Here is a 57,534-nt window from a genome sequence, read left to right on the forward strand (position 1 = left end):
GACCTCTGATTCTCTGGGTGTTCCCTCTGCATCTGGCCAGAAGTCAGTGCTGGGAGGCAGAGGAGTGCCACCAGTGGAGTCCATAGCCCAGACCTGGAGGTGGTGGATATCACTTCTATTCTCATCCTATTGACCTGAGTTCTGTTGTGTGGCTCCACCCAACTGAAAGGCTGGGAAATATGGCCCTGCTCTACGATCATGATGTTTTTTCATAGATTTTGGTGGACATGTAATTACTTCCACCATATCTGAGCTGGTGGGCCCTGGAGGCACACGAGGTGGCACGGTGAGGTTCATGGTTTCTAAACTAAAAAGACCAGAGAATGAGTTCCCAGCTTACCTAACTGCCCACTCCCACTGCACTCTTCCACTTTAGAATGATCTTGGTGGGGTCTCAGGCCAAGGAAGCATTGACTGATCAAAAGGGAGACTGGGAGGTGCTAGAACAAGATGAGTATGGGACAGGGTGACTACTAAACTAGAAGCTAAAGCTTCTGTCACCATCCATTTCATTAACTCATTCACCTACTTATTCCATACTTTTTTATTAAGAACCTAACACCAGACCATTCTAAAGGAGATCAGTCCTGGGTGTTCATTGGAAGGACTGATGCTAAAGCTGAAACTCCAATACTTTGGCCACCTCATGCAAAGAGTTGACTCACTGGAAAAGACTCTGGTGCTGGGAGGGATTGGGGGCAGGAGGAGAAGGGGACGACAGAGAATGAGATGGCTGGATGGCATCACGACTCGATGGAGGTGTGTTTGAGTGAACTCCGGGAGTTGGTGATGTACAGGGAGGCCTGGTGTGCTGTGATTCATGGGGTCGCAAAGAGTCAGACACGACTGAGCGACTGAACTGAACTGAACATGTGTCAAGCCCCATCTTTTAAAAATATTCATTTATTTTTATTTATTTGGCTGCATTGGGTCTTAGTTGTGGCATGTGGAATCTAGTTCCCTGACCAGGGATTGAACCCAGGCTCCCTGCATTAGGAGCACAGAGTCTTAGCCACTGGACCATCTGGGAAATCCCTCAAGCCCTATCTTAATGTTGGGGAATTTTGAAGAATTTTGTGCCTCAGTGTGACACATAGTAGGTCTTAATTTTTAAAAAGTGTTAAGTATATGGAGAAGCTAAAGGTAAAGGGGAAAAAAGGAAAGATATATCCATTTGAATGCAGAGTTCCAAAGAATAGCAAGGAGAAACAAGAAAGCCTTCCTAAGTGAAAAAAGCAAAGAAACAGAGGGAAAAAACAGAATGGGAAAGACTAGAAATCTCTTCAAGAAAATTAGAGGCACCAAGGGAAGATTTTGTGCAAAGATGGGCACAATAAAGGACAGAAACTATATGGATCTACCAGAAGCAGAAGATAGTAAGAAATGGCAAGAACACACAGAATAACTATATAAAAAAGATCTTCATGACCCAGATAACCACTATGGAGTGATCACTCACCTAGAGCCAGACATCCTGGAACGCGAAGTCAAGTGGGCTTTAGGAAGCATCACTATGAACAAAGCTAATGGAAGTGATGGAATTGCAGTTGAGCTATTTCAAATCCTAAAAGATGATGCTGTGAAAGTGCTGCATTCAATATGCCAGCAAATTTGGAAAACTCAGCAGTGGCCTGGAAACAGTACTGGAAAAGGTCAGTTTTCATTCCAATCCCAAAGAAAAGCAATGGCAAAGAATGTTCAAGCTACTGCACAATTGCCCTCATCTCACATGCTAATGAAGTAATGCTGAAAATTCTCCAAGCCAGGTTTCAACAATACATGAACGTGAACTTCCAGATGTTCAAGCTAGATTTAGAAAAGGCAGAGGAAACAGAGATCCAATTGCAAACATCTGTTAGATCATTGAAAAAGCAAGAGAGTTACAGAAAAACATCTACTTCAACTGTGTGGATCACAGCAAACTGTGGAAAATTCTTAGAGATGGGAGTAACAGACTATCTTACAAATCTGTATGCAGGTCAAAAGAAGCAACAGTTAGAACCGAGCATGGAACAACAGACTGGTTCCAAATTGGGAGAAGAGTATGTCAAGGCTGTATATAGTCACCCTGCTTATTTAACTTATATGCAGAGTCCAGTTCAGTTCAGTTGCTCAGTCATGTCGCATGACTCTTTGCGACCCCATGAATCACAGCACGCCAGGCCTCCCTGTCCATCACCAACTCCCAGAGTTCACTCAAACTCATGTCCATTGAGTTGGTGATGCCATCCAGCCATCTCATTCTCTGTTGTCCCCTTCTCTTCCTGCCCCCAATCCCTCCCAGCATCAGGGTCTTATTCAATGAGTCAACTCTCTCTTTGCATGAGGTAGCCGAAGTATTGGCGTTTCAGCTTCAGCATCAGTCCTTCCAATGAACACCCAGGACTGATCTCCTTTAGGATGGACTGGTTGGATCTCCTTGCAGTCCAAGGGACTCTCAAGAGTCTTCTCCAGCACCACACTTCAAAAGCATCAATTCTTCAGCACTCAGCTTTCTTCACAGTCCAACTCTCACATCCATACATGACCACGGGAAAAACCGTAGCCTTGACTAGACGGACTTTGGTTGGCAAAGTAATGTCTCTGCTTTTTAATGTGCTTTCTAGCTTGGTCATAACTTTCCTTCCAAGGAGTAAGTGTCTTTTAATCTCATGGCTGTAATCAGCATCTGCAGTGATTTTGGAGCCCCCAAAATAAAGTCTGACACTGTTTCCACTGTTTCCCCATCTATTTCCCGTGAAGTGATGGGACCAGATGCCATGATCTTAGTCAGCAGGTCTACCACTCTCCTATTCTGTAAAACCACCTCAGCCAGGGAGTCTAGTTGGTCCTGTAATGAAAAGCACAGCAATAATACTGATTAGGGATAGAGATCAGAGTTGACAATGAAAATCCATCGATATTTTGATAGCCAGATCCTCAAGCTTCCACCGTGCCTTAGCCAGCCAGCTGCCAGAGTGTGGCTGGAGCAAGACTGAAGAATCCTCAAGCTTCTGCCGTGCTTTGACTAGTCAGCTTCCAGAGTGACTAGAGTAGGGCTCAGTATCTTTCCTGTATGAGGACCATTGTCTTTGGAACCAGAACTTGAGGTTTTTGGGGTCCCAAACTGCTTTCCAGGTATCCTCATCACAGGAAGTAGTTGCCTTCTTGACTCTGGTAGGGGGGATCCAAGGGATGACACCTATAACTTTAACAGCAGTAGGGGTTGCCAGGATGACCATGTGAGGGCCTGTTCAAACTGGCTGAAGTGTTTTTTTTTCCCCTAATCTTTAACCCTCATCAGACCTTTAACCCTCTAATCAGACCTCATCTCCTGGATGATAGGGATGAACCCAATTGCCCAAAGGACTGGGTGTCCTTTCTAAGTTTTCTTGGGTGATATGGCAGAAGACTTTTCCAGGGCCTGGAGATGTTGGGGCATCTCCATTTCAGCTAGTTGTTGGTGATCTCCCTTGAGCATTTTTGTTGCAGGAAAGGGGACCCCTTCCAGGGCCCCAAACTGGGCTCTTGTCTAACACTCGGAAAAGAATTGTCCAAGGAGACACATGCTGACAAAGCAAGAGACTTTATTGGGAAAGGGCACCCGAGTGGAGAGCAGTAGGGTAAGGGAACCCAGGAGAACTGCTCTGCCACGTGGCTCGCAGTCTTTGGTTTTATGGTAATGGGATTAGTTTCCGGGTGGTCTTTGGCCAATCATTCTAATTCAGAGTCTTTCCTGGTGGCACACGTATCCCTCAGCCAAGATGGATGCTAGCGAGAGGATTATGGGAAGTGGACGTACACCCAGTGTCTCCTTTCCACCTTTCCCAAACTCTTCCGGTTGATGGTGGCTTATTAGTTCCCTATTCCTTATCAGAATCTCCTGTCATAAAACAACTCATGCAAATGGTTACTATGGTGCCTGGCCAGGCTGGGCGGTTTCAATCAGTGTGCTTCCCCTAACATTTTTATTATTAGGGGTGGTCTCCCATATAAGATCTCAAATGGACAAATAGCCTGAGGACCTTGCGGTGCATTTACAGAGGGAGATGAGAGTCCACAGAATGATAAGGCAGCTTGTTCTAGCACTGTCTGGGTGTTGGCCAGGGGGTATTCTTGTCGTACTCCTACTTGGAGAAACTAACTAATAAAGTTAAGATTAATAGAAGTAGGAGAGCTGCTGGGGGGCTAGCCAGGAAAACCAGGTCCAGACATTGGTTTGTGACATTAGTGTTTCTCTAACTTATATGCAGAGTACATCATGAGGAACGCTGGGCTGGAAGAAGCACAAGCTGGAATCAAGATTGCTGGGAGAAATATCAATAACCTCAGATATGCAGATGACACCACCCTTATGGCAGAAAGTGAAGAGGAACTCAAAACCTCTTGATGAAAGTGAAAGAGGAGAGTGAAAAGGTTGGCTTGAAGCTCAACATTCAGAAAACAAAGATCATGGCATCTGGTCCCATCACTTCATGGGAAATAGATGGAAAAACAGTGGAAACAGTGTCAGACTTTATTTTTCTGGGCTCCAAAGTCACTGCAGATGCTGATTGCAGCCATGAAATTAAAAGACGCTTGCTCCTTGGAAGGAAAGTTATGACCAACCTAGATAGTATATTAAAAAGCAGAGACATTACTTTGCCAACCAAGGTCCGTCTAGTCAAGGCAATGGTTTTTCCCGTGGTCATGTATGGATGTGAGAGTTGGACTGTGAAGAAAGCTGATCGCCGAAGAATCGATGCTTTTGAACTGTGGTGTTGGAGAAGACTCTTGAGAGTCCCTTATACTGCAAGGAGATCCAACCAGTCCATTCTAAAGGAGATCAATCCTGGATGTTCATTGGAGGGACTGATGCTAAAGCTGAAACTGCAATACTTTGGCCACCTCATGCGACAAGTTGACTCACTGGAAAAGACTCTGATGCTTGGAAAGGTTGGGGGCGGGAGGAGAAGGGGACGACGGAGAATGAGATGGCTGGATGGCATCACCGACTCTGTGGACATGAGTTTGAGTGAACTCCGGGAGTTGGTGATGGTCAGGGAGGCCTGGCGTGCTGTGGTTCATGGGGTCGCGGAGAGTCGGACACGACTGAGCGACTGAACTGAACTGAACTGATGTGTGGGAAGATGCAAGAATCTGGACTCATAAAAATCTTTACCTGAAAACATTTGACTATCTGAAGGCCTGCTTTTCCAGGGTTTTCCCAGAGCACAGAGTGCCTTATTTTTTGTCTCCACCCTGAACGCCTTTCAAGGGGGTGTTGAAGGTCAGCATCTTATAGTGGTCATATTTAATCTTTGTAGAGGCAGCTGGCAAGGGCCAACTTCCAGTCAGCAGGGCCCCTTCATAGCCACATATTTGACAATGTTTTGGGGGCATTTCATAGTCACTGTGTCCCATGGTGCTGGGAAGGCTTATTCCCAGATCTAACAAAGATTCCGTTGACAGGCCACTCAATGTATTATCACTAGACCAGGCCTTGTAAGCAACAAAAGTCTCTGGACCATACCTGTCTTAAACTAGCCTCTTGGTCCAGGAAAATATTTCCTCTTGTTGTTTCTTCCCACATCTAGAGATACATTATTACAATTATTGATCTCATATGGATCTGCATATCAGCATTCTACACAGCCTCAGTCACACATTTGGTAACATAAGAAATTATCTTCTGAAGCAAGCTACATAGAAAATAAAATAGCTAGCAGTTATTAGTAAAGTCACAAGCAAGAATTTAAGTCAAGAACTTTCATTGGATATAGCCCAGTATACCCCAGGTCATCTGACTTAGTTAAATGATTATAGAAAAGTGTTAAACTCCTGGTTGTACATCATGGAGCATCTGACCTTTATCCAAAGATTGGTTACTGAGATAAGCTTTAGAAAAAATCTTAGAGTGTCCTTTTTAATAACTTAATTAAGCCTTTTAGCAATATAACATAACAAGGAACTATCTCAGAAGTGAGTCTTAGTAAGCACAGACCTTAATTAACAAAACTAGAATTTAATATTCAGTGAAACATAACTTTTTCTTTTTTTGGAGAATTCATTGTGAGGTCATTAACACTGTAGCCAGGTAAGGCTTTAACCCATCAAATAAAAATGGAGTCTGTCAGGGAGCCAGGAAAAGCCAAGCGGTTGTCTTGGATTTCCCATAGACCTGGCTCTTTGATTTTCAGCTGTTGTTCATCCATTTTTAATTTCCTGATATAGGACCAGACTATTGCCATGTTTTAAGGACATCAGGATAGCAAAAGTCTAAGTGTGAGGGGTTATTTTTGTTGTTGAAGCAGAATAAGCTTTGTCTACGTGTACCATAATCTTAAATAATGTTTATTTACTTTGCCAAAGTAATAAAAAGATTTTAAAATAAATATAAATCACTTAAAGGAAAAAAAATTCATAATCTGTTATTGAAAGCTGTATTTTAAGAAAACTGTTCTCTAAAAAGAGAGAAGACCAAATTTCAATCTGGTACCAGCTTACTGTTAATAACAAAATTTGTTTATCTGCTTAATCTTAGAAAGTCTTTTTCATAAATCTTGAAGAACTAGCAGTATTTTTCTAAAGGTATGAGAGTAAAACCATAGAAGGCATGTTTAAAATCTGATTCTATTGCAATTGACAAAGAAACCTGGTCATAACACTTTAACATGATAACTAGAATTATAATTGACCATATTTTATCAGGGCATATCAGATCTATATGAATTTCACATAATTTTAGGATATCTATATTAGTAACATCAACCTTACAGTATAATGTGACAAGATTTATCACCCATTTAACAGTACTTACCATTTGATTTAACATGTCCAATGAACCAAGCTAGCTTAATAGCACTTTGGGATGTCTCAGGGGCCCTCTGAAGCATCCCAAAGTCAGCTAGAAGTCAAGTTATTTAGGAAATTTTGTCAATAAATGTCAAAAGGGTTTATAACACTCAGTCAGGTAGGATCATATAAGTTACTGTGAAATAATAGTTATTTACTTAGCCAAAGTTAACAAAAGATTTTAAAGGTAAATATAGAACAGATCAATTAAGAGATAAAGAAACTTAAATCTATTATTAAAAGCTGTTCAACATCTGAAGAAAGTATATCCTTTTAACAGAGAGACAGGCCAAATTCAAGTTTTGCACCTGCTTACTTTAAACTCATTTAGGTAAACTTAATTAAATTTATTTTAAACTTAGTCCTACACCGACTCTGTGGACATGAGTTTGAGTGAACTCCGGGAGTTGGTGATGGACAGGGAGGCCTGGCATGCTGTGATTCATGGGGTCGCAAAGAGTCGGACACGACTGAGTGACTGAACTGAACTGAGCTGAACCACGCACAAAACTTTTTTAGGGTCCATTTTCCACAAACCTTTTAATTACTTTCTGTAACAGCCACCTGTAAGTCAGACTTACTTTCTCTTCCCTTTATAAAATGTAATTTTGTTTTTTATATCTTCTTTATTAAAAACATGCATCTTACTTCCTTATTAGATTAGCAAACAAACATTAATACTAGATATTTAATATTGAATATTTCCCAGTTTACGTTAACCTGAAATTTATTTAGGTTAATTTTTCTTGTATTTAGAATTGTTTGATTTGTAAGCGTTTACTTTTCTTTAGGTCAATTAAATGAGAACTCATTTACAACTTCAACAATATTATCAGAAAAAAAAGACATACACTGAAACATACATAAATCCAAACAGACAGAGATCTTATAGTTTTCTGTTTGAAATTTAAAATATCTCTTTGACTCTTTTTTTCTTTGCTTGAAGTTGTAATTTGCCCAAGGCTGAGGTCTCAGGCAAAGTGGGCTGTGTATTTCAAGGACATGGAAAGGGTTAACTTCAAGCTTTTTCCTAGGCAGGCCTTTTAACAAGCTAGTTGTTTTTAATTGCATATGCAAAAACAATTGCTTTTCCAGTTTCCAAAAGGAAAAATTTCTCTTACTCTGTTCAATCAGCAATCACACACTCACAATCATTCAGTGGCTATCACAGTGCCTCCCTTCTCCTGAGTCCCCAGGTTTCCTTAACTGTTGCTCCCTTCCTGGGAGCTCCAAGGAGCTTATCAGTCACAATGCCTTCCTTTTCCTGAGCACCCAGGTTTCCTTAACTGTTGCTCCCTTCTTGGGAGCTCCAAAGGGGTTATTAGTCACAATGCCTCCCTTCTCCTGAGTCCTCAGTTCTCTCTCTCTGATGCACCTTTCCTGGGAGCTCAGTCTTTCTGGGAGGTACCTGCTGGGAGGTATCTTCTACCCATTGGGGTAGAACCTACCTGGGGACTGGCCCCAGGGCCTTACCTGATCCTGTGGCCATTCCTGGTGAGTTGGTCTGTCCCTCCAATCAGTCCAGTCAGGGCTCAGCCTTCTAGAAAGTCAAAACACTGGTCTGAAAGAGAACCCAGAATACTGTCAGGTGGTAGGCCTCCTTGTTTGTCTCGGGTTCCTTCTCTCCAGCCTGGCTGAGCCACCAATTTGGCGGCTCAAGGGGCTGGCGTGGTTGGAATCTCACTGGGGCCTCCAGAAATGTTGCAGAAACCAGTAATTGAGAAACCAAGCATCATACTCAGAGAGTTGGAGAACTCAGGTTTATTATGCCGGTGGGCCCAGAGGAGTTAGCACTCCAAGCTCTGAGCCCTGAACCAAGCGTTTTTATAGACAGACACTAGTGGGCCACACTAGCTGCTAGTAGGCTGGTTTAAACTAAGGGGTTTCGCATGCAGGAGCAGCAGTCAAGATGGGGAGGGGGATGCCTGACAGGGATGATTAACCACGTTCTCAGGGGCCGGGCAATTGCAAAGAGCAGGGCAAGGGTGAATAAGATAAGCTTCAGTTCCTAGCATTGTAAGTCCCCACTTTCTGAGACTATATGACCTACGTGATCCAGACTTTGCAAGGAGCAAGCTGAGTTACAGAGGCAGAACGAGCAGGAGGTTATGTAAAATTTTAACTTTTCCTCTTCAGAAAAGCACTAAATCATTTCATGGTGACTCCAGCTCCTCTTGACTAACAGAAAAGTTTTTGTAAAAGAAACACTTGATTGCATGGAACTCCCTCATCTCTTTGTGTTATAGAGTCCAAGCTGACTCTGTTCACCACATAGTAGGCCAATAAATCTGAGAGATGATGGGTTGAGTCAAGGAAGAGACTTTACTCAGGGAGTCACTGACCAAGAAAATAGCAGGCTAGTGCCTCAAAAGAGCCATCTTGGTGGGATCTGGATGCCAAGTCCTTTGGTAGAGTCAGAGAGAAGGAAGCAGTATGGAACTAAAGTCCAAAGGCAGATGAGAGAGGGAGAGGCAGTGGGGAAGTAAAGTGAAATGGTCTTGCAAAACAATCTCCAAGGAATGGCCAGTCTTCAGAAGGGGTGTGTTAATCTCCTCTATTCAAAGTTTGGCAGCGTCAGTTTATCTCCCTATAAGATTAACATAGGCACTTTAGTTTACAAATAGGCAGAGTGGCAGGGTCCTTTTAAGCAAGCCTCTATTTAAAATAACAAAAGCAACAAAAAGCAAGCCAAAGAAACAGGTTCCAACATGAAGTCAGAATTGGCTTCTTCTCTGCAACATTTGGAACAGTTTCTTAGAACCTCACACAGCTCTGAGAAACTGCTCCAAAGAGGTATGTGATTTTGGTGAAGGAGAAGTTTATGTAATCAAACACATATTTTTGCAGAAGATTCAGTTAGTCACGAGGAGCAGATGTCACCATCAAAGTGTTACCAAGTCCCAGCTCCCTCTGCTCGCCACATGAATCTGAAACACAAGGTATTGGGGCAAGGAATATGACTTTGGAAAGCCAGCTGAATGAGTAGATTGAAGAGTAGTATCTCAAAATAGCCATCTTACTAGAGGCTGGATACCAGATTCTTTTATAGAACCGAGATGGGGGGAGGTGAGAAAATAAAGCAAAAAGGCAAAATAGACAATGAGAAAGTAAAAGGTCCATAAGTCTTGCAAAACGTCTCTGGGAACAGCCAGCCTCAGGGAAGGGATGTATTAATCTCTTCTTTCTTGCAGCTATTCACAGGTGGCAGGGTCAGATTATTTCTCTGTGAGCTGAAAAAAGGCACTTTAGTTCCAGTCGGGCAGAGGGGCAGGATTCTCTGAGGCAGGATATTTTGTATGATTATAATAACAAAAGCAAAAGAAAGCAAGTCAATGAAACAGTTCCAACAGGGAGCCAGAATGGGGTTTTTCCTGCAACAAAGGAATTTAGTGCTTTTCCAGATAAGAGCAGATGCAAGAATTGGGCTCATTAAAATCTTCTCCTAAACATATCAAACTATCTGAAGACCCATTCTGTCAGTTTTCCAAAGCACAGAATGTCTCAGTCTTAATCTCCACTCTAAACTCCCTCTGGGACTTGTTGAAGATCATCAGCCTCAGCAGCACATGATTTAACCCTTGTAGAAGTAGACAGCAAATGCCATTTATAGTTGACAATCTGCATTAGAAAAAAAGCTAACAGAGCTACAGATTCCTCTTTTAAAGCATAATATATTGCTTAGGGTTTAGATGTGTGCGTTGAAAGGTGAGTTCATTTCCAGCACAGATGGTGTGTGGCTAAAGCTACAATCCTGATGGTAGAATCAGTTCAGTTCAGTCGCTCAGTCGTGTCCGACTCTCCGCGACCCCATGAATCACAGCACGCCAGGCCTCCCTGTCCATCACCAACTCCCGGAGTTCACTCAAACTCATGTCCACAGAGTCAGTGATGCCATCCAGCCATCTCATTCTCCGTCGTCCCCTTCTCCTCCCGCCCCCAACCTTTCCAAGCATCAGAGTCTTTTCCAGTGAGTCAACTCGTCGCATGAGGTGGCCAAAGTATTGCAGTTTCAGCTTTAGCATCAGTCCCTCCAATGAACACCCAGGATTGATCTCCTTTAGAATGGACTGGTTGGATCTCCTTGCAGTATAAGGGACTCTCAAGAGTCTTCTCCAACACCACAGTTCAAAAGCATCGATTCTTTGGCGATCAGCTTTCTTCACAGTCCAACTCTCACATCCATACATGACCACGGGAAAAACCATTGCCTTGACTAGATGGACCTTTGTTGGCAAAGTAATGTCTCTGCTTTTTAATATACTATCTAGGTTGGTCATAACTTTCCTTCCAAGGAGCAAGCGTCTTTTAATTTCATGGCTGCAATCAGCATCTGCCGTGACTTTGGAGCCCCCAAAAATAAAGTCTGACACTGTTTCCACTGTTTTTCCATCTATTTCCCATGAAGTGATGGGACCAGATGCCATGATCTTTGTTTTCTGAATGTTGAGCTTCAAGCCAACATTTTCACTCTCCTCTTTTACTTTCATCAAGAGGCTTTTGAGTTCCTCTTCACTTTCTGCCATAAGGGTAGTGTCATCTGCATATCTGAAGTTATTGATATTTCTCCCAGCAATCTTGATTCCAGCTTGTGCTTCTTCCAGCCCAGCGTTCCTCATGATGTACTCTGCATATAAGTTAAATAAGCAAGGTGACAATATACAACCTTGACGTACACCTTTTCCTATTTGGAACCAGTCTGTTGTTCCATGTACAGTTCTGACTGTTGCTTCCTGACCTTCATACAGGTTTCTCAAGAGGCAGGTCAGGTGGTCTGGGATTCCCATCTCTTTCAGAATGTTCCACAGTTTATTGTGATCCACACAGTCAAAGGCTTTGGCATAGTCAATGAAGCAGAAATAGATGTTTTTCTGAAACTCTCTTGCTTTCTCCATGATCCAGCGGATGTTGGCAATTTGATCTCTGGTGCCTCTGCCTTTTCTAAAACCTACTTGAACATCTGGGAGTTCACGGTTTACATACTGCTGAAGCCTGGCTTGGAGAATTTTGAGCATGACTTTACTAGCGTGTGAGATGAGTGCAATTGTGCGGTAGTTTGAGCATTCTTTGGCATTGCCTTTCTTTGGGATTGGAATGAAGACTGACCTCTTCCAGTCCTGTGGCCACTGCTGAGTTTTCCAAATCTGCTGGCATATTGAGTGCAGCACTTTCACAGCATCATCTTTCAAGACTTGAAATAGCTCAACTGGAATTCCATCACCTCCACTAGCTTTGTTCTTCGTGATGCTTTCTAAGGCCCACTTGACTTCACATTCCAGGATGTCTGGCTCTAGGTTAGTGATCACGTTATCGTGACTATCTTGGTTGTGAAGATCTTTTTTGTACAGTTCTTCTGTGTATTCTTGCCACCTCTTCTTAATATCTTCTGCTTCTGTTAGGTCCATACCATTTCTGTCCTTTATCGAGCCCATCTTTGCATGAAATGTTCCCTTGGAATCTTTAATTTTCTTGAAGAGGTCTCTTGTTTTTCCTATTCTGTTGTTTTCCTCTATTTCTTTGCACTGATCACTGAGGAAGTCTTTCTTATCTCTCCTTGCTATTCTTTGGAACTCTGCATTCAGATGCTTATATCTTTCCTTTTCTCCTTCGCTTTTCGCTTCTCTTCTTTTCACAGCTATTTGTAAGGCCTCCTCAGACAGCCATTTTGCTCTTTTGCATTTCTTTTCCATGGGGATGGTCTTGGTCCCTGTCTCCTGTACAGTGCCACGAACCTCTGTCCAGAGTTCATCAGGCACTCTATCAATCAGATCTAGTCTCTTAAATCTATTTCTCACTTCCACTGTATAATCATAAGGGATTTGATGGTAGAATAGGAATGAGTAAAGATTGAGGTGAGGATTTTGGCAGAGCCTCTAGCACAATGCTCTGCATGGACTAAATTGCTGATAAAGTGATCACATTTGCTATTGTGTCACTACCAATGATTTCTGAGTCAGTGTGCTGGTAAGGCAGTTGAGAGCTGTGCTTCTTATTTTTTGAAGCCGAACTGGGCTGCGGTTACTGTGAGAGAATTGACTGAGGGGCTCGTTGTGTTGGAGGAGGGGAGGACGAGTGGTCCTAAGGGAAAGGGAAGGGAACTGGGTTTCCTCCACCCTTTATTATCTTTGCCTAGTTCAGACTGAAGTCTGGAAAGGGGTCCTGGGTGGAGAGCTTTGAATACAAGTGGAGAACAGACAGCTTCAGCCCAGGGTGTAGGGAAGTGGAGCTCAGAGAATATCAACCCGGCATGCAAGGCAGCTGAGGCTTAGAGAAGAAAGCAGTATAACCACAATGCCAGAAATGATAGGTGCTGCCTCCCCAGGTGTGATTTCCAGGCTTTCATGGAACTGACATTTTGGAGCTTATTAGGAATTCCAGGAGCACCCATCCAAGACAACAAGCCTCAGTACTAGAGCACTGGTGATGTGAGTTGGACATGCATGTTTTCTTTGCCTCCGGTGACCCCTCCTGTTAGCTGTTGTGCAAATTGCCAAAGTCCTCTGAACTTCCACCTTCATGCAATAATAAAGCAAATTTGCCCAGTCCAGGAAAGTCAAGTTTTTTCTTTTTTAAGGACTACTGAAATTTTAGGAGGTATGTTTCTCTGCCGTAAACCTTCAGTGTCTCCCTAGCACTCACAGAAGAACAAAATTCCTGAACTAGGTTATCCTGAATCAACCGTGAATCAGTAGCAGATATGTTTTCCTCATGACTAGCAGCAATCTTAAGCTGAGATGTGCACTTGTGTGCACATACCCTTTCACCAAAATCTTATATATGTACTGACCTCCCCACTACTTCTGAGCAGTTCCTCAAAACAATCTGAGAGACTTCCCCTGGGCTATAGTCCTCAGTAAGTCTCCAAATAAAACTGAAATTTACAGTTTTTACATACATTTTTATTTCAATTGACATATCTATAAAATGAGAGTATTATCAATACCTGCTTGACAGGATGGTTGAGAATTTAAAAATTTAGAATTGAGCTGAGTGTGAGCTGTTACTATGTTGTAGACATGCGCTTTGGGAAACAAACTCACTCAGAAGGACAATGCAGATAGTGGAGTGCAGTTTATTACACCGGTGGGCCCAAGGCAGAGTCTCCTCTTAGCCAAGGACCCTGACCAATTTTTGTGAAAACCTTATATACCCTAAGTGTACTTGCTCAAACCCACCTTCCCAAATTCCTTGAAAATAGTCTGGACAAGGTAAAAGAGAGATACGATAAAAGTTAACCTATGATTCATATGTCACAAGACCGGATAAACAGTGGACACTTATCAATAGGCCTGTGGTCATATCCCGATAAACATAATGGAATTTACCACTTTGTTCTGTTACAGAGATAATTAGCATATTCTTTTAGGCACCAGAGAGTCCAAGTACAAGTCCTGAGGCTCTTTTATCCGGGGGTCTGGTTTCCCATTGGTATGCCGCTTCTATAGACACCGGACACAAAGTTCAGAGTCCATTGGGAGGTTGACCATGCATGTAGCCTAATGTTCGCAGCTTGGCCTAAGATGGAGCCAGCTCTGTTTCCTCCTTCAATTAGAAACATGAAACCTGTCTTTCCAAACCAAGCTCTTGGCACATGCTGAATCCTGTGTTCAGAAAGCTCATTCCTAATTTTCTTAGTTTCCTTCCACTTTTCCTTTGATACCAGCTCACTGGGAACTTCCTTACAGAAATTGATCTCAAAACCCTGAGTCCTCTTTATTCTTGGTCAGTCTCCCAATCTGTGTTTTAACAGTACTCTCTGCTTCATGACATTTTTCACATCCACGCCTTATTTGCATTATTCTTTGATGGATAATATCAACCTCACCATTAGACTGTAAACTCCGCAAAGGTAGTGTTGAAGGGGGAAACAGAACAGGCTCCATCTTGAAAGCAGGACTCCATCTTGGGCCAGACAGTGGACTTTGAGCTATATGTCCAGTATCTACAGAAAAGATATACCAACTGGAAAACCAGACCCCCTGGATGGAAGAGTCCCAGGGCTCATACCTAGACTCTCCATCACCTAAAAGAATACCCTAATTGTCTGTGTAACCGAACAGAATCATAAATTCTATTATGCTTGTTGGTGTATGACCACAGGCCTATTGATAATTGTCCACTATTAACTACCTAGGCCTAAGGCATATGAATCAGGGGTTAACTTTGATTGTATCTTTCTTTTCTTTGTTCAGACTAGCTTCAGGAAATTTGGGGAGATGGGTTTGGGCACATACACTTAGGGTATATAAGGTTTTCACAAAAACTGGTCAGGGTCCTTGGCTAAGAGGAGACTCTGCCTTGGGCCCACCGGTGTAATAAACTGCACTCCATTATCTGCATTGTCCTTCTGAGTGAGTGTTTCCCGGAACATGTGGCTACAACATTTGGTGCATTGGTTGGGAAACTCCTCACTTTGAGGATACAGCTCCCATTTGGGAATACTCCGAGGCCTTGCGGCTTGAATCTTCTACAAGGCGGATGGCGCCTCGCCCTTCTGGAAGGATTCTGCTTCTCATCACCCAGACCTTTATGTTAGCAGGTAGTGGATGGCAGCAGGGGAGGTGAGCGCTCAGGTGAGGAGGAACCCCTCAGGCAGGGTGGAAGAGGGGCCTGATCACCCCCCTGGAGGGACTAGAAGGGGCACGGACCCACAGGAGACTGGAAGAGGCAGGTGGCGGAAATTGCTTGGTACACAGGTTGATGAGCGTGTTAGGGCTTAGGAAGGAAATTTGTGAATGTCATTTAGGAGGTGGTGTCCATGCTGTCTTAGGGAAAATTATTACCAAGTGATGGCCAGGGGATTGTTAAGAGAAGAAACTTGGTCTTTGTATGCTTGTATTCTGCACCCCCCAAGGAGGTGTCCCATCTGCTGTGAAACTCTTGACCCCCTAGGAATTGTCAGGCTAGAAGGTGGGGGATACATAAGTGAATACGAATTGGCTTTTCTGGAGATGGCCTGGGATGTAGGATATTTAACCCATCTGTGTTTTCATCTGCACCTGATCAAACCCACCAAGGCAGAACAGACTTTAAAAGTTAAGGGAGAAACAGTCTTAGACCACGCGGTGTTCTGGTTTGTCCATGCCAACTGGCAGGTGAAGACACGCCGATCCCCCTTCTCCCTCTGGGATCTGGCAGGTAAGGCTCTTCTCACCCCAATTAGGAAGGAGGCGAAATGGCAATATAAGTGTTTCTTTGAGTGGAAATATCAGAAGTACATAGGGTACCGAGAACTTTGTAGACAGAACGAAAAGGAAAAGTAGAAGAAGGTCTGAGAAGGTAAGCAAGATGGGGGGAAGTGAATCTAACGCAACTGTATTGGAGTGCATGATTAAAAATTTAAAGGGATTTGGAGGAGGCTATGGGGTGAAGATGACACCTAACCACCTCCACAGACTCTGTGAGGTCGAATGGCCCCCTATGGGAGTAGGAGACCATGGCCACCAGAGAACACCATGAACTTAAAAATAGTGGAAGCAGTCTATACAATAGTCACAGGAGAGCCAGGACACCCGGATCAATATCCATATACCGACTCATGGCTAGGGTTAGCTCAAGACCCTCCTACTTGGACAAGATTCTGTATCCAGAAGGGAAAGGAAAAATATTAATGGCACAAAAATTGACTGATGATAAAAAAGAAAATTCTACAGGATTTGGATGGGGATGACCTGCCCCCTCCCCCATACTGGATAATGACGCCCCTGCCATCCAGTGTTTCACCAGAACCAGAGGCCGCCTTCATGCCCAATCCAGGGCCAGGTGAAGTTCCTGCAGCAGCTGCTGCTCCTCCACCAGCTCTCCCAGAGATGGTAGAGCCGCCATTTCAGCAGGCTCTGATCCCAGTGATGGAGACCTCTGGTCAACACCCCCAGGATTCCACCTCAGCCGGACCTCCTAGATTGTATCCACCTCTCCTGGTGAGCACTGATGGGAAGGGGGAAGAAAATAGCGATTAGACAGAGGCTGCACTCTGCCAAGGAACAGGGGGAAAGAATCCCACTACAGATGCCCCTCAGAGAGCTGCAACAGCTCCAGTTCAGGACGCATGGGGCACTACCATCAGCCCCCTGTAGCCTGTTAGTACCAGCCATTTTCCTCCACGGATGTATTAAACTGGAAGAGACACGTTCCACCATACTTGGGGGAGCCACAAACCATGATTAGGCTAAAGGAGACTGTTTTTCGAACCCACAGCCCTACGTGGGATGACATAATCCAACTACTAGTCTCCCTTTTCAGCACTGAGGAAAGATACAAGATCCTAACTGAGGCCAGAAAATGGGTAAGAGAAATGTCATCCGGGGTACTGCAAACCCGCAGCGGTGGGCAGAACTAGCCACCCCCGATGAGAGGCCCAATTGGGACTGTAACACAGAGGAAGGGCGGGGCCATCTGGAGAGATAACGGGCAGTTATTTTACAAGGCCTCAAGAGGGGGGCCCGAAAACCTATGAGAATGGCAAAACCCTCTGAAATGATTCAAAGGGAAACTGAATCACCCTCTGAGTTCTATGAAAGACTGTGCAAGGCCTATAGACTTTACATGCCAATAGATCTGAGACCAGATGTCTCAGATGGTGATAAATGCAGCCTTTGTGTCTCAAGCCTACCCCAAAAATGTCAGATGGGGGGACATCAAATGACTCATGAATTTTTATACATTCCTGAATGTCCAGTACCTTTGTTAGGAAGAGACTTGCTGTCTAAACTGGGGGGCACAAGTGACCTCACCCCCATAATGAAACATCCACTCTTCGAGTGGGCTCAACCAACTATTTACTCTCCCTCTCAGTAACTAACCCCTCGAGATGAATGGAGGTTGCACAATCTCCCAGAAGGGAAACCGGACTGGCTAAACAGAGAGAGAAAGAGTTAACTCAACAATTCCCTGAGGTCTGGGTGGAAGACAACCCCCCAGGCTTGCAGAACAACAAGTCCCAGTGGTACTAGAACTCAAACCCAGTACAATTACATCAGCATTCGCCTTGGGCCTGCCAGACCTTGCTAAGTCATTTACTGTTTATGTGACTGCAAAGGACAAAATGGCTAAGGGAGTGTTGTCCCAGACTATGGGGAATGGGACAGACCCATGGCTTGTCTTTTGAATCGGCTGGACAATGTTGCCACTGGGTGGCCAGGATGGTGGGCAGTTGTTGTGGTTGCCTTACTGGTCCGGGAGGCAACCAAGCTGACTTTGGGCCAAGATTTGATAGTAAAAGTCCTGCATGAAGTCAACACTCTCTTGTGAGGGGACCCCACCCTTAAATGGTTGTCGACATCCCGGATTAATCAATATCAGGGACTGTTATGTGAGAACTCCCATGTTACTATTGAGCCTTGTCAGGCCCTGAAGCTGGCCACTCTCCTTCCTGTGGGAGAAGGTGGGCCCTCAAATGATTGCAAGGAAATCCTAGAAGATGTTTATGCCAGCAGATCTGACTTGAGAGACCAGTCAATCCAAGACCCAGATTTGGTCCTGTACACCAATGGCACCAGCCTGGTGAAACAAGGACAGTGACTGTCAGGACATGCAGTAGTCACGGAAGAAACCATCACTGAGGCTAGCTCTCTGCCATCACATTGGTCTGCTCAATGGGCCAAACTATATGCTCTAATCTGGGCCCTCCAGCTGTCAAAAGGTAAGAAGACAAACATTTACACAGACTCCAGATATGCTTTTGCCACACTACATGTACGTGGGGCTCTGTATAAGGAGAGAAGCCTTTTGACATCTAGTGAAAATGATATTAAAAGCAAAGAAGAAACCTTGACTCTATTAGATGCTGTATGGGAACCTGAAAAGGTAGCAGTGATGCATTGTTGGGGTCACCAAAAGGAAGACACTCCACAAACACGGGGAAACTGACTAGCAGATAAAGCTGCAAAACATACAGCTGAGAAATTTGGGGCTGCTGGTGGGAGATCATTAGAACCTCTGTACTCTCAAAAATGCCAGAGTTAACTTTGACTCTCCCACAGTATACCCCGGCCCAAGACCAGCTGGCGGAAGCAGAAAGGGCCACCAAAAATGAAAAAGGTTGGTGGGAACTGCCGGATGGCAGGTTACTGGTACCCGAGGCATTAGCCCCCCACACTGGTATCTCAGGTACACCAGGCAACTCACTTGGGACATGACAGGAATAATTAATTAAAAAATATCTCTTAATTTTATGACTTTCCTCCTTATGTAGAATGGAATCCTGGAACTGTTCTGCTTGCTCACAGGTCAATGCTGCCCCTGGACATAAACAAAAACCTCCAGGAATACAGGTAAAAGGCACTCTACCCTTTGAACATTTAGAAGTGGACTTTACTGAGATGAAACCCTGCAGACACTATCGTTATTTACTGGTCATGGTATGTACCTTCTCAGGATGGGTAGAGACCTTCCCCACATGAATGGAAAAAGCAAATGAAGTGGATCCCTGTCTGCTTCAGGAAATAATCCCCAGATTCGGGTTCCCAACCAGTATAGGATCAGACAGTATAAGGCCCTGTATTAGTAGCCGACTTAATTTAATAGGTATGTAAACTCTAAATATCAAGTGGAAACTACACACTGAATATAGGCCCCAGAGTTCTGGGATGATGGAATGAACCAACCGGACACTTAAAGAGATGCTCTCCAAATGGATGATAGAGACTGACTGCTCTTGGGTGGACTTGCTTCCAATGGCTCTGCTCAGACTCAGGATGACCCCATGGTCCCATGGCTATTCTCCATGTGAAACTGTGTATGGGAGATCCCCTCCCATAATAAAAGAAGTGTCAACAAATTTGCCTCAGGTAAGGGGGGATGAGATTTCCCAACAGATGGAACAACTGGGTAAGATAATAAATCAGCAAAGAGTCGGACACGACTGAGCAACTGAACTGAACTGTGTACAAGAAAGTGTGACGTTCCCCCTTGGGGAACAGATTCACAAATTTGTGCCTGGTGATCGGGTGTGGGTCAAGGACTGGAAACACAACTCCTTGGCACCACGTTGGAAGGGCCCACATACTGTTGTTCTAACCACCCCTACAGCAGTTAAAGTTGCAGGTGTCACTCCCTGGTTCCACCACGTGAGGGTGTAGAGAGCATACCACGCAGACCCGGAGGATGCCAAGTGGACTACACAAAAGGACCCTGGGAAACCCCACTGATCCCCGTGAAACCAAGATCATTTTAAAGAAGAAAAGGAGATGAAGCTCTACAGTCAGCTGCTGCTACAAGGACTTGCTGGTATCATCTTGAGACTAACTATAGTTTCAGCACAAGGAGGGACCTGTGCTGTAATTAAAGTTGAATGTTGTGTGTATATTTCTGATTTATCTGTCAATATATCAGCCACCCTAGGTGACATGAAAGGTCAGGTAAAAGCTATGTCTGATGATAATATTCTTTTTTGAACTTCGGTCCTACCTTGGGTGAAGGGTTATTGGTGGAAAACTATATTTACCATTGTTATAGTTGCCTATTGCAAATGACACCACACTTATGGCAGAAAGTGAAGAGGAACTCAAAGGCCTCTTGATGAAAGTGAAAGAGGAGAGTGAAAAGGTTGGCTTGAAGCTCAACATTCTGAAAACGAAGATCATGACACCTGGTCCCATCACTTCATGGGAAATAGATGGGGAAACAGTGGAAACAGTGTCAGACTTTATTTTTTTGGGCTCCAAAATCACTGCGGATGCTGATTGCAGCCATGAAATTAAAAGATGCTTACTCCTTGGAAGGAAAGTTATGACCAACCTAGACAGCATATTAAAAAGCAGAGACATTACTTTGCCAACCAAGGTCCTTGTAGTCAAGGCTATGGTTTTTCCCGTGGTCATGTATGGATGTGAGAGTTGGACTGTGAAGAAAGCTGATCGCCGAAGAATTGATGCTTTTGAACTGTGGTGCTGGAGAAGACTCTTGAGTGTCCCTTGGACTGCAAGGAGATCCAACCAGTCCATTCTAAAGGAGATCAATCCTGGCTGTTCATTGGAAGGACTGATGCTAAAGCTGAAACTCCAATACTTTGGCCACCTCATGAGATGAGTTGACTCACTGGAAAAGAGTCTGATGCTAGGAGGGGTTGGGGGTGGGAGGAGACGGGGACGACTGAGAATGAGATGGCTGGATGGCATCACCGACTCGATGGACATGAGTTTGAGTGAACTCCGGGAGTTGGTGATGGACAGGGAGGCCTGGCATGCTGTGGTTCATGGGGTCACAAAGAGTCGGACACGACTAAGCAACTGAACTGAACTGAACTGAACTGATAGTTGCCTTGATAGTTCTGCTTTGTGGACCCTCCATTTTACAATGTATTATGAACTTTGTAACCCAAAGGTTGGTGTCATTCTCCCAAATTGGCAGTCAGAGAGCTAGGGTGCAATATACACCTATGAGTGATGCTCATACTATGAGTTAAGAGCATCAAGAGGGGGGAATGAAGGAGGAAAGAGACAGAACAGGCTCCATCTTGAAAGCAGGGCTCCATCTTGGGCTGGACTATGGACTTTGATCTATATTCCCAGTATCTATGGAAATGACATACAAACTGGAAAACCAGATCCCTGGGATGGAAGAGCCCCAGGGCTCATACCTAGACTCTCCGTCACCAAAGAATACCCTAATTATCTGTGTAACTGAATAGAATCATAAATTCTAGTATGCTTATTGGGGTTTGACCACAGGCCTATTGATAATTGTCCAACTGTTAACTACCTAGGCCTAAGGCATAAGAATCACAGGTTATCTTTGATTGTATCTTTCTTTTCCTTTGTTCAGACTAGTTTCAGGGAATTTGGGGAGGTGGGTTTGGGCATATACACTTAGGGTATATAAAGTTTTCACAAAAACTGGTCAGGGTCCTTGGCTAAGAGGAGACTCTGCCTTGGGCCTGCCAGTGTAATAAATCGCACTCCACTATCTGCATTGTCCTTCTGAATGAGTTTGTTTCCTGGAATGCGTGGCTATAACAGTGTCATGGGCCAAACTGCTGCTGCTGCTAAGTCACTTCAGTCATGTCCGACTCTGTATGACCCCACTGACGGCAGCCCACCATGCTCTGCCACCCCTGGGATTCTCCAGGCAAGAACACTGGAGTGGGGTGCCATCGCCTTCTCCGATGGGCCAAATTATGTCCCCTTAAAATTTATATGCTGAAGTCCTAACCCCCAGACCTCTGAAGGTAGTTGTATTCACAGATGGGGGTCTAAAAAGGTGATTAAGCTAAAATGAAGTCATAAATTGTCATAAAATGAAGTCATAAAATGAAGTCAACAATATAACTACTGTTCTTATAAGAAGAGATTGGGATACAGACATGCACAAAGAAGGGGCTATGTGAAGACCCATGAGAAGGTAGCCATCTACAAACCAAGGAGAGAGGCCTCAGACTGAAACCAACCCTGCCAACACCTTGATCTGGGATTTATAGGATGAAGAACTGAGAGAATAAATCTCTTTTATTAAAGCTGCCCAGATCATGGTACTTTGTTATAAAAGCCCAAGCAGACTAATACAGATAATGACCAGTTGGCTTTGCTTATCCTTGTGTGTCCCCAGTCCAGGACTGAGTAGGCACTCAATGAACATTGATCAAGGAGTGAATGAAAGTGCTGAGAGCCAGGTAGCAGTGCTAGGATCAGTTTCTACCTGCTTCTCCTCTGCATGGTTGGTTTCAGCTGCCCAGAGCCACCCTTTCCGTTTCTGGGCTTCTGAGACATGACTTCAGGTCCCTGTATTTTTCCTGGGTGAGACAACATGCTTGCATTTGGAGGTGATGTGTTTGTATGTGGAGGAAGAACAAGATATGAGGCAGAGTGTGATATTCAGTGATCATTTCTCAAAAATATTTTTTTTTAATTAAAAGAGTTAAATATACTCACTGAAAAACTTGGAAAATAGAGACATGTAGAGAAAGGAACGGAGAAGGTAATGGCACCCCACTCCAGTACTCTTGCCTGGAAAATCCCATGGACAGAGGAGCCTGGTAGGCTGCAATCCATGGGGTCGCTAAGAGTCGGACATGACTGAGCAACCTCACTTTCACTTTTCACTTTCATGCATTGGAGAAGGAAATGGCAACCCACTCCAGTGTTCTTGCCTGGAGAATCCCAGGGACGGGGGAGCCTGGTGGGCTGCCATCTATGGGGTCACACAGAGTCGGACATGACTGAAGCGACTTAGCAGCAGCAGAGAAAGGAAAAAATCTATCACCCATTATTTTCAATACTCAAGAAAATTGCTGTTAACATTTAGTATGTTTCCCTCCAGTCTCTTTTCTTCTGTGGATTTTCCTTTATCATAGAAAGTTGTGGTTCTCCACTATACATATATTATTTTTATTCTGACAAAATGAATTTAGCCTGTTTTTCCCAACACATATTTTTAATGGCCAGCTACAAAACATGTTATTGAGTTAATCTACCACAGTTTAGTTAGTTAATCATTGCCCTATTACTTAGGCATTAATTTTTTCCCCCAAATTGTCACTGTTTTAAACAATTCTACAGTAACTATCTCTTGAATATTTTGTTTTGTAGTGATTTCCAAAGATGGAGTTTCTGAACTAAAGGTATGATTAATTTTTGTGGCCCTGGATATGATTACCAAATAGTTTTATCAAAAGGGTCAAGTGGTTACACTGCCCCTGGCAGTAAGATCACAAGTGCCTCCAACACTCTGGTGACCTGTCCATTGGAGGGTTAGCTAAAAGCTTATTAGGAAGTAATACCAGTGGGCAGCTACTGAGGATACCTCCCGACAGATGAGGAAGCCAAGCCACCGAACAGTTGTTAGACCGGGCAGTGGCTCTGAACTGGTGGTTAATGATGTTCTCTGCTTTCTTCCAGGGTCATCCAATGATGCTAAAGATGCCCATTTGGAGACTGCAAGCCTTTGATTTCAGTAGGGTTGAAAGGATGATGCTCCAAGTGGGGATTAGCCAGTGATCCCACCAGTTCCTCTTGGAAGTTTCAGTGACTTATAGGACCTTTCTGGGGTTGCTTCTCATTTCCCCACTCTTGACTTCTCAATTTACTCCTTTGAATCTTCCCAGAAACTGTCTTCGGAAGTTCTGAAACAAAGGCTATCTAGTGACCATAAAAACAAAAAAACAAAAGAACTCTTTACAATGATCATTTCATAGCAAGACTTCTGTCCTGAAAGAATCATTACCCTCTGACATGTCATTGGAAAGCATCCATGATTCCTTGTTTTCCCCAAATGGCAACAATAAAAACAGCTGGCCTGGAATACATGCACTTTCCAGAAGCATTTCAGTACCACCCACTGAATCTTGTTTATGCCAACTCTGAGGGTGGGCACACAGTGTGCTATAAGGAAGGCCCAGTGAAGAAACAGGGAGAAATGGATGAAGCAGCCAGAGTTACACAGTCTTCACACTCCTAGTGCCTGGCCCTGAGTAGGAGTGCAGGGAGCACATTCCCATTTGATTTCCCAGCTTTTCAAGTCCTAGAACTCCTAGATGTTTACCTTCCTGGGGTACTTGTATGGAGCAGTCACCCTTTTCACATGCTCCTGGAGTTCTTGGGTTAGTTTCTCTGGATCATGCGAGGAGTAGGCTGGAGAAAGAACTATAAATGCCTTTACCACCTGTTGAAAAAACCAAAACCAAACAAAGGAAAAAACAAAGACTCAGTCCCCATATAACGACTCTTTTCTCTTTAACCTAGACTTGTGAATAAGTGCTTACATTTACCAGCTCAATATGAAACTTACCAGTACCTTGGACTCGGCCCACAAATTAGACACCAATTTTTTTCTGTTGTCTGCTTTTTTAGGATCAATTATTGGGAGTAATTATTGGGAATTATGGCTTTTATAGAATGATTTAGAATCCTATTTACCAAACTCTTCCCCATACATGAAATGACAGTTAGAAGCCAACATGCTTCTCTTAAGATGACAATACCTTGGAGAGAGGAGTTTCACAGACTCCTTAGGGCTCATAGTGAGCCTGTGTTTGCTTAGTTACTCAGTTGTGACTGACTCTCTGTGACTCCACAGACTGTGGTCCACCAGGCTCCTCTGTGCATGGAATTTTCCAGGCAAGGGTACTGGAGTGGATAGCCATTCCCTTTTCCAGGAATCTTCCCAACTCAGGGATTGAACCCAGGTCTCTTGCATTGCAGGCAGATTTTTTTTTTTTTTTTAACCATCTGAGCCTCTTGAGAGTCCCTTGGACTGCAAGGAGATCCAACCAGTCCATTCTAAAGGAGATCAATTCTGGGTGTTCATTGGAAGGACTGATGCTAAAGCTGAAACTCCAATACTTTGGCCACCTCACTGGAAAAGACTCTGGTGCTGGGAGGGATTGGGGGCAGGAGGAGAAGGGGACAACAGAGAATGAGATGGCTGGATGGCATCACCGACTCGATGGACATGAGTTTGAGTGAACTCCGGGAGTTGGTGATGGACAGGGAGGCCTGGCGTGCTGCGATTCATGGGGTCACAAAGAGTCGGACACGACTGAGCAACTGAACTGAACTGAACTGAACTGAGCCACCACGGAATTAGGAAGGCAGCTAGGAACAGGGTTGTAGAGGCAGGGCTGGGGGAAAATTCATACCATTTCAAGGGATGGTGGGTCTTACTGAGACTGCATGTAGGAGTATTTGCAATCAGCAAGCATTTTGCTGCACAGCTGTTTCAGGCATCCTGAAACATCCTGGACATTCTGAACCTTGGCTTTCTCTGCCCAGATCTTTCTTGCAGGTTGCCTCTTGCTAAGGACAAGGAACAGTCCCAAACTCACGCACAACAGAACATGGTTTCTGATGGAAACCATGGAAGAGTTCATGGAAGAGTTCAGAAGGCCAGTATACAACTCTGCCAACAATACCCTAAGCAGTCGTTCATTGTCTTTACATACATTCCAGTGGTGGGCATCTCATACCATTTCAGGTGAAGATAGATCTGGCTTTTAGGAAGGGCCTTCTCTTACTGTTAAAACTACTGAGCATTTATCAAACAGTTTCTATGTGCCAGGTTCTATTCTGAGCACCGTACTTGGCTTAACTTTGAACACACAGGCATTTGTCACAGCCCCAGTTAATTTGGGGTATGCAGGACTAGTCATAGTTTTCCAGCTACAATTTCTGTACCTCCTTCACTGTATATTAGTGGTCTCAAATTTTAGTGGGTATCAGAATCACTTGGCTAGGGCCTTCTGGTCAAAATGAAGATTCCTTAAGGCTGCATCCACAATCACTTTGATTCGACAAGTCTCACTTTAAGTTTAGAAATCTGTATTTTAAACAAAACTCCCAGAAGATGCAGCTGTGAGCAGTCCAGGGTCCAGACTTTGCAAATCACTCCTCTCTCCTGAGGCTTCTGAGGATATAGCTTGATCTTGTACTAACTTTCATAAAGTAACTACATTATACTTTAGGATTATATTGGATTTACAGCCACTGAAAATTTCATAGGTCTGCCTATGAGTTTATTTCTGTCATACTGTCCCTTCTTCTGGGACCCATTGAGGTATTTGCATATTTCCTGAGAAAGACCAACTTATTAAAATTGGCTTATCTTTCTGATATATCATGGACTTCCCAGATGGCATTAATGGTAAAGAATCTGCTTGCCAATGCAGGAGACACAAGAGATGCAGGCTTGGTCCCTGGGTTTGGAAGATCTCTTGAAGTAGAAAAGGGTGCCCCACTCCAGTATTCTTGCCTGGAAAATTCCATGGGCAGAGGAATCTGACAGGCTACAGTCTATGGGGCTGCAAAATGTCAGACGTGACTGAGCACATCTGACATATCAAGGTCACTTGGGATACTTATTTTGTCATCCCTCAAGTTGGTTATCCCTATCAAGTCACAGGCAACAGTGACCATGTTTGGTTTGCTTACTATACTCTCAACTGCAAATGGAAAAGGACCTTTTATTGGACAGGATGAATGACAAAGCCTGCACCTGTTACCAACATCTCCATCTAATAGCCCTTTTTGGATCCAGTTCCATGTCCAGTTGACACCAAAGTGTTTATATCTTCCTACGGTGTCCCTGTGGAGAGTATTTGTATCCTTAAAGACATGAAGGCAATGCTTAACCAAAAGACATGTGTATTTGTCTGACGGTAGCATTTCAGGCTTTGCAGTACCTGGATGGAGTGAGATATGGGGGAACCTGGGCCTTCCAGGTTACTCTGCTGGGTGCTGGCAGGTACAGAACCAGGAGAATGCTCTTGGTTGGACTAGTTACCTCCCCTCTGATGGGGTCCGGGCTGCTGACCACAGCAGACTCCAGGACAGCTGGGTGCTCAGCAAGTGCACTCTCCACCTCAACAGGCCCGATCCGGTAGCTGGAAGAGAAAAACAAACTCTATAAAGGGTCCTCCTCTCTGCTACGAAGCTTCAAAGGAAGAAGGCAAGTGTAGACAACTTGACCTTGAGGAATTGATCACGTCATCACTTCTCCCCATGAACCAAAAGTAGCCATCCTTGTCCATGTGGGCTCGGTCCCCCGTCAGGTAGAAGTCCCCTCGTTCTGATGCTGCTGTCTTCTCAGGGTTGTCCTGAAAGACACAGTGAGCCCATTAAGGGCCATCTGAACACAGTCACCCAGTACATATGGCCTGAGCAGTCCCTTGCAGATGTCTGAGGACCCCTCAACAGGAAATCCAGTGGCCAGAAGTCCCTGCTGGACGGGGAGCTGTGAATCTGTGGGTTTTCCCTTTTTTAACTGAAAGGGAGCTATCAGAAAATGATTAAGGACAGACACTCACTACCATCCCTGGAAGTGTCTAGGCAGCATACTTGTGGGCAGGGGGGTGGGCACAGAGCTGTTAGCTCTGTTTTTTTTTTTAATTAATTAATGTTTCAATTGAAGGATAACTGCTTTACAGAATTGTGTTGGTTTCTGTCAAAGGTTGACATGAATCAGCCATAGGTGTACATATGTCCCCTCCCTCTGGTATCTCCCTCCCTCCTCCCTCCCCATCCCACTCCTCTAGGTTGTTTCAAAGTCTTGGTCTGAGCTCTGTTTTTTCAGGACAAAGGAGCGCACTGATACTCTTTGTGCTCAGCAATCACCGAAAATAGAAAGGGGATGGTTGGCAAAAGCAAAGGTAGAGGAAAGAAATAAAACATCAAATTCTGATTCTCAAAGCTTTAAAGTAAAAGCTACTGCTCACCAGGAAAAAGGAACAAGTTATTGGCACATGCAAATGAATCTCAAAAACGTGTGCTGAGAAAAAGAAAGCAGATACACACAAATTAATGCTTTGATTCTATTTACATAAAGTTCTTTTTTAAAAAAAGGGGGAAAATTATTCTTCAATGATGACAAGCAATTTAGCAATTGCCTGGAGTCTAGGAGTTGACTGCAAAAGGGCACAACAGAACTTTTGAGGGAAATAAAAAATGTTCTATATCTTAATTGCCATTGTGTTTACACAGGTGAATACACATGTCAAAAGTCATTGATCTGTACATGTAACACAGGGACATTTCACTGTATGTAAATTATACTTTAATTTTATTTTTTTTTTGGTAATTAATTTATTTTTTATTGGAGGCAAATTATTTTACAATATTATATTGGTTGGTTTTGCCATACATTGGCATGAATTCGCCCCGGGTTTATATAAGTTCCCCCTCCTGAACCCCCCTCCCACCTCCCTCCTATACTTTAATTTTAAACATGCATTCTGAAAAATAAAGAAAAAGCTAAGCTAGCAATACCTAAAAATAAATCTAACACAAAATCTGTAAGAAGCATATACAGAAAATATAAAACTCTATAGAACATCAAAGAAGATATGCATGACTGGAAAGATACACTTAATGTCATAAAGATGTTAATTATCCACAGATTGATCTATAAACAATGCAACTCCAACTAAAATACTAACAGTTTCCAGAGAACTTGGCAAGTTGATTCCAAACTGACTGTGAAAGAAAAGAGAAATAAGAGTAAGTAGGTAAAACATTTCTAAAGAAGTGAAGAAGGAGAAACTTGTTCTATTAGATATTGAGACTTATAATAATGTTTTTGTGAATAAGTCTCTAACTTTCTCAGGGTAATTATGCTTGTTGTAAGGCTGGGCACAGGGATGTATTCAACGTGCTGCCATCAGAGCCAAGGCCCTCAGAAGGGAATGTGCTACACAAAGCTTAATAATCATATTATTCCCAAAGTGGGGGACCTCTAAATAGTCATAAAAAATGAATTTTTCCCAACATACTGAGTGCCACAAAAAAGACTCATGACATAATGTTAAAAAGTACACAGTACAAAGTTGTGGTATGGTGTGGTACCAATTATATATGTGAAATTACACTTGAGGACCATTTCATTTAAAAAAAATTTATCATTTCTATATTATATAATCATATATTTCTTATAGAATAAATACAAAATAAAGATGAAGGATGACAAAAGATCAGTCTCACTATTCAGATAACTAAGGCTAAAAATTTGATCTTGTGTATGGTAACTTTTCGTGGCTTATCTGTGATTCTACACATATACACATTTGTGTGAATACAAAATATTCTGTTCTATGTATTCCTAAAATCCAGTTTTACTTTAGTTAACAATATATCATGAACATCTTTTCAGAATAATAAAAAGTCTAATGAAATATAAAATAATTGCATAATATTCCCCTGTGTGACTGCAATATTATTTACTTAAACAATTTTATGTTATTAGAAATTGGATTCGTTTTCTTTTTAGTCCTTTCCCTTTCCTTTTTCTTCTTTTTCTATCTTTCTCTCTCTCTCCTTCTTCTTTTTTTTATATGCAGTGCTATAATATCATTTATGTAACTAATTTCCCACTGTTAGAAATTCAGATAGTACATCCACATTTTTTTGTCTATTATAAACAATTCTGTAATGAACATCTGGCATTTGACAGTTTGTTTCCATAGGAAAATAAGTAAATTCCTTACACTGGGCATAAAATTAACGTAGGCACATTAGTTAATTGACAAGTACAATCTCAGCTATTTGGATTGTACACACTAATGAAGGGGGATGAGCTTACCTGGTCAGTCCTACTGACAACTCAGCATTCACAGAGCAACTCAGGCCTGACAACCTCTATCAATTTTCAATGTTCCATGATTCTCATGAAGAGATTAAATGCTTTAAGAATTTTCTTTGCTAAAAATCACCCAGAAACAAAACTAACAGCTAGTGCTAAGATGAAATGGAAAAGTTGAAGAAAGGAAATGTTCTTGTTAGGAAAAAACTTTACATCGACTCTCAATGGCATGATCACAGACTCACAAAATTCCTGTATGGAAGCCCTATGAGGACAAGGGTCTTATCTTTCCTGTCCAATGCTGGCTTGAAGTAGGTACTCAGTGAATACGGAATAAATTCTTCAGGAAAGTCAAGGATTTACTTTTGTTTACAAAAGTGATTAGAAGGAAATACATTTACATTTTCACATCATCTCTGCTTGATGGAATTATTATCTTGTTGTTGTTTTGTAGGTTGCTTTCTATGACTTTAAATGGAATATCATGAAAGATTTTCCTCTTGTAATCACAGAAAAGTCACAAAATACATGTACAGCATTTCAAAAACAAATGGATTGCTTTTCATCTGCTTCTTCCAATATTGTTGCTCAGAAGATGGAGTTCCTATAAAGTTAGGCCACACATATGGATCACCTGGGGAGCTGATGCCCATTCTCAGAAAGTTGCCTTTCACTGACTTGGAACTTGAGTATCAGTAATGTGTGAAGCTGAAGCCTGGCTTGGAGAATTTTGAGCATGACTTTACTAGCGTGTGAGATGAGTGCAATTGTGCGGTAGTTTGAACATTCTTTGGCATTGCCTTTCTTTGGTTCCAAATAGGAAAAGGTGTACGTCAAGGTTGTATATTGTCTCCTTGCTTATTTAACTTATATGCAGAGTACATCATGAGGAACGCTGGGCTGGAAGAAGCACAAGCTGGAATCAAGATTGCCGGGAGAAATATCAATAACCTCAGATATGCAGATGACACCACCCTTATGGCAGAAAGTGAAGAGGAACTCAAAGGCCTCTTGATGAAAGTGAAAGAGGAGAGTGAAAAGGTTGGCTTGAAGCTCAACATTCAGAAAACAAAGATCATGGCATCTGGTCCCATCACTTCATGGGAAATAGATGGAAAAACAGTGGAAACAGTGTCAGACTTTGTTTTTTTGGGCTCCAAAATCACTGCAGATGCTGATTGCAGCCATGAAATTAAAAGACGCTTGCTCCTTGGAAGGAAAGTTATGACCAACCTTGATAGTATATTAAAAAGCAGAGACATTACTTTGCCAACCAAGGTCCGTCTAGTCAAGGCAATGGTTTTTCCCGTGGTCATGTATGGATGTGAGAGTTGGACTGTAAAGAAAGCTGATTGCCGAAGAATCGATGCTTTTGAAGTGTGGTGCTGGAGAAGACTCTTGAGAGTCCCTTATACTGCAAGGAGATCCAACCAGTCCATTCTAAAGGAGATCAATCCTGGGTGTTCATTGGAGGGACTGATGCTAAAGCTGAAACTCCAGTACTTTGGCCACCTCAGGCGACGAGTAGACTCACTGGAAAAGACTCTGATGCTGGGAAAGGTTGGGGGCGGGAGGAGAAGGGGACGACGGAGAATGAGATGGCTGGATGGCATCACCGACTCTGTGGACATGAGTTTGAGTGTACTCCGGGAGTTGGTGATGGACAGGGAGGCCTGGCGTGCTGTGATTCATGGGGTCGCGGAGAGTCGGACACGACTGAGCGACTGAACTGAACTGAACTGAATGTGTGAAGCTTCCAAGCTGCTACTAATGAGCAGGATTGAGAACCAGGTCAGCAGAGTTTTGTAGAGAAGAGTTTGGAGAAAACAGAATCTGTCACAAGCACCACCCAAGGTGGGTATAAGGGAGAATTAATTACTGAATTATCACAGAAACTTGGACTGGAAACCCAGGACACAAGCCCTGACAGCAAACCCTTATCCACACAAGACTCAAGGCAAAGAGTTCTGAAAACTAGGTTCTTATAAGAAATTTTAATTTGACCTTTGATAAGTCCCTTCCCTTCTCTGAACCTTGATTTTATCATCATTAAAATGATTGAGTTGCCCTTATCTCATCATTAAAATGATGGCATGTACCCTTAGACACACCACATTTAAATCCCATGTCCTGTACATATTAATACTAAGTGATCGATATTGGATAAGTCCCTTCATCTTTCTATAACAGCTTCCTTATTGATAATAACGTCTTATCAATATTAGTGCCAACTCATACAGTTATTGCAAAAGCTAAACAAATAAATACTTATAAAGCATGGAGCACCATGCTTGGCACAGTGCAATTGCTGTGAAAATGGCCATTTTCTGTTACTTACCAAATAGCAAGTGAAGAAACAGAAGGGCCTGGTGGGTCTGACACGGATAGCAACATTCCCTTCTTCTCCAGGAGGTAAGACGTTACCCTCCTCATCTACAACCTGGCAGAGAGATCACAGGATGGTGTCTTGATATTTATATAGCCAGGCCACCCTGCCGGCTGTCCATTCCATTCCATTCCATTTCGTCGCTCAGTCGTGTCCGACTCTATGCGACCCCGTGGACTGTAGCCTACCAGGCTTCTCCATCCATGGGATTCTCCAGGCAAGAATACTGGAGTGGGTTACCGTTTCCTTCTCCAGGGGATCTTCCCGACCCAGGGATCGAACCCGGGTCTCCCACATTGGAGGCAGACGCTTTAACCTCTGAGCCACCAGGGAAGCCCCGGCTGTCAGCTATTGCTAATCCAGATATGTGTGTTTGCTCTTATCAAGCCTTATCAACAGTTGGGAGAGGCTGCCTACCTGCACATCATATGGTGGGAACGCTTTCCCCATGGATCCTGACTTGATTTTCATCCCTTTTGGATTGGCACAGATTAGAACCTGAAGAGAAACCAGAACCAATAAGGAGGAGGCTTATCTCCTTAGTCTCCTTCCTGGTCCATGCCTTTCCTTTCACTCTGGCTTCAAACTGTCTCCCTCTTTCTTCCTCTTCCTTTCATCTTTCCTTCCTTCCTTCTCTCCCTTTCCTTCCTTTCTTCCTTCAATTCTTTCCATAAAGAACAAACACTTACTGAACACTCAAATGGACACTCACACATAAAGAACTTAAGCTGTCACGAAGCTAAAAGACTCAATTGATCACCAAATCTGTGCCCAGGTGGCTGTAGAGAATGCTGTTTAAGACCAGACTCTGACCAGAGACAGACATGGGTTGTCCTGGTGGAGACAAATACCTCAGCCATGAGCATTAGTTTGCTGGCTATGGTGTCATTGTGAAATTAAATTACCTTTAAAACAAAAGGAAGGAAAGGCCGATTCTGTTTTTAACAAAAGTTAGTATTGGCAAGCCACTCCAGTACTCTTGCCTGGAGAATCCCATGGATGGAGGAGCCTGGTGGGCTGCAGTCCGTGGGGTCGCTGAGGGTCAGACACGACTGAGCAACTTCACTTTCACTTTTCACTTTCACACATTGGAGAAGGAAATGGCAACCCACTCCAGTGTTCTTGCCTGGAGAATCCCAGGGATGGGGGAGCCTGGTAGGCTTCCGTCTATGGGTTCACACAGAGTCGGACACGACTGAAGTGACTTAGCAGCAGCAGCAGCAGTATTTTGTTACTAGCTTCTCTTCCTTGTGAATGGGGAATGGATTTCCCTGGTGGCTCAGATCGTAAAGCGTCTGACTGCAATGCAGGAGACCTGGGTTCGATCCCTGGGTTGGGAAGATCCCCTGGAGAAGGAAATGGCACCCCACTCCAGTACTCTTGTCTGGAAAATCCCACGGATGGAGGAGCCTGGTAGGCTACAGTCCATGGGGTCGTAAAGAGTTGGACACAACTGAGCGACTTCTCTTCTCCTCCTTGTGTACAGGGCAGTCCCTGAAGGTGTCACAGCCAGAAATGCAGGTATCCCTACAGAATGCAGAAAAACCAGCTATCCCTACAGACAAGTTATCCCTACTGACTGGCTGAGGGCTCAGATGGAGGTGACCTGGGCAGGGACTGGCCTGGCAACACTCACAGTTTCAGACTGACCATAGCCTTCGTGCAGCTCCAGGCCCGTCTGGCTCTTCCACTTTTCCCTCACATCAGGAGTCAGAGCCTCCCCTCCGGTCACACAGTGTCTCAAGCTCTGAAACTGGTATCTTTCTCAGCCAAAAAACAAGGCCACATATGTCAGAATCCCCATGCCCAACCTCACACTCTAGCACAGCTGGCAGACACCTTGAGGCACTAAAGCATAGGCTGCCATACTTATAAAGGTTATAAATCTGTCCCAAGTGCCCTGACCTTGCAGCTATGGACAAAAAACTTTTTAAAAAATCTTATCTGAGTTTGAAATAAAATCAGAACCTCATACAATAAGTTTTGGCATAACAATGGTGAATTCCATGTGAATTGGTCAAAATGATTTCGTTGCAAACAGATTGATAATAAGTTGGTTAGGACAACCATCTATGAAAAAGAGAAATCAATTAACAACTAAGAAGATAGAAAGTAGCCCTTTCAGTTCAGTTCAGTTCAGTTCATTTGCTCAGTCGTGTCCGACTCTCCGTGACCCCATGAATCACAGCACGCCAGGCCTCCCTGTCCATCACCAACTCCCAGAGTTCACTCAAACTCATGTCCACAGAGTCGGTGATGCCATCCAGCCATCTTATTCTCTGTCGTCCCCTTCTCCTCCCGCCCCCAACCTTTCCCAGCATCAGAGTCTTTTCCAGTGAGTCACTCGTCGCATGAGGTGGCCAAAGTATTGCAATTTCAGCTTTAGCATCAGTCCTTCCAATGAACACCCAGGATTGATTTCCCTTTGAATGGACTGGTTGGATCTCCTTGCAGTACAAGGGACTCTCAAGAGTCTTCTCCAGTAGCCCTTTAGAAACCCCAAAATTCTGACAGATATTAAATATATTGCAAAAGTATTCAACAAATTATTCAAAATGTGAAAGATCAGAGACTGTAGATAAGTTTGTGATCATTTTCCCCTTTGGATTAAATTGGTTTGGCTATTACCTAATATTACCAAGTATCTTTCAATCACTTTATGCTTGAACAAATCATTCTAAGTCTGCTTTTGATCAAATCATGCTGTGTAAATATTCACAATAGATCAATGGATATGAAGAATTTTTACATCATAGAAGAATTAACCTTGAGAATCATGGAAGAACTTACTCTCTTAGGCACTTTATGACCAGATATATGGGATTAGGGAAGATAAGGGGGTTGGGGCAACTCCCATTATTTGGGAGAGAATAGACAAGGGAGACAGAGATGAGGGTCAGCAGGTGACCAATGGGCATGGACCTCTCTCTACCCACCCCAGCAGTGAAACTTGCCCTACCAGAAGATGTTGCTTTGGATTCACCCAAGATGGGAGCCATTTGAAGTGTCTTGTCACTTTCTGTTGGGTGCCCAGTGGCATTCACTTGAGAATGGCTGGCTGGAGTTAGTATGGGACTAGGGATGGAGCTTCCATTGTGGTGGACTTGTTAGTCCCACCAGACCTAAGGCTCTGGCCACAAACCTATTTCACAGGTGATTAACAATTATCCATCAATTTTTATAATCTCATTGCTGAGGGAATGGCCTATGGGTATATGGGTGTAAGCACCAAAATTTCAGACTGTTTAGTTCTACTCAGTTCAGTTCCATTTGGTTGCAAATTCCTGGGGGCCAGAAGTTCATTCCTAAGAGGTGTCTACAAAGGATATGTGTGTATATGCTTGTGAGTATTTGTGTACATGTGTGTGAGAGAGACACTGAGAGAAAGAAAACTGGAATAAGAGAGGCACGTGTTATCAGGGGTACCTGGAAGGAAAGTTATGACCAACCTAGACAGCATATTAAAAAGCAGAGACATCACTTTGCCAACCAAGGTCTGTCTAGTCAAGGTTATGGTTTTTCCTGTGGTCATGTATGGATGTGAGAGTTGGACTGTGAAGAAAGCTGATCACCGAAGAACTGACGCTTTTGAACTGTGGTGTTGGAGAAGACTCTTGAGAGTCCCTTGGCCTGCAAGGAGATCCAACCAGTCCATTCTAAAGGGATCAGTCCTGGGTGTTCATTGGAAGGACTGACGATAAAGCTGAAACTGCAATACTTTGGCCACCTCATGTGACGAGTTGATTCACTGGAAAAGACTCTGATGCTGGGAGGGATTGGGAGCAGGAGGAGAAGGGGATGACAGAGAATGAGATGGCTGGATGGCATCACTGACTCAATGGATGTGAGTTTGAGTGAACTCCGGGAGTTGGTGATGGACAGGGAGGCCTGGCGTGCTGCGATTCATGGGGTCGCAAAGAGTCGGACACAACTGAGTGACTGAACTGAACTGAACTGAATTGCGCTATAAATTTAGATACTTGGGTATCTAAAAGCACCACAGCACCAAAAAGATGGGCCATACCTGGTTAGATCCTCCTGCACAAGCAGACGGAAGATGGTGGGGACACAACAGAGGGTGGTGATCGGGAACCTGGACAGAGTCTAAACAAAAACAAAGTGTGGAGATCTTTTTAGAGTTAAGAGGGTGGCATTTCACGGAGGGGGAGTGGGTGAATCAGGTCTTTATATTCCCATCACCAGAGGAGAAAAGTTGAAAACGCCATGTGGTACCCAGCCTCCAAGATGGCCTGGAATGATTTCCACCTGAGTGAGTGAGTGAGTGAAGTCGCTCAGTCGTGTCTGACTCTTTGCGACCCCATGGACTGTAGCCTACCAGGCTTCTCCGTCTGTGGGATTCTCCAGGCAAGAGTACTGGAGTGGGTTGCCGTTTCCTTCTCCAGGAGATCATCCCAACCCAGGGATCGAACCCGGGTCTCCCGCATTGGAGGCAGATGCTTTACCATCTGAGTCACCATTTCCACCTACCAGTATTTAAACTCGATCCCCTTCCACAATGTACCACATTTGGTCTATGTGACCAATAGCCTAACACAGATGTGGCATTAGGACCACAGCTTTCACCTGGGGCACTGTCACTGTCTCTCCATCTCTTGGCTCCCTCACTCTGGGAAAGACAAGCTGCTGTGTTGTGAGTACACTCTAGTCGTCCAATGGACAGGTTCTTGTAGTGAGCAACTGAAGCTTCTGGCAAAGAACCAGTGAGAAATTGGAATTTTCTAAAACCTACATAAGTGCAGTTTAAAACATAATCTCCAATCCCAGTCAAATATCAAGACAGCTGCAGCCCTAGCTGACATCTTTTTTCTTATTTTTGTGATAAACATAACAGAAAATTTACCATTTTAACTATTTTTAAGTACGGTCCAGCGGTATTAAGTAAATTCATGCTCTTTTGCAGTCATCACCACCGTTCACCTCTAAGACTTTTTGTAATCTTCCCAAACTAAAACTCCCTACCTGTTACATGATAACTCCTTATTTCCCCTACCCCCATCCTCTGACCATCTACTTTGTTTCCATGAATTTGAATATTCTAGGTATTTATATATGGGCATGTATATATGGGTATTTTTATATGGGCTTCCCTGGTGGCTCAGAGGTTAAAGCATCTGCCTCCAATGCAGGAGACCCGGGTTCAATCCCTGGATCGGGAAGATCCCCTGGAGAAGGAAATGGTAACCACTCCAGTATTCTTCCCTGGAGAATCCCATGGACAGAGAAGCCTGGTAGGCTACAGTCCACGGGGTCGCAAAGAGTCAGACACGACTGAGCGACTTCACTTTCACTTTCAGGTATTTATATATTATTTGTCCTTCTGTCTTATATATTATACCACTTAACATAATGTTTTCAACATGATGTAGTATATAGCAGAATTTCCTTCTTTTTAAAGGCAGAATAATAATCCATTGCAAGTATGTGTCACATTTTATCTGGGTTGCTAGAACTTGGATTGCTTCCACCTTTTAACAATTATGAATAATGCCACTGTCAACATGAGTATAGCTTTCTGACATCTTGACTGCAACCCTTTGAGAAACCCAGATCCAGAACCACCTGGAAGCTGATCCCAGATTCCTGATCATCAGAAACTGTGAGATAATAAATATTTGTGCTTTAAATTTCTATGTTGTTTTAGTCACTAAGTTGTGTCTGATTCTTTTGAGGCAAGAATACTGGACTGGGTTACCATTTCCTTCTCCAGGTGATCTCCCCAACTCAGGGACTGGAAGGTGGATTCTTTACCACTGAGCCACCAGGGAAACCCCTTTTTAATTAATATATTTTGGAGTAATTTACTACACAGCAGTAGACGACTGACATACTGCTTCAGAGTAGGGGGAAGTGGAGGGAGAAGGCACACGTTGGCCTATCAAGCCCTGGACGAGTAATAATGATGGTGAGTTTGCTAATGATGATAAAATAATTAATATATGTTAAGAACCTACTACGTGCCAGGCCATAGGCCTAATATTATTTAATTCTCATAACAGCTCTCTAGAGCCATATTATCCCTTTCTTCCCTGCCAATGAGAAACATGAGGCTAAAGGAGATTATGTGACTTTCCCAAGAAAACAAAGCGAGCAAACGGAAGATGTAGGATCAAAGGCCAGGTCTGACTAATGGCCCAGCCTGTTCTATTAACCACCATGTTATACAGCTTGCCTCAATGCAAAGAGCATGGGCAGATGGTTCCTCTGATATTTTAAAAAGTTGTGGTTAGGATGTGGAGGGCAGAAGAAAGATGCCCTGTATCTTCACTGGGGACACTGATGATGAGAAAACCCTGGAAGGATGGGCTGGAGAGTCAAGGATTGGGTGAACTGTCTATGCTCTGCATCATGGGCAGCAGCACACAATGTTGAGGAGTAGGTTGTAATTTTCCCCCAAGGTTTTGACAAGAGCACAAGGAAGAAAGTAGTATCAGAAAAGGCACCCCACAGAAAACCAAATAGAACATGCAAAGGTTTGGAGATGTTAAGTGGCCTTATGTCTAGGAATATAGTTAGAGGATGGGCAATGATTCAAGACAACCAGGAGGGCATGAACCAGATTATGGAAGGTCCTGGGAGACTTTTGGGTTAATGTCAAAGAAACTTTGTAGTCACCGGTTCATGCCTTTTATCCTGCACACTCAAAACCTATATCCCACTCATCTAACTTATACCCGACACAGAAGAGGTGTTTTTGTCTCTTACATTTAAGATAAGTTTGGCATCGACCCGGGGCAACTCATGCACAAAAATGCAAGACCCATTAGGCCAGGCAGAGAAGAGAGTCCAGGCCGCCTTCGCCCAGCCAGTGTCAGTTGAGTTCCAGAAGATGTCTGATTTGCTCAAGGCCACCCACCTCCTGCCAAAAATTGGAGAAAATCAGAACCCTCAGCAGTGTTTTAAAAAGAATTACATTAGTCTGTTCTCCTATTTGGAGCCTTACTCACTCACTTACACTTGTCATATCTGTATAAGAACCATAAAGCCAAACTGCCTCCAAAGCATTTATTGAGCATCTTCTATATTCCTATATCCTAGGCTAGAATAAAAAAAACAAATGTGCTGCTTCCAAACACTTCGCAGTCTACTGAGAGTGATATATAAAGGAACAAGTAATCTCAATATAATGTGGAAGGGCACTTTATTTGTTCAGTCAGTATTTATTCAGTATTTATCCTGCCCTTACCACTGGCGATAGAGAAATGAATGATTAGTCTTGCTTGGAGGGGCTTATAGTTTAGTAAGTATAGGCATAAACTTGGCATCATCCTTGAGGTTTGTCTGTCACCTCCCATCAAATCTTATTAGGTCCGCATTCAAAATACTTTCAGGATCACGCTTCCTCTCACTCCTTCCACTGCTATTCCCCCAGGCAAGCCTCCACCTTTGCCTCTCAATGCACTGGCCTCTTAAGTGGCCCTCTGCTTCACCTTTGATTTCTACAGTTTATTCTTAACCCAATATTCTGAGTTATCCTTTAAAAAAAAAAAGCAAATCAGATCTTGTCACTCCTCTGCTCAGAACACTCCAATGTTCCTCAAAAAATTACATAGGCTCACCATATTATCCAGCAATTCTACTTCTGATTATATATCCAGAAGAATTGAATGGATATTTGTACACCCGTGTTCATAGCAGCAGTATTGACAACAGCTAAAAGGTGGGAGCAATCCAAGTGTCCATCAGTGGATAAGCAACGGATAAGCAATATTAGTATAGACATAAGGAACATTATTCAGTTCTAAAAAAGAAGGCGATTCTTACATAGGCTACAACATGAATAAACCTTGAAGGCATTATGCTTAGTAAAGTAAGTAAGACACAAAAGAAAAAATATTGTATGATTCTACTTTTATGAGGTTCCCAGAGGAGTGAAATTCATTAAGACAGAAAGTAGAATGGTTGTTTCAGGGCTGGGGGTAGGAGGCATTAGGGAGCTTTTGTACAATGGGTACAGGGTTTCAGATTTGCAAGATGAAAAAGTTTTGCAGCTGAATGGTGGGAACGATTGCACAAAAATGTGAATTTACTTAATGACACTGAACTATATACTTAAAATATTTAAAGTGGTAAATTTAATGGTACGTGTAGTTTACCACACTTAAAAAAAAAAACAGAAACACCTCCAATTGTTTCTCACTTCACTCAAAGTAAAGCCCAAAGCCTTCTGATCCTTACCTGATTTGACCCCTTGTTAGCTCCTAACTTCAACTCCTGCCACTTTCCCCATCATCCACTCTCCTCCAGCTCATCCACCTACTTTTCTGTTCCTTGGACCCACCAGACAAGCTGACCCCTGGTACCTCCCACTGGCCACAAAACCCAGTCCGTAGCTGGCCTGGGTGTGCTCGACCATCTTGGGGGTCCCAGTCGTGCCGCTTGTGAAGTAGATGGCCACTGGGTCTTGACTCCTGGTCCTTGCACAGTTGTGTTCTGTGGATGCCTCCCTGTAAATATAAAAATATTACAGGGGTACTGCTAGCAGTGCCAACAGTCATAGTCACAGTAATATCTACAACAACAAGACAGGCTACATTTGATAAATACCATGTGTCAGGAACCTGCTGGAAGCTCCAGCTTGAGTTATCTCTGACCCCTACAATCATCTCATGGGGTTATAACCATTTGCACATAAGGAAATTGAGGCTCAGAATAATTAAATGACTCACTCAAAAAAACCTGTGCTTTTATCAAGGCATGAGACCTTCTGGGGGAACCAGCATTTTTGAGTTCTACCTCAGCTCCTGGTAATTTAGAGTTGTTTTCCTAAGTGTTCCCTAAATTTGGAGTTTTGAGATGTGGGTAATTCCTAAAAGTTTTGTGATCTGGAGAATGTTCTAATTCACTGTTTTTCAATCCTGGCTGCATCTTAGGATCACCTGATAGGTTTTTTGAAAGAAATACTGTTTCCTGGGCTCCAAGTTGAAGAAAATGGAATCAGAATCTTTGTTGGTGGGCCTGGGCACAGTTTTGGTTTTTTTTAATATAAATTTATTTATTTTAATTGGAGGCCAATTACTTTACAATATTGTATTGGTTTTGCCATACATTGACATGAATCCACCTCGGGTGTACATGTGTTCCCCATCCTGAACCCCATCCTGAACCCCCCTCCCACCTCCCTCCCCATACCATCCCTCTGGGTCACCCCAGTGCACCAGCCCCAAGCATCCTGTATCATGCATCGAACCTGGACTGGTGATTCATTTCACATATGATAATATACATGTTTCAATGCCATTCTCCCAAATCATCCCACCCTCGCCCTCTCCCACAGAGTCCAAAGACTGTTCTATACATCTGTGTCTCTTTTGCTGTCTCGCATACAGGGTTATCGTTACCATCTTTCTAAATTCCATATATATGTGTTAGTAAACTGTATTGGTGTTTTTCTTTCTGGCTTACTTCACTCTGTATAATAGGCTCCAGTTTCATCCACCTCTTTAGAACTGATTCAAATGTATTCTTTTTAATTGCTGAGTAATACTCCATTGTGTATATGTACCACAGCTTTCTTATCCATTCATCTGCTGATGGACATCTAGGTTGCTTCCATGTCTTGGCTATTATAAACAGTGCTGCAATGAACATTGGGGTACACATATTTCTTTCAATTCTGGTTTCCTCGGTATATATGCCCAGAAGTGGGATTGCTGGGTCATATGGCAGTGCTATTTCCAGATTTTTAAGGAATCTCTACACATTTCTCCATAGTGGCTGTACTAGTTTGCATTCCCACCAACAGTGTGAGAGGGTTCCCTTTTCTCCACACCCCCTCCAGCATTTATTGCTTGTAGATTTTTGGATAGCAGCCATTATTACTGGCGTGAAATGGTATCTCATTGTGGTTTTGATTTACATTTCTCTGATAGTGAGTGATGTTGAGCATCTTTTCATATGTTTGTTAGCCATCTGTATGTCTTCTTTGGAGAAATGTTTGTTTAGTTCTTGGGCCCATTTTTTGATGGGTCGTTTATTTTTCTGGAATTGAACATTTTTTTTCGTAATTTTTCTAAGTTCCTTACATAATTCTAATGACTGCCAAAATTAAGAGCCTGCTGATTCAGACCAACCTGACAGCTCATCAAAATCACGTGGGCAGATCACTGAATATAAGGATCTGGGCCCTTGTTCAGATATGTCTGGTTAAGTAGGTCAGATGTGGGACCTTAAAATCTGTATTTCAAACCTCACCCCAAAATAAATAAATAAATGGGGCTTCCCAGGTGGCGCTAGTGGTAAAGAACCTGCCTGCCCATGCAGGAGACATGAGAGATGAGCTTTCGATCACTGGATCAGGAAGATCCCTGGATCAGGAAGATCCCCTGGAAGAGGGCATGGCAACCTACTCCAGTATCTTGCCTAGAGAATCCCATGGACAGAAGAGCCTGGTGGACTACAGTCCATAGGGTCACAAAGAGTCAGACACAATGGAAGTGACTAAGCATACACTCAAATAAATAAATAAATAATTTCCCATTATTTTATGGTGGAAAGTTAATATTCTAGTGTAGGAAAGGACATTCAAAAAAGCATTTACCATGTCCTTAAGCTTTTAAATATATCTTTGTATCTAACTATATTTCTTACATATATTGATTATTTTCTGTTCAACTTTCAGCTGCTTATGATTATATTGGAATAGAAGGAAAGTATAGACAATGCCATTTGTTGGAAATATAATATTTTATAAAATACAGGACACATTATTTATAACCTATGCTTGTGAGTCTTATAGTCCTAAAAATTATAATACAATTAAATGCAAGTGACACAAAGTTTTCTTTTAAGCTAGGGACAAGAGACAAATGCTGATATTAGTCAAAAAAAAAAAAAAAAAAAGTAAAATAGCAGGTGAATCTGGTGCCCCTGATCTATGAAGACAAGCATTTGTGACTTAACAGTGCAGGCCCGGGTGAAGGACCCATTTTAGTTCTGGCCTCCAGTCAAGACAAAGTCTAAAATGCCCAGTTAGATTTCCATGAGTCCTTGCTGCTGCTGCTGCTGCTAAGTCGCTTCAGTCGTGTCCGACTCTGTGCGACCCCATAGATGGCAGCTGACCAGGTTCTGCCGTCCCTGAGATTCTCCAGGCAAGAACACTGGAGTGGGTTGCCATTTCCTTCTCCAATGTGTGAAAGTGAAAAGTGAAAGTGAAGTCGCTCAGTCATGTCCGACTAGTAGCGACCCTATGGACTGCAGCCCACCAGGCTCCTCTGTCCATGTGATTTTCTAGGCAAGAGTACTGGAGTGGCTTGCCATTGCCTTCTCCGCTGAAAGGCAAATGGCTTCGGTTCTGTCCCAACCTTAACTTCATTACTTATCATCATCTCAAACACGTCATTTTATCTTTCCAGGTCTCAGTTTCATTATCTGGAAAATTAGGGTAAAGTGCACTTTATAGGGTTTTTCAAGGATTGAATAAGACAATGCTGATTCATTATTGTTTCAGTGAATTATTGAATTCATTATTCATTATTGACAAGTATTATTCATGCTTGTCACAAAACAGGTGTTCACTAAGTTTTTGTTGCAAGATTGAATGCAGGTGAATGCTAACCCAGCACAACACCTAGAATACATTCAGTTCAGTTCAGTCGCTCCGTTGTGTCTGCCTCTTTGCAACCCCATGGACCGCAGCACGCCAGGCCTCCCTGTTCACACCAACTCCCGGAGTCCACCCAAACTCATGTCCATTGAGTCGGTGATGCCATCCAACCATCTCATCCTCTGTCGTTCCCTTCTCCTCCCACCTTCAAACTATCCCAGCACCAGGGTCTTTTCTAATGAGTCAGTTCTTCGCATCAGGTGGCCAAAGTATTGGAGTTTCAGCTTCAATATCAGTCCTTCCAATGAATATTCAGGACTGATTTCCTTTAGGATGGACTGGTTGGCTCTCCCTGCAGTCCAAGGGACTCTCAAGAGTCTTCTCCAACACCACAGTTCAGAATACATTTAGCACTCAATATATGGAAGAAATTAGATTATTAATTGACCACCTACTATGTACTAAGTGCATCATGTAAATCATCTCATTTACTCCAGCTGATAATCTGTATTTATTACATCATAGAGACAAATGCACAAAAAATCTAGTGATAATTCCAGTACTGACTAAGTGAGTAACACTGAAGGAACTTCAGGTAGTAACTGGGATTAAGTCTCAGGTCCGTTTGGCTTCCAAAGTGATTCACCTTTCTGATTCACTCTCTCCATGTGCAATTAGAAATGCATTCTTTATACGCAGGGGAGAAATGCTGTCGCCTCATTTTCATGCTCTCCTCTGGAGAGTTCCAACTTACCAGAGGAGTTCCCTGAAGTTCATCCAGCCTGGCCGATAGCTGTCTGACACAAGCAGCTTGGTCTGAAGGGAAGGGCAGGCGGCGCTAATGGCATCCACCCGTGGAGCCAAGGAGTCACTGGTGATAATGGCCTTGGGTCTGGATGCCTGCAGCCGAAATTTAAGGTCTTTTTCTGTCAGCTGAGAGATGCCGGGAATCATGATGGTCCCTGATACCACACAGAGAGGGAAAGTTGACTGGGTGACAGGGAAGATCCCTGTGAACAGATCCAGACCAGATATTCCCAGATAGAAGCAGGAAAGGGCCAGAGATACCTAGAATGCCTGAACTGGAAGAGGCACTATTAATGATAAAATATTGAAATTCAGAGAATGTTTACAGAGCATTTACACATGCTAAGAACTTTGCATGCATTATTTCATTTAATTCTTACAACCCTGGAAAGTAGATGTTATCATTAAACCCATTTGGCAGATTCAAAACACTGAGACCTAGACCTTTATGCCTTAAATAAATTAACTAGCCCAGGATCACACAGCTAAAATATTGTAGAGCTGTGACTGTGAACCCAGGCAGTGGTAACCTTAAGACTCCATGATCTTGAACACTGTATTACATTGGCCTAGAAATTACCTGGATAAAGAAATGGCAACCCACTCCATTATACTTGCCTGGAGAATCCCATGGAAAGAGGAGCCTGGCAGGCTACAGTCTATAGGGTCTCAAAGAGTCGGACACAACTGAAGTGAATTAGCAAACACACACACAGAGATTACCTAGTTCAATGCTTTTTCAGGCCTTTCAAACAAAAGGCTGTAGTGAATCTTAGCATTGGGTGTGGGTCACTTGGGGCAGCAGCAAGGGGATAGCAGTGGGGGCTCCATGGCCCCATATAACTTCAAACAAAACCACTCTATAGTAGTTGAGTTCATCTACTCTCAAGGGGAAGTGATAAGGAAGCAGAAAGCAGGGGCAAATTTTAATCAGACTCTTGAAAAACCACTTGAACATCTCAGAACGCAGGCTGTAAACACTCCACACTCCACTGAGTCCAACATTCTCATTTCACAGATGAGAAGAAAGAGATCCTAAAATAATCGGCCACCCAGTGAGTGAGGACAGAAGTCAGAGGAAAGGGCCAATCCCAAATAGGGTGAAGTCCAAGCAAAACCCTCATTTCCCTTCTCTCTATCTCCCAAATTTTACAGGACTTAAAGCCCAGCGTGAACACTTTGGGAGCTGAGCAGTTTGGTTCTTCACTCCACCTCTCTGTTTCAGCTGTTTCTAATCCAAGTCTGTTCTATCCGGAGCTTTGACGGCCCAGGCAGATGGTGGACAGCTGGAGCTGTCAGCAAGAGAAACGAGGTGAACACCATAGACTGGAAGAAAAGTGATAAGTGCTTATCAGGAGAACATGGGGATGTGAGAATGTGAGGTCATTCAGGCAGTGCAGCCTTGGAAATGAACAGGATGCTAGACTTGATGTGGCGATGGAGAACATGGCCTTGAGCTACTTGGACAACAAAGAAATAGGGTATGTGCATAACTGGGGAAACTGGAGACATTTTCCATTTATCATTCCAGAAAAAAATGATAATAATACTGCAAAGAGAAGTTTTGATCATGCAAGGTGCCTAACAGAGTGCCTGGAGCATAGCAGGTCCTCAGGATCTCCCTTACCTCAGTCCTCATTTAAATGGCTTTTATATTCATGGCAGAATATGGAGAAGTCCCCAAACCTGTGTGCTTGTTTCTTTTCTTCAGAGCTGGATACACTTTAATGGTGCTCACTTTTATTTATTGTCCAGAAATATGTAAAAATAAAATGTTGGGGAGGACAACCTATTCACAAAATGGTTGGGTTAAGCTTGATCATACAGGAAGGTTAATTTTCTGACATGAGTTTGTACTGATTTGCAAACATTTGTGACAACAAATTTCAGGTAGATTGTTCTACAGATATGACTGGAAGGGAGTGGATGACATTCTAAGTGGTAGAAAGTTCCTAGGGGATGGAGAAACTAGCACTCCACCAAAAGTAGATGTCTTGCTTTTGAAAAATCAGCCTAAAAACTCCAACCCTTTCAACATGTGCATAACACAGAGCCAGCAGAGGTGTTTGGGGCTCTAAGGGCTATATCCTTTGGCCTTCCCTCCTTTGTGGAAAGAACCATCTGAAGATCAATATGTTCAAGATAGCAGTCATCCCTGATGGGTGAGGCATGTGAGCTCCAGTTCACCACAGTCCTCAGCACTCCCTGCTGCTTCACACTGTTAGGGAAATTAAATGAATGGTCTTGTTTAGGCTTCAGAGACAAAGCAGAGCAGTCCTCTGATCTTGCTTCTAACCTTCTGGGACACTGCCCTGACTGGGAGTGACTGCTTGCTGTGAATGTAAGACTTCCAGCACCAAAGATAAAATGGGGGAGAAATCTTGAGATTGTTGAGCCCCTGGAGGGGGCCTGGCCAACCAAGCCCTAGGCTTAGCAACATTCTAAGTTTTACAAGACAAAACAAACAGTATTAACATGAAACCAGGCTTGTGATTTGGTCACAGATTGATGACGATGTCAGTTTTCGTAGTTCTGGGATTATAAGCAGAACACTGAACTGCAATCTTTGAAGTCTCACCCATGGAGTCTACACACTGCCTGGGACCCTTTCCCAACTGGGACTCCAAATGTGCTGTGACTCGGGGCTTCCCACTGCTGTTTAAGTCTGGATGTTGGTCAAAACCCAAATTGGTGATGTATTCTCTGCTCTTTCTATTTCTCTTTTCTTTTCATGTTGGTATGTTGAAAGTAAGCTAGATAATTCTCTAATACATATCTGTATTCTTTATTTGCATTTAACGAGTGGTTTATTAACAAATCCTTTGAACCTGAGACAAAAGTGAAAATGTTCAGCAAAACACATACTGACCTGCTTTGATCAATTATGGTGCTATCTGGCCCCTGTATACAATCATGTTGTGATTGGTGGATAAAGGGGAAGTAAACAAAATTACACATGAGGTTCTACTTGCTCCACCTCCCAGACATTTGGATGCTGCCCAAACTCAGGCTGGTTGTATCAGCCCCAAATGGGAGTCTCAGCCTGGCTCACTGACCTGTCCGCATACAAGCCACACTGACCAGCCACCACTCTGGGAGCCGTGGGAGCACCACCATCATTCTGTCTCCAGGCTGCAGGCCACACGCACCCTCCAGCACATTAGCCGCCTTCCTGGATTGCTCTCCCAGCTCTTCAAAGCTCCACTTGACCTCTGCTCCTGTACCATCAACCCACCAGAAGGCAGGGATTGGGGGTCGGTGCCCAGCCTAGACAGTTGTATAGGCAAAAAAGAAATGGAAACGATGGGTGATGATTTTTGTTTGCTTGTTCTTCTTCTTTTTTTTTTAATTTAATTTTTTTTACAATAGTTATTAAATTCACAGGTTTAAAAAATCAAAATGATATGAAAAGGCATGTGTTGAGAAGGCTTCTTCCACACTGTGCCTATCCTGCTCCCCACTTTACCAGTCTCAATGAGCAACCAATATTATTCAGTTCAGTTCAGTTCAGTTCAGTCGCTCAGTCGTGTCCGACTCTCCGCGACCCCATGAATCACAGCACGCCAGGCCTCCCTGTCCATCACCAACTCCCGGAGCACACTCAAACTCATGTCCACAGAGTCGGTGATGCCATCCAATTATTAGTTTCTTGCAAATCTTTCCAGTGAATCTTTAGGCAAACATAAGTATGTTCTTTTTTTCCATCCCATCTTTTTAATGCAAAAGATAGTCTAAGATTCACACTATTCTGTGACCTCCCCTTTATAAAATTGAGATGTAATTCTCCTACCATAAAATTTACCATTTTGAAGCTCACAATTCAAGGGTTTCTGGTATATTCACTAAGTTATGTAACCATCACTACTATCTAACTCCAGAAAAATTTCATTATCCTAAAAAAATGTTTTATAGATTAGTAGTCACAGCCTATTCTCTCCTTACCAAGCCCGTGGCAACCACTAATCTATTTTCTGTATGGATTTGCCTATTCTGGTTATTTGACATGAATGGAATTATACAATATGTGGCCTTTTGTGTCTGGTTTCTTTCACTTAGCATGTTTTCAAGGTTTATCCATGTTGTAGCATGTATTGGTGTTACATTCCTTTTAATGGCCAAATAGTATTCATATGCATGGATAGACCATATTTTGTTTATCGGTTCATCAGTTGATGGACATTAGGGTTACTTCCACTTCCATAATGTTGTTATGAACATTTATGCGTAAGTGTTTGTGTGAATATGTGCTTCTCTTCTCTGGAATATACACCTATGAGAGTAGTTCTAGGTCATATGATAACTCTATGAGGAATTGCCAAACTGTTTTCCACAGCATCTGCACCATTTTACATTGTAGAGGTTTCTAATTTCTCTATATCTTTGTTAACACTTCTTAGCAAACACTTTTTGTTTTTTGTTTTCCTGTTGTTTCTGTTTATTTCTTCTTGCCCAACACTTTTTTGTTTGTCTGTTTTTGTTTTTAGCCATGTCACTCTGTGTGAAATTGTATCTCTTTGTGGTTGGGATTGCATTCCCTTAATGAATAAAGATGGTAAGCATTTTGCCATGTGTCTGTTGGCAATTTGTTAATATTCTTTAGAGAAATGCCTATTTGAATACTTAGCCAATATTTTAATTCAGTTCTTTATACATTGCAGATATGTGCTATATATATATATATAAACACACACATGTATATACACAAATTATATATCTCAGATATGTGATTTTGTGTGTTGTCTTTTCATTTTGACTTACAAATGCTAGAAATGTTCATGAAATTAAATTTATCTACTTTCTTTCATTGCTTATACTTTAGAAACCATTACCTAATCCAGGATATGCACCAATATTTTCTTCTAGGAATTTTATAGCTTTTTTCTCCTTCATTGAGGTCTTTGATCCATTTTTGAGTTGATTCTTGTGTGTGATGTGAGGCAGGGATCACCTTCTTTTTTTGCATGTGAGTATCCAGTTGTGCCTGCACCATTAATTGGAAGGTCAATTCTTTCCCCACTTAATTTTCTTGGCACCTTTGTTGAAAACTGATTGACCGTAGATTTATGGATATATTTCTGATTCTTAGGTTTATCCCATTCATCTATGCCTATCCTTATGCCAGTACCAGTTTGTCTTCTTTGTTTTTTCCCCACATAGGCTTGATTACTGTAACTTTGTAGTAGGTTTTGAAATAAGAAAGTGTGTGTCCACCAGGTTTGTGCTTCTTTTTCAAGATTGTTTTGGTTATTTTGGGTCCCTTGCATTCCCACATGACTGTTTGGACAAGACTGTATATTTTTGCAAAGAAGTCTACTGGAATGTTGATAAAGCTTAAATTGAGTATGTAGATCAATTTGGTATACACTGTCATTTTTTGCAACTTTATAATTTCTACCTTAATAACAGTTTTTAAAACGTACAGATCAACTTATCCATACTATTCCTTTATATAACAGACTTCAGGTAAGCTTTTAAATGTATGCATAATGTAATACATAATTATTCTCTGGTAGTTCTTGGCTGCTAAAAGTTAAATTTCATCAGATGTATTTTAACATTTTCAGAATAGTCACAAAAGATATGTAATTTTTGCATAATGAGGTAATATCTCTGGGGCATTCTCATTGAGATACACCCAGATGTTAACCAGAGTATCTTTAGTATACATTCCTTGGATTACTCTAATCTTTAGTTAGTTTCTAGCGATCAATGCAAAGAAATAGAGGAAAACAACAGAATAGGAAAAACAAGAGATCTCTTGAAGAAAACTAGAGATACCAAGGGAACATTTCATGCAAAGAGGGGCTTGAAAAAGGACAGAAATGGTGTGGACCTAACAGAAGCAGAAGATATTAAGAAGAGGTGTCAAGAATACACAGAAGAACTGTACAAAAAAGATCTTCACAACCAAGATAATCACGATGGCATGATCACTCACCTAGAGCCAGACATCTTGGAACGTGAAGTCAAGTGGGCCTTAGAAAGCGTCACTACGAACAAAGCTAGTGGAGGTAATGGAATTCCAGTTGAGCTATTTCAAGTCTTGAAAGATGATGCTGTGAAAGTGCTGCACTCAATATGCCAGCAAATTTGGAAAACTCAGCAGTGGCCACAGGCCTGGAAAAGGTCAGTCTTCATCCCAATCCCAAAGAAAGATAATGCCAAAGAATGCTCAAACTACTGCACAATTGCACTCATCTTACACGCTAGTAAAGTCATGCTCAAAATTCTCCAAGCCACGCTTCAACAATATATGAACCGTGAACTTCCAGATGTTCAAGCAGATTTTAGAAAAGGCAGAGGCACCAGAGATCAAATTGCCAACATCCACTGGATCATGGAGAAAGCAAAAGAGTTCCAGATAAACATCTATTTCTGCTTCATTGACTATGCCAAAACCTTTGACTGTGTGGATCACAATCAACTGTGGAACATTCTGAAAGAGATGGGAATACCAGACCACCTGACCTGCTTCTTGAGAAACCTGTATGCAGGTGAGGAAGCAACAGTTAGAACTGGACATGGAACAACAGACTGATTCCAAATAGGAAAAGGAGTACGTCAAGGCTGTATATTGTCACCCTGCTTATTTAACTTATATGCAGAGTACATCATGAGGAACGCTGGGCTGGAAGAAGCACAAGCTGGAGTCAAGATTGCTGGGAGAAATATCAATAACCTCAGATCTGCAGATGACACCACCCTTATGGCAGAAAGGGAAGAGGAACTAAAACGCCTCTTGATGAAAGTGAAAGAGGAGAGTGAAAAGGTTGGCTTGAAGCTCAACATTCAGAAAACAAAGATCATGGCATCTGGTCCCGTTACTTCATGGGAAATAGATGGGGAAACAGTGGAAACAGTGTCAGACTTTATTTTTTTGGGCTCCAAAATCACTGCGGATGCTGATTGCAGCCATGAAATTAAAAGACGCTTACTCCTTGGAAGGAAAGTTATGACCAACCTAGATAGTATATTAAAAAGCAAAGATATTACTTTACCAACCAAGGTCCGTCTAGTCAAGGCTATGATTTTTCCCGTGGTCATGTATGGATGTGAGAGTTGGACTGTGAAGAAAGCTGATCGCTGAAGAATTGATGCTTTTGAACTGTGGTGCTGGAGAAGACTCTTGAGAGTCCCTTGGACTGCAAGGAGTTCCAACCAGTCCATTCTAAAGGAGATCAATCCTGGCTGTTCATTGGAAGGACTGATGCTAAAGCTGAAACTCCAATACTTTGGCCACCTCATGCGTCGAGTTGACTCACTGGAAAAGACTCTGATGCTGGGAGGGATTGGGGGTGGGAGGAGAAGGGGACGACAGAGAATGAGATGGCTGGATAGCATCACCGACTCGATGGACATGAGTTTGAGTGTACTCCGGGAGTTGATGATGGACAGGGAGGCCTGGCGTGCTGAGATTCATGGGGTCGCAAAGAGTCAGACACCACTGAGCAACTGAACTGAACAGAGAGTTCTGAAAAGTTGACTTAAAACTTATGACTTAAGTTTTTTGTTTTGCTTTTATGGAGAATAAAATTTCAGAAAGCCCTTATTCCATCATTTTTTCTGACTTAACCCTCTTTGTTTGATTTTTTCATTAGGAGAAGTCTTCTAAGGATGAACCTGCATGAATGCATGCTAAGTTCCTTCAGTCCCATATGGCTCTTTGCGACCCCATGGACTGTAGCCCACCAGGCTCCTCTGTCCATGGGATTCTCCAGGCAAGAATACTGGAGTGGGTTGCCATTGCCTCCTCCAAGGCAGGAGAGAGCTGCTGTCATCCCCACTCTGCAGGCAAGGAGCTGGGGCCACTTTAGCTATACACATATCCTGTGACCTTATGAAATCCAGGGGACTGTAGAGCCTGGCAGGAAGGTCATTTCAGGGAAACACTGGATGAGCTTAGTGTGGTTTTATTTTTTTTTTTTTAAATCTTACACTTTGTAGATAGTAAAGGAGCACGCTGACCCCATCTCTTACTTCTCATTTAATTCTCACAGCTCCAGTTGGCATACTGTATGACTCCGTTTTTACAGATGAGACAACTGAGATCCAAGAAGCCTAGCAATTTGCTCAAGATCATGCTTCAAGCAGATAAAGCCCATCTATCTGACAGCAAAACTTGCTTTTACATCTCAGTCATTCTCATACCACCCCCATACATTTTGCCATATCCACTAATAGTAGACTATTACTACATCTACTCACAATACTACTTTTTTCTTTAAACAAGCTCTTCTTAAAATTAACATAAATAAATTTCTTTGAGATAAAGTTTATATTCTCCTACTATAAACAAAAGGTATCTTTGACATGGAGTACGAAGAGAGGCACAATAGACACACAAGGAAGGGAGGACAAAGAAGGAAGCAAACGCACTGAGACACACAAGGAAATCCAGATCGTCTGAATTCAGTCCTGTGTATTTGCTGTGATCTGTGAAAAGCTTTGAGCCTGAGGCAAGCTCTCTCCTTGTTTAAAAGGGACGGACGCAATGTGAGGAAGATACTAAAAACAGATTAGTAGTAATACAAAACCTTCTCCTTCACTTGCTCAGAATGATTTGAAGGAAATCAAATCATTGATTTAATTGGGGCGAAACTCTCACCCTGTGTAATTTGAGCTTAGGGATGTGAGAATACTAGGGATTAGGCAGGGGTGTGTAAGGCCCAAAACCTTGGTCATAATAGCTTTTCTAAGGCTTAAGTGCTCACAGTTTAAATTTTAAGACTTGCAAAACTCTCAAGCCAAAATGTACACATGTCTTGTAGCCTTGAGTCTCACTGGGGTTTTGTGAAGGCGGAATCTGATGCCCAAGTTGGACCCTAGGACACCGTGAGCTTTACCTTTTCCAGCTGACTCCACACGTCCAGCACATCACGGGCAAAGTTGAAATACTCAGGCACTGGCTGCCTGCCCAGGCTGATGGCCTCCCAGGTGGCCACAATCTTCTGAGGGACAGGAAGAGGCGGTGGCTGCCCATGAGACCCAGAGATACCCCGGGCATTTCTCAGTGCCTGGAGGACAAGTTGTCTTAGCCATAGCCTCATGTTGCCTCCTGCCTGTCGTCAAAGAAGAGAGAGAAAGTCATCATGAATTTTGGGCTTTAGGGAGACACTGAGGTTGGAGAGAAACCTATGGTCAGCCCTAGGGTGACCACAGCAAATATTGGCTTGTAGGGCAGAGTCTTGGGCTTTAATCTGAGTTCCATGGTGTGATTTTGATCATTTCTCCTCCCTGGGCCTGGGGTTCATCTCTTCCACCTTTCACGGCCTGTTGGGTCTCTGTGGAGGGCAGGAACTCAGAGCCCACCTCCCAAGGCTCAGTTCTTCAAACTGAATCCCAAAAAGCCTTTGGCAAATCCTGAACTGGCCTGATAAGCCTGAGGAAAGTTCCAGAGAAGCACCTTCCAAAAGAAATGTGATATGAACCACACTTCCTCCTGTAATGCACAATTCTCTGGTAGTTTCACTCAAAAAAAAAAAAAAATAGAAAGAAAGAGGTGAATACATTTTATTTAACTATTGCAGAATGGAATGGAATGACGTGAAGTGAAAGTCGCTCAGTCGTGTCTGACTCTTGGGACCCCATGAGCTATACAGTTCATGGAATTCTCCAGGCCAGAATACTGGAGTGGGTAGCTGTTCCCTTCTCCAAGGGATCTTCCCAACCCAGGGATTGAACCCTGCATTGCAGACAGATTCTTTACTAGCTGAGCCACAAGGGAAGCCCTTGTGGAATGGAATACTTCCTGCCATGTCAGTGGGCAAGAAATGTCACAACCATCAGTGATTTGGGGCCTCCAAATGTGAATGAGGGCTCCCCAAAGGGAATGCAATGCCTGCTATCCAGCAGATTCAACGCTCCCTATGGTGATTGCTGAGGAGCTGGGGAAGGGTGCGAAATACAAGAAGCAACCGTCCACTACATCTGCCATTCCTTATGGTGAACAAGGAATTAAGGATGTAAACAATCAAGAAACAGGGTTTAGCTCCAGATAGCTGAAGGGCGTATGAGTGAGTGAGTGAGTGAGAGTTGCTCAGTCATGCCTGACTCTTTGCAACTCCATGGACTCTAGCTTGCAAGGCTCCTCTGTCCATGGAATTCTTCAGGCAAGATTACTGGAGTGGGTTGCCATTTCCTCCAGAGGGGCATATGAAAGGAATGAATTATCTGGTTTTCCATACTTAATAATCTTTGATGTTCAGACTGCCTGCCCCCTTTGTTCCAAACTTGTATATAGCCTGACTCCCTTTCCTGCCTCCTCAGAGCAATTTTCTCAGGGCTCCTGAGATGCTGCCTCCTGGGCTGGGAGTCCTTAACATTCCCACCAAATAAAATAATTCTCTACTTCCAGGTTGTGACTAATTTTTCAGTGGACACTGGCCGTATCCCATAATTTCAAACATATAATCAATATCAGAAGACATTAGCGAGATATTTTATGTTCTGTCTCTCTTAAGTCTTTGAAATCCAATGTGCATTTTCCATTTATAGGCACACTTCGGCTTAGACCAGCCACATTCAAATGCTCCAAAAGCTACACGTAGCTAGTCTCTACTGTATTGGACCAGAATAGTTTTAGTATCTGGATATTCAGAGTGTGGTCTATGGACCAGTGACATCAGCATTACTTGGGAACAGGTTACAAAGGCAGAACCTTAGACCTCACCCAAGACCTGTGGAATTAGAACCTGCATTTCAACATGAACCCCAGGCCAGCTAAGCACATTAAAGTTTAAGAAGTGAAGCAGTGGCCACAGGACTATATCCCCAGATTCCTTTCCTTTCTGCCAAGTTCCTCTTAGTAAAAATAATAATAGAATACAGTAATAATAACTGCCATAGACTAAATGTTTGTGCTCCCCCCAAATTCATATGTAATTTAATCCTAACCTTAAATGTAATGGTGTAAGGAGGCTGCAGTCCGTGGGGTCGCTAAGGGTCGGACACGACTGAGCGACTTCACTTTCACTTTTCACTTTCCACTTCCACACATTGGAGAAGGAAATGGCAACCCACTCCAGTGTTCTTGCCTGGAGAATCCCAGGGACGGGGGAGCCTGGTGGGCTTCCGTCTATGGGGTCACACAGAGTCGGACACGACTGAAGTGACTTAGCAGCAGCAGCAGCAGCAAGGAGGTGAGGCTGCTGATTGGTGATTAGGTCATGAGGGTGGAGCCCTTATAAAAGAGACCCCAAAGAACTCCTTCCTTCCTTCTGCTTGCTGAGGGTAGAACTATGAACCAGGAAACAGGCCCTCACCAGACACCAATCTGTCCATGGTGCCTTGATCTTGCACTTTCCAGCCTCTAGAACTATGACAAACAAATGTTGTTTAAACCACCGAGTATACGGTATTTTTGTAGAGCAGCCAAAATGACTAAGATAACAATAATAATGGGCCAGGATAACCAGAAAAGCAATAATAACTGTCATCTTCTTAAGCATTTGAAAAATGCCTTATAAATGTTACTTCCTTAAATCCTCATAACTGTGTAATGTGTTATGTTCTCTATTTTACAGATAAAGAAAGTGAGGCTTGGAGGGGAAAAGTGACTTCCAGGTCTCACCTCCCAGAAAGCTAGACCTCAGTCCCTGTGTCGCTACCAGCCCCCTGGAGGGCGGGCTGGAGGTGGTGGCTGCAGCTTCAGGATTCCCTTTCCTTCACCTCCCTCCCTTACTCTTTACCTCTCCAGAACTCTGCCCCAATCCCTTTCCCCCGCCTTTCTCTCCTGGATTCCTGGGGTCCCTTGACAGCAGATAGTTAGAATCTCAGGCTTCCTTCCTAAGTTTATCAAAACCCCATTCCCGGCCCTGTCCCCTTTAGGCTTTATCAGTAAAGGCCTGGGGCAGCTGACACCTCCTGCGAAGCATTTCTCTTCACTGTACCTTGTTCTTGAACCCAGGAAATTAGAAGACTTCCAGGTTTTGCTTCAGCGGAATGCAGGCCTTTGTGCCTGAAAACATTCAGGCTCCCAGGAACTCTGGTAAAGGTGATCTGCTAACTCAGCCTCCCGTGTGAACTTTGGCCCCAAATGCAGCCAAGAGAGGGCAGAACCTGAAGTCAGCAGAGGACACATGGTGTCAGCTGGTCAGCACACTTGAGCCAGTGAGAGTGGCCCTGCAACATTTTTTCACAGCTGGGAGATGCAATTCCAACCCCAGTGCCTGGAGGGTCCTGGACCTAGGGGATATTTTCCCTGAAAATTCAGGTCACCATCTAATTCAGAAAGAGAACAGGAACTTGTATTATATTCTGGCAGAAAGGAGACAAGCGTGACAATAATATAAATTAAATCATGTCCCTTTTCTGGGTAAAACCCTCCAGAGACAGGAAGTAGACAAGAGGTAGATTGGCAATTGCCTAGAGGAACTGGACACAAGGGATCTCTTTGTTCGAAATGTTCTAAACTTGGAGCACGGCCATGACTGCATATCTCTATAAACTTCAGTTCAGTTCAGTTATCGCTCAGTCGTGTCCGACTCTTTGTGACCCCATGGACTCCATTAACTTACCAAAAGAAATTAATAGTAATACAAATAATTGTATACTTGAAATGAGTGAGTTTTTTGGGATGTGAATTATACCTAAATAAAGCTGCGAAATAACTAAGCCTCCTCTGTCACCTTGTGTCACTCAGAGTCAAAGGCAAAGTCTCAAAAACAGTTCTCACCAGGCTTATTGGGCTGTAGCCACTGTGGTCTCCTTGTGGGATTGAAGTTCTGGCTTGGGGTGGGGTTGCTAGTAAACTGGTTCTCTGAGAACAAAAACCGCACAAGTGACTTGCAGTGTTTGCCAGTATCTGTGGTTAAAAATTTCCACCATGGCCAGTTTCGATTCCCACAAGTTTCAACCGACCAGAGTTGCAAAATTTCTAAATATTAACAAGCTCTCAGGCTGGCTCTGGCCAATGTGGCTTCAGGTCTTCTTTCAGATCTTCTGCCAGGAAGCTCCATCCACATGGCTC

At 43.1% G+C, this 57,534-nt stretch overlaps 1 protein-coding gene across 6 annotated transcripts; it reads right to left on the reverse strand.

Moving 5' to 3' along the window:
• Positions 1–23,159: 23,159 nt before the first annotated feature.
• LOC148773673 (acyl-coenzyme A synthetase ACSM5, mitochondrial-like) lies at positions 23,160–56,656 on the reverse strand. 6 transcript variants are annotated; one of them, XM_088832905.1, is made up of 16 exons: positions 56,456–56,612; positions 53,411–53,626; positions 47,624–47,834; positions 44,515–44,722; positions 40,519–40,662; positions 38,921–39,074; positions 36,222–36,301; positions 33,834–33,957; positions 32,615–32,695; positions 32,150–32,251; positions 28,673–28,709; positions 27,953–28,005; positions 27,207–27,334; positions 27,022–27,121; positions 24,286–24,405; positions 23,160–23,882 (listed from the first exon to the last, which is right to left on the reverse strand). In XM_088832905.1, exons 2-16 carry the CDS (start codon positions 53,612–53,614, stop codon positions 23,766–23,768), a joined length of 1,863 nt encoding a protein of 620 aa, XP_088689031.1. In that variant the 5' UTR covers positions 53,615–53,626; positions 56,456–56,612; the 3' UTR covers positions 23,160–23,765. The 6 variants fall into 6 exon arrangements, 5 of the variants coding, with proteins under 5 accessions (XP_088689031.1, XP_088689032.1, XP_088689034.1 ...); XM_088832906.1 differs by having other exon boundaries at positions 53,411–53,622; positions 56,456–56,609; XR_016036573.1 differs by having other exon boundaries at positions 23,867–23,882; positions 26,921–27,121; positions 56,456–56,656.
• Positions 56,657–57,534: the final 878 nt, after the last annotated feature.

Source organism: Moschus berezovskii, chromosome 27, assembly GCF_049115385.1.
Source record: "Moschus berezovskii isolate FMDL1 chromosome 27, NW_MosBer_1.0, whole genome shotgun sequence".
Taxonomy (NCBI): domain Eukaryota; kingdom Metazoa; phylum Chordata; class Mammalia; order Artiodactyla; family Moschidae; genus Moschus; species Moschus berezovskii.

What these genes read in the sequence shown, in the direction of transcription:
- LOC148773673 (XM_088832905.1), bottom strand. Translation starts at nt 53,614, where the DNA reads ATGAGGCTATGGCTAAGACAACTTGTCCTCCAGGCACTGAGAAATGCC. An exon ending in GTGCAGGAGGATCTAACCAG is followed by an intron (nt 33,958 to 36,221) that starts GTATGGCCCATC and finishes TGGCTGAGAAAG; the next exon opens with ATACCAGTTTCAGAGCTTGA. An exon ending in CGGACCCCATCAGAGGGGAG is followed by an intron (nt 24,406 to 27,021) that starts GTAACTAGTCCA and finishes TTTTTTCAACAG; the next exon opens with GTGGTAAAGGCATTTATAGT.